This window comes from Heterocephalus glaber, unplaced genomic scaffold (assembly GCF_053883595.1).
Source record: "Heterocephalus glaber isolate CG9 unplaced genomic scaffold, H.glaber_assembly_v1.0 deba00001532, whole genome shotgun sequence".
Classification (NCBI taxonomy): Eukaryota; Metazoa; Chordata; class Mammalia; order Rodentia; family Bathyergidae; genus Heterocephalus; species Heterocephalus glaber.
This window is the reverse complement of record NW_028258330.1, coordinates 20,861,006-20,933,094: the sequence shown is the minus strand read 5'-3', so window position 1 is coordinate 20,933,094 and position 72,089 is coordinate 20,861,006. Positions and strand designations below refer to the sequence as shown.

The following is a 72,089-nucleotide window of genomic DNA, read 5'->3' as shown; positions in this document are numbered from 1 at the left end:
GCAAATAATTCCTTTCACTATAGCATCCAAAAAACTGAAATATCTAGGAATCAACCTAATGAAAGAAATCAAAGACCTCTTCTCTGAAAACTATGGCACTCTGAAAAGAGATTGAAGATGATATCAGAAAATGGACAGACATCCCCTGCTCCTGGGTAGGAAGGATTAGTATAGTGAAAATGGCCATACTTCCAAAACTGCTATATAGATTTAATGCAATTTCTATTGAGATCCCAGCAGCATATTTCATGGACCTTGAGAAAACAATCCAAAAATTCATTTGGAACAAGAAGAGACCCAGAATAGCAAAAGCAATTCTAGGTAACAGAGACATGGCAGGGGGGTATCACAATCCCCAACCTGCAACTATACTACTAAGCTACTGTGATCAAAACAGCATGGTACTGGCAAAGAAACAGATTTGAGGACCAGTGGAACAGATTAGAAGATGCAGAAACAATGCCAGACACACTCAGCCATCTCATCTTCAATAAAGGAACCAAACACTCTCACTGGAGGAAAGATAGCCTCTTTAATAAATGGTGCTGGAAAAATTGGGCTTCAACTTGCCAAAGATTAAAACTAGACCTATATCTTTCACCATGCACTAAACTAAAATCGAAATAGATTAAAGATCTAAATATTAAAATAGAAACTCTGAACCAGTTGGAACAGAGGTTAGGTAGAATCCTTGAAGACATTGGTGTAGGAAAAGATTTTATGAACAAAACCTCAGTTGCCCGTGAACTAGCACAAACAATCAACAAGTGGGATCTCTTCTTATTAAAAGGCTCCTGCACAGCAAGAGAAACCACCAGCAGTGTGAAGAGACAGCCCACAATGTGGGAAAAAATCTTCACCTGCTCTTCCTCAGACAAAGGTCTACTATCTCGAATCTATAAAAAATTTCAAAAGATGAGACCTCCCAAATTTAAAGACCCAATCCGAAAATGGGCATCTGAAATGAACAGACATTTCTCACACAAAGAAGTAGAAATAGCAAATAAATACATGAGAAAATGTTCAACATCACTGGTCATTCGAGAGATGCAAATGAAAACAATGTTGAGATTCCACCTCACCCCAGAAAGAATGGTTGCTATCATGAAATCAACCAATAACAAATGCTGCTGGGGCTGTGGGGGAAAAAGAACCCTTCTCCATTGTTGATGGGAGTGCAAGCTGGTGCAACCACTATGGAAATCAGTATGGAGATACCTCAAAGAACTAGGACTGGAAGTCCCATTTGACCCCGCTATTCCACTGCTGGGGATCTTCCCCAAAGAATTGAAAGAATCATACCACAGTGATATATGTGTGCCCATGTTCATAGCAGTGCAGTTTTTAATAGCTAAAACTTGGAAACAGCCCAAATGCCCATCAACTGGAGACTGGATAACAAAAATGTGGTTCTTTTATAAAATGGAGTACTACTCAGCCATAAAAAATGAGAAATTAGAGACATTTATAGCTAAGTGGATGCACATTGAGGCGATACTCTTAAGTGAAATAAATAGGACACACATGAATAAATTCTGAATAGTTTCTCCGGTGTGAGAAACTGAAAGTGTAAATAAGGACTAAATGTATAATAGGTAATGTGAAATAGGAAGAAAAGGGGCAAAGAGGAAGGAAGTGGGAGGGCTAGAGGAAAGGATAGAAGGGAATGGGATTAATATGAGAAAATGGAAAAATAGGAACAAAATCTTTGTAAATAGGGAGGAATGGAGGGGTTGAAGGGAGGGCTGGGCAAGGGTGAAAAATAAGAACCAAGAGAGACTATGTAAAGGTGCAAATTTCCAATGATGAATGTCATTATACTGTATACCTAAAATGTACCAATGATTAGAATGAATAATTGAAAATGTAAAATAGGAAGAAAAGGTCCAAAGGGGTAGGGGTAGTGGGAGGGGCAGGGGAAAGGAAAGAAGGGAAAGGAAAAATGATGAGAAATGGAAAAAATGGAAATAAAGTCTTTGTAAATATGGAAGGATGGAGGGCATGAAGGGAGGGCTAGGAATGGGGAAAAAATAAGAACCAAGATGCATTATGTAAAGGTACAATTCCCAATGAGAAATGCAATTGTGTTGTATACCTACAATGTACCAATAAAAGAATTTAATACAAAAAAAAAAAAAGAGTGGTGAGAGCAGCAGCCAGGGGCTGGCTAGGTGACCTCTTATATGGGCAAGAGGCATGGGGGGACACAGTGGAGATAGGTCTTTGGCTGAAGCCAGAGGTGAGGTTTAAATCCATTGGCAAGTTTGAATTTCTTGATGGGAAGGACTATAAGTGGGAGAGCTTAGAGGCTGGAAAGTTAAGTTATTGTTTCCCTGAGTGATTTATTATCTGCTGGGAAGAGGCATCTAGGAGGTAGGGCTACCAGAGCCTTTTTATCTAGCAGAGAACTCTATCATCTCAGACTCTTGTCATTATGGAATAGAGGAGGTCTCTTTTCTCTATCTGCCTCCTGCTGGCAAAGGGGCATTGTTGGGTGGGGGCTTTAGAAGGCCAAGGTGTGGTCTCATTAGGTGGAGCCAGCATCAGTAGTGAGGGACTTATAGCCAGCCATGATGAGTTTGCTGACTGTCTGGTTGGTAAAAGCCCACATGCCTTCCTGTAAGAAAGTTTGAAAACAGCGAAACAGACAGGGTCTGAAAAGCAGGATTATGCAGAGGATGGTGAGGAGTCCCAGGAAGGGAAGAAGCCATGGAAGCCATTGGCCAAAGTATCCTGGCAGAGATTGTAGTCAGTCTAGGTCTTGTCTATGTTTTTCTATGAGCTCCCTGAGCTCCTTTACTTTGTCTCCAACAATGCCAGACTGGTTTACAAAGTAACAATACTTTTCTCCTGATAGGAGGCATGTTCCCCCTCTTTCTGCTGTTGTTGTATCTAGAGCTTATCTATTTTGGAGTACCCAGCTACCAGTGAATTGATTTGGGACTGCAGGATGACCAGAGAGTCAGCTACCTTTTCCATATCTCCATTTAGCTCTTGGGATAGGGAGTAACAGAAATGTGTTGATGCTGAGATTCCTGCCACCCCAGTGCCAATTCCTCCCAGAACACTGGCTTCCATTAAAAAGGGCAGTTTGGGAATGGCACGCTTGTTGAGGTGACAGAGAGGTGGCTGTTGCAAGGGCAAGGCTTGCTGTAATAACGGAGTTTCTGTATAAATGATGGGAGGGGGGCTAGAGAAGTCTAGGTAGCAAAGAGAAGATGGGGTTGAGTTGAGACAGCAAAAGGCTTGGGAGTTCCAGATGTAAAACAAACCTTTAGGGAGACAACTTGTGCCTGATGTGTTAATATGGATAACTTTGGTACAAGGAGTAGAATTGTACTGATTTATGATGTATGAATTTATACAGGTCCATTCACCATATGTGGAGGGCTCTAATTGAGTTGCAAGGGGACCTAGTATTGCTGTGATATTTTCGGGAGCAGGGAAAGTGTAGTTAAGTAGAATTGATATGGGGACATATGGCTGGAATTGGGGTGACAGGCACATCCAGCACTCAGTTTGGTTTCCAGGCAAGTTAGCAGGGTGGTGTTAAAAAATGCAGAAGCCTTTATGTGTCTCAACTGCTTTTCTTAGGGAAGACAAATCAGTGATCTTATATGGGGGTGGTGTTTTAAGAGCTTCTGATATGAGTTGCTTTTCTATCTCTTTTTGCTATTGTTTTCATGTCTGATGTTGTACACCCCCCCATCTGACATTCCCAGTGGGTAGTCAGCATCTAGCAAGCCCATAAACTCATCCATCTATAACAGTGGTAAGTATCTGATTCTGTAATCTTTCCCATATGGTAGGTCTGACCTCTGAGAGTACAGTGTTGTGGTCTTGGAACATCATGAATTCATGTAAGTATATGAAACAAAAGTGCCTGTCCCATAATGTAGAGGTTTAATGCCTCCCAGCCTGTGATCTATCACCCAGGTTGTGCCAAAATGTTCACAGTTAGGCATACAGCTGAGCAGCAGCATCTCTCCCCTTAAAATGATGGGGAGAAGGGAAAGTATCCACTTGTAGGGCCCATAGATAGAGGGCTTTATGAAGGGGTGATGGAAGAGGAGCTCAGCTAGTGGCCAAAAAGAGAGGAGCATGATAGAGTGGCAATAAGTCCTGCTGGGAGAAGGAAAAGAAGAGCAAAAAGGAATCTTTGTGTATGAGACCAGTCTTGGGGTGAGACGGAAAAGAGTCTGATTGCCCAAACAAGGGACAAGCCATGTAAAAGGCTAGAAAGCCTGGATGGCAGGTTAACATAAGGGACTGTCATGAAAGTGGAATGAGGGTAGCACTAACCAACATAAGAGCGCTACCAACAACATAGTGCTAACCACCAAACCTCGTCTGGTGAAAAGTCTGAGAGAGAGCCTTGGAAACAGAGGTCCAAAGGAGGATTTCTTTGACCGTGTTACCTCGAAGGGCAAACCAATGAAGGTCCTGTTGCAATTCAAAGATGAAGTCAGAGAAGTGGGATGACAGCCAGGGAAAGAACATGAAATCATTTATTCTTCAGGGATGCAAGTGAGCTTGATCTTGGTGGGTACTGATAGGAGGGAGGAAAATTTAGGTTTGGCCAGAGGCAGGTCATACTTTGGGGAAAAGATAGGTGAAGCAAACCACTCTATCCTGGAGAGATGAAACCAGGGTGTGTTTTTTTTACAAGTTTGTTGTAGGGGTGGTGAGGGCCAACTCTAGAGGGCCCTCCCATCTAGGCTGTAAGGTCCCTGTGGCAAGGGTTTTAAGGTAGACCTGATCTCCAGAAGCAACCTGTAGATGGGAGTGGTTGGTGGGATATGGGCTAGGTAGAAACTGATCAGCATGGATCCTGAGAAAGTAACGGATAGAGTTAAGGGTAGGGAGATAATCAGCCAATGGGGGAAGGGATTCTGGAAGGTTTCCTATGAGGAAGGGTCTCCCATACATAAGCTCAAATGAGCTGAGATTGAGAGGCTTGTGTGGTGCTGCTCTTAATTGTGCAAGGGCAAGGGTAAGGAGCTCAGTCCATGGGGCCTGGAGCTCCAAGGTGAATTTGGACAGGTGTGTTTTAATTAGTCCATTTGCCTTTTCTACCTTTCCAGAAGGTTGAGGTTGATATGGGATGTATAGTTTCCAATTTATGTTGAGAGATTGGGCCATGAGTTGGGTGACACGTGAGACAAGGGCTGGTCTGTTGTCAGACTGTATGGAATGGGGAAGCCTGAAATGGGGAAAGATTTCAGTGAGGAGGATATGAGCAACTGGGGCAGCACTCCTCCAAAGTGGAGGGGAAAGCCCTGAGCCAACCTGAGACGGTATCTACCAGGGTGAGGAGATGATAATGTATCTTTCTGTGTGGAGGCATATGTATAAAATCAATCTGCCAGTCTTCCCCTGGGAGGTGACCATGCACTTGATGTGTAGGGAAGGCACAGGGATGAAGACCACCCTGTGGAGAAGTGACAGAACAGATGGGGCATCTGTGGGTTATCTGTTGGACAAGGGAGACTAGAAATGGATGATATACTGAGGGGTGAATGAGATGGAGGAGAGGTATGTATCCAATGTGTAGGGTATTGTGGATGTCAGTCAGGATAGTGGTAGCCTGGGAATCTGGGAGAACATGTCAACCTTTGAAGAAAAGCCAATCTCCCAATTGAGATGTGCCCTGCTGGAGCAATTTTTGTTTTTGTAGTGGGTCATATTGATGAGATATGGGTGAAATAGCCAGCAGTTGTGTGGCCTGGATTGTCTGTAGCATGAACCTTCATGCTTCAGTGTCTGCCTTATTGTTGCCCAGAGCAATAGGATCATCAGAGGGCTGATGTCCTTTTCAGTGGGTAACTCCCACTCATGCTGGAAGTTGGGCTGCCTTAAGGAGTTTTAGAATAAGTGGCCCATTGGTGATGGGGGAATCCCTTGATGGAAAGAAATTCTCTCTCCTGCCAAAAAGCTGAATGGGAGTGAAGGATATGGAAGGTATACTTTGAATATGTGACTTTTGGAGGCTGCCAGGGTCAGAACTCTAGTAAGGGTTGTGAGCTCTGCCTTTTGGGAGGTGGTGCCTGGAGGAAGGGGCTGGGCTTCGACTACCTCCTTTAGGGAGACAATACCATATCCAGCTCGAAATGGACCAGAGGTGGGAGAAAAAGAGCTGCTGTCTATGAACCAGGTGTAGTCAGGGTCCAGAATGGGAGTGGGAGAGATACTTGGGAGTGAGGGGAGTAAGTGATCTTGAGGGTTTTCTGGGCATGAGTGGGAAAGGTTGTGTTTAGGATCTGGTAGGACAGAGGCAGAATTTAATGGTGAACAAGCTTGTAAAGTGAAGTGGGGTTTTTTGAGGAAGGTTGCATGGAAGAGTTGGAGGTGAGAAGGGGACAGGTTTGATAGAGCCCTGTGAGTCAGGAGCTCTTGTAGGTGATGTGGGGACCTGAAGACAGTGGACTGGCTGAAAGTAAGTTTGGTACTCTGTGCTAGAAGGGCAGCCCCCACCAGTACCCAAAGTCAAGCAGGCCAGCCCCGAACTGGAGGGTTCATTTGTTTGGAAAGATAAGCTATTGCCATGAAGGAGGGATCGTTATCTTGTCCTAGCACCCCAAGGGCAATCCCCTGTCTCTCAGGGACATATGAAAGGAAAGAGCAGCTAAGGTTGGGGAGAGGGAGAGAGCAGGGGCTAAGAGGGTAGTTTTGATAGCTTTGAATGAGGCATGTATGTGTATTGGGTTTAGGGGTTCCAGAGGGTCACCCTTGGCACCCTCATAAAGGGACTTGGCCAAGAGGCCAAAATTTGGGATCCACAAGTGGAAGTAACAAGTCTGTCCAAGAAAGGAAAGGATTTCAGCTTTGGAGGTGGGTACTGGCAAGTCTTGTATAAGCTCTTTTCTGTCTAGTGTGATCTCCCATTTGTGTGGGGAAAGAAAAACTCCTAGATAGGTGACTGAAGGCTGGGAAAGCTTGTCCTTGTTGGGTGAGGCTTGATATCCTCTCATGGCCAGGAAGTTTAGGAGGAGAGCAATGTGGACCTGTGAGTCTTGCAAGGTGGGGATGCAGAGAAGCAGATCATCAATGTATTGAAGCAGGGTGGAAGGCAAGAGAGTTAATTGAGAGAGATCAGAGGCAAGGGCCTGACCAAAGAGGTAGGGACTGTCTCAGAAGCCCTGGGGGAGGACAGTCCAGGTGTATTATTGAGAGTGATGGGTACCTGGGTTTGTCCAAGTGAAGACAAAGAGGTCTTGGGAGTCAGGGTGTAGAGGAATAGTGAAGAAGGCATCCTTGAGATTGACAACTGTAAAATGGGTTGTGTTAGAGGGGATGTGGGAGAGGAACCTATAAGGGCCAGGGACAACTGGATGTAAGAATGGTGGCATTGATGGCACACAAGCCTTGAACAAGGCAATAAAAACCATTGAGTTTGATTACTGGAAGGATGGGGGTGTTATAGGGTGGATGTGTGGGATTGAAGAGACTCTTCTGGAAGAGGTCTTGGATGAGGGGCTTAAGTTCCTGCAAGTGTTTTAGTGTTATAGGATACTGGAAAACATTGGGGAAAAGGGAGTGGTCTTTGAGTCAGATTTGGATTGGAGTATGATGGGCAGTGAGTGAGGGTTGAGTAAGGTCCCAGACTTTGGGGTCAACCAAGGAAGGAGGTAAGGGAAGGAGAGGGGTAGGAGAAGAGGCTGGCATGGCTTGTAATAAGAGCAAGGAATTTGGTGTAGAAGAGTGATAGCAGCCTTGAATTTACTCAAAATGACCCATCCAAGAAGAGGCCTAAGGCATGTTAGGAGAACAAGGAAGGCATGAGTAAAGGAGGTTTTGTGAAGGGAACCACCCAGAGGACCCATCATAAGAGGCCTGGTAGGCACTCCATCAACACCCACTATGAGGGTGGGTGAAGGAAATATCTGACCTGAAAATTGAGGTAGTGCTGAATATGTGGCCCCCATATCCAGTAGGAACAACATAGGCTTACCTGAGATGTGGGTCATTACCCTGGGCTCATGGTAGGTGATCTGCATGGGGGCCGGTGTCCCTGGGCACCGTCAATACTCAGTGGCCAATTCTAGGAGCTCTGGAAGAGTAGGCTGTTGATGAGCCAGGAGGGTAGCCCCTTGTTGAGGAGGTGGGGGAAGAGGTGTCCCCCTCCCTCTATGGAGAAGGGGACAATCAATCTTCCAATGACTTTCCTGCTTGCAAGCTGGGCAAGGGCTAGGAGGTGGCCTAGGATTTGGGGCAATTTCTCACTCAGTGGCCAGTTTGATTGCCTTTAAAACAGGGACTGGGAATAACGCGACCAGCAGGTGCATGGTAAGGACCCTGCTGCAGCTTGGAGCCCCTGCTCTGTCCCTGAACTCCCCACAATGCTACCAGCTTAGTGCAGCCTGGCCTGCCCTCCCCACCCCTGCCCCCACCCTCACCTCTGGCCTCCTGGCTGTGCTGCTACCTGGTTCCACACTACAGAGTCACAGGGGATCATAAAGACTATTGTCATGAGCTCCAGAAGATAGAGCAGAAATGAGCAACAGAAAGAGGGCCTCTCTCAGGCTCCTCAATGAAAACTGAAGCCCAGTGGAAAAGTGAAGAGAATCTCTTCAATAAAGGCACACCAGACCTCCCATCAGAACCTGGACTATCTTCAGGGGAAAGGCAGCTGGAACCTGCAGTAGAACCTTGTAGAGTTCAACCCTGCAGGAGGACAGGGAGCTCAACTTGGGACCAGCAGCCAGAAATCTGCCTAAATCTCACAGGTCTGCTACTGGCTTGCTGAGACTCATTGATTTATATCTACACATGGCTGCCCACATTGTCTATTGTGACAGCAGAGACACAACCTGAAGGAGGCCCTTCATTTTTATTTTTTGATTATTTGCAAAAAAAAAATTTTGTCTTATTTTTAATTTTTTTCTACTCTTTTCAAATATCTATTTTTCTCTTCTTTTTTCTTTCATCTCTCTATTCTCCCCCCCCACCCCGCTCCTGCTGTCCCACATTGTTCTTCATCTCCTCTTTTGTTCCTGTTCTGGACCTAATTTGGATTTCTTCTTGATTTTTCTTTGCTTCTCTTTTTCCTTCTCTTGATTATCATTAGTTTTAAAGGAAAGTAAATACAGTATCTAGCCTCCCTATTGCTGTTAAGTTGTTCTGTTCACCTCTTTGTTCTTTCATTCTGCCTTTTCCTCTTGTCTTCAACAGTTTCTTAGAGTTTGCATGATCTACCTGTGTCTTCTGGCCTCACTGCTAACCTTTCCTGATCCTTCTACCTACCTATCCCTCCCTCCCCAACTCCTTCTAACTCCCCATCCAGAAAGATAAAGTTGCTATATTGAAGAGTTTATTCACTGTAAACATGTTGGGCTGGTCCTCAGTTTTGATATAATTCACACAGTTAAAGGTGATAGATTAATAACTACCACAAATTGTCATTTTCTAAGCTTTACTTGATGCTATGGTATTGCTGGTTGTATCATTTGGACTAAGATGCTTTTGTTTTGTTTTGTTTTGTTTGAGATAGAGTCTTGCTATGCAGTTCAGGCTGGCCTTGAACTTACTACATAGCCTAGGCTGGCCTCTGCAATCCTGCCTCAGCCTCCTCAGTGCTGGGATTACAGGTGTATGCCACCAAACCCAGCCTGGGCTAAGATGTTGTGATTGCCTTCCTGGTATAATGAAAATGATATAGCCTCAGACTCATTAGAGACTCAAAACCTAAGGACCAGCTATATCTGGAAAACACCTCTGAAAATCATTCCACAAGGGTTCTAAACACAAGCAACAAAGACACTTACAATAAGCAATTTCAAAGTATTGACCCAGAAATTAAACCAAGGTCAGTACCAAAAACAAAAATGAGAAGACATTTAAGCAAGGCACAAACTCAGGCTTCTACTCCACCACAGACAAATTCTGGGGGAAACAAGGTGGAAAAATATGATAATCAACCCCCTGGACACACTGAACTGATAGCACAGAAAGTTACAAAACAGATGAATGAGCCTCTAGAAAAATTCAAAACAGAAATAATTTCCCAGATAACTAGAAATAGTGAGCACAGTGAAAGACATGATTAGAGGCTCTAGAACAGAAACAGATAAAAAAAAAAAAAGATGATCTCAGAACCATATTGGAAGCCATGAATGCACAGCATAAGAAAGAAATGGAAACCATGATCGCCCAACATAAGAAAGAAATGGAATCCATGAAGCAGATTCAAACAGATATCAGGAGATTAAAAACTCCATTGAAAGCATTCACAGTAGATTAAGGGAATGTGAAGATAGAGAATCAGATATAGAAGACAGGATAGTGGTTAGTGACCATGAAAACAGACATTTCATAAAAATAGTAAGGGACCATGAGAAATCAATCCAGCAGCTGCTAGATAATGCAAAGAAAAATAACATAATACTGATAGGAGTCCACGAAAAAGCAGGAGAAAGTACAATTGACATTAAAAAACTGTCCACAGAAGTAATAGTAGAAAACTTCCCAGACAGAGGTACAGAATTGGACATACAGACAAGTGAGGCATATGGAACTCCAACTAGCCATGACCAAAAAAAATCTACACCTAGACATATAATAGTCAAGATCCCAGAAACCCAACAGAAGAAAAAATCCTACAAGCAGTTAGAGAAAAGAAACAAATCACCTATAAAGGAAAGCCCATCAGAATCACAGAAGACTTCTCAACACAAACCCTCAAGTCAAAGAGAGCCTGCAGTGAAGTATTTCAAGCCCTAAAAGAAAATAACTTCCAATCTAGACTGTTGTATCCTGCAAAATTATCTTTCAAAATCGATGGGGAAATTAGATACTTCCACAACAGAGAACACCTGAGAAATTTCATGAACATTAAACCAGCACTCCAGACAATTCTAAACAATATCCTAGAAAAAGACAATGAAGGCCACAACTCCATGAGGCCCAACAGAGGGAAACCACCAAGCAAGGCTAGAAACTAAAGGGAAAGGGGGGAAAATAAAAAATAAAACAGCCAACAGCAGTAAAATATCATGACAAGGATGAGTCGATATTTATCAATTATAACTATCAATGACAATGGCCTCAATTCACCAATCAAAAAGAAATAGACTGGCAGAATGGATTAAGAAGCAAAATCCAACAATATGCTGTATACAAGAAACACACCTAACTCAGAAAGAAATTCATAGACTGAAAGTAAAAGGATGGAAAGCAGTTTTCCACACAACAGGAACCTGGAAAAAAACAGGGGTAGCAATCTTACATGCAGACAAAGTAGATTTCAAACCAACACTGATTAAGAGAGATAAAGATGGTCACTGAATCCTTGTGAAGGGAACAATCCAAGATGAAGAGATTACAATCATAAATCTATTTGCACCAAATACAAATGCACCCAACTATACAAAACAAATATTAATGGGCATGAAAAACAAAATAAGCACTCACACAATTGTAGTGGGGGACCTCAGTACCCCACTATCACAAATAGACAGATCATCTAGACAAAAAGTCAACAACGAAATTCTATAACTGAACCAAGCTATTGAACAAATGGACTTAATATATGTTTACAGAGTGTTCCACCCCAAAAAATCAGAATACACATTCTTTTTGGCTGCACATGGATCATTTTCCAAAATAGACCACATGCTACCTCATAGGACATGTTTAAGTAAATGTAAAAGAATTGAAGTTACCCCCTGTATCTTATCAGACCATAGTGGAATAACATTAGAGATCAATAGCATAAGAAACTGCAGAGCCAGTCCCAGCATCCGGAAGGAAGCTCCCCCGATGCCATCCCAGGCTCCTAGGGCAAAGATGAGCCAGTCCCAGCCCCTGGAAGAAAGCTCCCCTGCCTCCATCCCAGGCTCCTAGGGCAGTGAAACTCAGCCAGTCCCAGCACCTGGAAGGAAGCTCCCCACCTCCATCCCAGGCTCCTAGAGCAGTGAAGCTCAGCCAGTCCCAGCACCCGGAAAGAAGCTCCCCCGCTGCCATCCCAGGCTCCTGGGGCCAAGAAGGTGAGCCGGTCCCAGCACCCGGAAGGAAGCTCCCCGCCTCCATCCCAGGCTCCTAGAGCCGCTCAGCCAGTCCCAGCAGCCAGAAGGAAGCTCCCCACCTCCATCCCAGGCTCCTAGGGCAGTGAAGCTCAGCTGGTCCCAGCACCCGGAAGGAAGCTCCCCACCTCCATCCCAGGCTCCTAGAGTAGTAAAGCTCAGCCGGTCCCAGCACCCAGAAGGAAACTCTCCACCTCCATCCCAGGCTCCTAGGGCACTGAAGCTCAGCCAGTCCCAGCACCCTGAAGGAAGCTCCCCACCTCCATCCCAGGCTTCTAGGGCAGTGAAGCTCACCCAGTCCCAGCACCTGGAAGGAAACTCCCCCGCTGCCATCCCAAGCTCCTAGGGCAGAGAAGGTGAGCCGCGTGGGCGTCACAAGCACCCCTCCCCCACCGTGGAAATGAGAAGACACATAAACAAGCCTCAAAAACAGACTTCCAGATCACCTACAGCAACCCCAAAGGGAAACGAGACGGAACACTCTGATACTCAACCACCTGGACTCTCTGAACTGGCAACAAAAGAGGATCTGGGAAAAATGAAATCAGAAATAATGACTCAGATAACAGCAAAGATTTTGCTCATGGTGCAAGACATGATTAATAAATCTAGAGAGGACACAGATTAAAAAAAAAAAAAGAGGATCTGAGGAACATGATGGAATCCCAACATAGGAAATAAATGGAATCCATAAAACAGATACAAACAGATTTCCAAGAGATTAAAAACTCCATGGAAAGTCCGTGCAGCAGAATGAACCAATGTGAGGATAGAATTTCACATATAGAGATAAGATTGCAGTTAATGAGGAGGAAAAGAAAATCGCTTTAAAATTGTCAGGGAACATGAGAAATCAATCCAGCAGCTGCTAGACGATGCAAAGAAGAATAACATAAGACTGATTGGAGTCAATGAAGAAAGAGGAGAGAGTGCAGACGACATAAAAAAAACTGTTCACAAAAGTGATGGCAGAAAACTTCCCAAGGAGGGGGAAAGAACTTCACATATAGATAAGTGAGGCATATAGGACTCCAGCTAGGCTTCATCAAAAAAATCTACACCTAGGCATATAATAGTTAGGATTCCAGAAATCCAACAGAAGAACAAAATTCTACAAGCAGTGAGAGAAAAGAAACAAATCACATACAAAGGAAAGCCCATCAGAATCACAGCAGACTTCTCAGTGCAAACCCTCAAGGCAAGAAGAGCTTGGAGTGATGTATTTCAAACCCCAAAGGAAAACAGCCTCCAACCCAGATTGATGTACCCTGCAAAACTATCTTTCAAACTTGATGGAGAAATAAGATACTTTCATGATAAAGAGCACCTCAGGAACTTCATGAATAATAAACCAGCACTCCAAAAAATTTGAGACAATACCCTAGGAAAAGACAATGAGGATCACAACCCCAGGAAACTCAGCACAATGAATCCATTGGGCGTGACAAATTAAATGCAAAGGGGGAGAATCCAAGAAAAAAAAAGGCATAACAAAGCTTTTAAAACTTTTGACTTCATCTCCCTAATGAGTGTATAATTCAATCTTATTATTGTACTGATTAGTATTTTTCTGATTCTAGAGTTGCACACCATTCCTTGTGCTATACTGGCTATTTATCATCTTCTTATGTCTAACTTTTTAACTGGGTTGTCTATTAATCAGCTCTAAGAATTCTTTATATATTCTGGTCATAGGTTATATGTATTGTAAATATGGTCTGTTTAAGGACTACTTTTCATTTTAATGATGTCATTTAAAGTTCTAAATTTTGATGGAATCTCATTTATCAACTTTTTTCTTTTATACATCATGTTTTTTGTATCCTAGGCAGTTCTTGCCTACCCTGAATTCATAAATATTTTCCCTTATAATTTCTTCTTAAAGTTTTATACTTTTAGGCTTTCTTATTTAGGTTCATAGATCCCTTCAAGTTATTTTCATGTATGGAAAAAAAGGGTTGAGGTTAATTTTTTATATAAGGATACCAGGTGTTCTAGTGCTGTTTGCTGAAGACACTCTCTCTTCCTCGGCTCTTGAATCGAGTTTCTATTCTATAAAATGCTAATGTTAAATAATCTTTCAAAACTCAGTGGACCATATATGTGTGGTTCTATTTCTAGATTCTCTGTTTTATTCAAATGATCTATATGTCTTTCCTTACACCAACACTGCCTTGATTACTGTAGCTTTAGAAGAAGTCTTAAAATTGGGTGCTAAATGTCTTCCAACACTGTTTTTAGTTTTTGTTTTTGGCTTTTCTGGGTCCTTTGTACTCCTACATAACTTTTAAATTTCAATATCTAGTTCTTCATTTATAGCAAGTATACACAGACCTGAATTTTTATATATACCTTGTGTTTTCTATTCCTGCTAAATTTAAGTACAAGTTCTAGGGGCTCCTAGAGATTTCTTAGTATTTTCTCTGTAGATGATCATTCCATCTACATATAAAGATTTTGTTTCTACCTTGCCAATCCTAAAAAAAAAAAAAGAACAAAACTGCAAAACCCCCACAAACATATGGAAATTAAATAACACTCTCCTAAACAACCAATGGGTCACAGAAGCAATTAAAGAAGAAATTAGACAGTTTCTACAAGTAAATGATAATGCCAGTATAACATACAGGAATTTATGGGACACAATGAAAGCAGTAATATGAGGGAAATTCATAGCAGTAAATTCCCATATTAGGAAAGCAGAGAGAGCTCAAATAAAAAAACCTAATGCTGAACCTCAAGCTCCTAGAAAGAAGAGCATGATAAACCCAAAGCTCATACAAGAGAGGAAATTATAAAGATCAGACAGAAATCAATGCAATGGAGACTAAGAGAATGATACAAAAGATCAATGAATCAAAGAGTTGGTTTTTAGAAAGAATAAAATCAATAAACCTTTAGCCAACCTTATCAATAAAGGAAAGAAAAGTCTCAAATCCATGCAATTAAAAAAGAAGAAGGAGCCCTTCTCCATTGCTGGTGGGAGTGCAGGCTGGTGCAACCACTGTGGAAATTAGTATGGAGATACCTCAAAGAACTAGGACTAGAGGTCCCATTTGACCCAGCTATTCTTCTGCTGGGTATCTTCCCAAAAGAATTAAAAGAGTCACACCACAGTGATATATGTGCAACCATGTTTATAGCGGCACAGTTTGTAATAGCTAAAGCTTGGAAGCAGCTCAAGTGCCCATCAACTGGAGACTGGATAAAGAAGATGTGGGTTTTTTTATAAAATGGAGTACTACTTGGCCATAAAAAATGAAAAACTAGAGTCATTTATAGTTAAACAGATGCATTTCAAGGTCATACTGTTAAGTGAAATAAATAAGACACACATGTGTAAATACCAAATAGTTTCTCTAGTGTGAGAAACTGATAGTGTAAATAAGGGTTAAAATGATTAAAATGAATAATTGATAATTTGAAATGGGAAAAAAGGTCCAAAGATGTAGGGGTGAATGGAGAGGAAGGGGAAAGGAAAGTAGGGAAAGGAAAAACTATAAGAAAAGAAAAAAAATGGAAATGACATCTGTGTAACTAGGGAGGGATGGAGGGAGTGAAGGGCACACAGGTAATGGGGAAAAAGTAAGAATCAAGATACATCATGTACAGGTACAAATACCCAATATTAAATATAAATGTATTCTATACTTAAAATGTACCAATAAAAGAACTTAAGGGGAAAAAAATGAAAAAGGTGAAGTTACAACAGATAAAGTAGAAATCCAGAGGATCATCAACACCTACTTTGGGACCTGTACTCTAATAAAATGGAAAACACAGAAGAAATGGAAAGATTCCTAGATACATATGAATTGCCAAAGTTAAATGAAGAAGATATAGAAATTCTAAGCACCCCAATTACAATGAGTGAAATTGAAAACATAATTAAAAATTTACCAACAAAGAAAAGCTAAGGTCCTGATGGCATCACTGCTGAATTCTACAAGACATTTAAAGAAGAACTATCACCATTACTCTTTAAAATCATCAATGAAATTGAAAGGGAAACAATACTTCCAAATTCATTCCTGGAACAAGTGTTTCTTTGATTCCAAAACCAGGAAAAGACCCAATCCAAAAAGAGAACTACAGAACAATCTCCCTAATTAACATAGATGCAAAAATCCCCAACAAGATACTGGCAAACAGAATACAGAATGTCATCAAGAAGATCATACACCCTGACCAAGACAGATTTATCCCAGGGATGCAAGGATGGTTCAACATTCGTAAATCAGTAAATGTAATACACCATATTAACAGAGCCAAGGGCAAAAACCATATGGTCATCTCAATAGATGCAGAAAAAGCATTCAACAAAATCCAACCCCATTCATGATAAAAACCCTACAGAAAATTGGAATAGAACATCTTTATCTCAACCTGATTAAGGCTAACTATGAAAAACCAATAGCCAACATCATACTAAGTGGTCAAAAACTGAAAACTTTCACACTAAAATCAGGAACAAAACAAGGATGCCCACTATCACCACTCCTGTTCAATATAGTTTTGGAAACATTAGCCACAGCAAGTAGATAAAAGAAAGAAATAAAAAGAATAAAGATTGGAAAGGAAGAAGGTAACTGTTATTATTTGCTGATGATATGATACTTTACATAGAAGACCCAAAAACCTCCACCAAAAGACTTCTAGACTTAATTTACAGATTCAGTAGAGTAGCTGGATACAAGGTCAACACTCAAAAAAACAATAGCCTTCTTGTTCAGAAATAACAGACTCACTGAGTGAAATTAGAGAAATGATTCCTTTTACAATAGCATCCAAAAAAATGAAATATCTAGGAATCAACCTAACAAAGGAAGGAAAAGACCTCTACACTGAAAACTACAGCACTCTGAGAAAAGAGATTGAAGAGGATATAAGAAAATGGAAAGACATCTCTTATTCCTGGGTAGGAAGAACCAATATAGTGAAAATAGCCATACTTCCAAAAGTGCTATATAGATTTAATGCAATGTTGATTGAAATTCTAATATATTTCACAGAACTAGAGAAAGCATCCAAAAATTCATTTGGAACCAGAAGAGACCTAGAGGAGCAAGAGCAATTCTAGGCAACAGAGAAGTGGCAGGGGGTATCATAATCCCCAACTTGAAACTATGCTACAAAGTTACTGTGATATAAAACAGCATGGTACTGGCAAAGAAACACACCTGAGGATTAGTGGAATAGATTAGAAGATCCAGAAACAACTCCAGACATACTCAGCCACCTCATCTTTGACAAAGGAGCCAACCAGCCTCACTGGAGGAAAGATAGCCTATTTAATAAATAGTGTTGGAAAAACTGGGTTTCAACCTGCCAAAGATTAAAACTAGACCCATTTCTATCACCATGCACTAAACTAAGATCAAAGTGGATTAAAGATCTAAATATTAAGTCAGAAACACTAAGCTTGCTGGAAGATAAGTTAGGTAGAACTCTTGAAGACATTGGCATAGAAAAAGACTTTATGAACAAAACCTCAGTAGCACAAGAACTAGCACAAAGAATCAACAACTAGTATTTCATCTCATTAAAAATCTTCTGTACTGCAAGATAAACCACCAACAGAGCTAAGAAACAACTTACAATGTGGGAAAAAAATTTTACCAGGTACCTCTGACAAAGGACTACTATCTAGAATATATAAAGAATTGAAAATAATCTGACCCCACAAATTTAAAGACTCAATTCAAAAATCAGCAGCTGAAATGAACAGGCATTTCTCAGACAAAGAAGTAAAAGCAACCAATAAACATATGAAAAAATGTTCAACATCACTGGTCATTCGAGAGATGCAGATGAAAAAACTCTGAGATTCCACCTCACCTCAGAAAGAAGGGCTACTATCAAAAAATCAACCAATAACAAATGCTGACAGTGGTGTGGGGAGAAAGGAACCATTCTGCATTGTTGGTGGGAGTGCAGACTGGTGCATCCATTGTGGAAAACAGTATGGAGATACCTCAAAGAACTAGGGCTAGAGGTCCCATTTGACCCAGCTATTCCCCTGCTCGGTATCTTCCCAAAAGAATTAAAAGAATCATACCACAGCAATATATGTGCAACCATGTTTATAGCACCACAGTTTGTAATAGCTAAAGCTTGGAAACAGCCCAAGTGCCCACCAACTGGGAACTGGATAAAGAAGATGTGGGCTTTTTATAAAATGGAGTACTATTCAGCCATAAAGAATGAGAAACTAGAGACATTTATAGCTAAATGGATTCATGCTGAGGACATACTCTTAAGTGAAATAAATAGGACACACATGTGTAAAAATACTGAATAAAACTATTCAGAAACCTCCAGTGTGAGAAAGGGAAAGTGTAAATAAGAATTAAAATGAATAATTGATATTTGGAAATAGAAAGAAAAAGTCCAAAGTGGTAGGGGAAGTGGGAATGGAAGGGGAAAGGAAAGAAGGAAAAGGAGAGAAGGGAAAGGAAAAATTATGAGAAAAGAAAAAAATGGAAACAAAGTCTTTGTAAATAGGGAAGGGTGGAGGGGGGGAAGGGCACACAGGTAATGGGGAAAAAATAAGAACCAAGATACATCATGTACAGGTACAAGCACCCAATGATAAATGTAAATGTATTACATACATAAAATATATCAATAAAAGAACTCAAGCAAAAATAATAATAAAATAAAACAGGGACTGGGAGACAGCAGGTGGTTTGTTTATAGCCCCTTTAGTCTTCGGGCCCTGCTGTGAGCCATTTGAGCCATGGAAAGTACTTGCAAACATCTAGTATTTAGCCTTATCTTGGAGAGCCTTTTCCTGTTTTTCCTGTTCTTCTTGGCTGTTATATACCTTAAAAAGCTATAGTGAGGAGATCTGGTTGGCTCGCCTGAGGACCCTCCTCAATCTTTTTTAGTTTTTTCCTAATGTCAAGGGCTGACTGAGATGAAGTGAGTATTAATGACAATCATACCAACCTGGGAGGTAGGATCAATTTTGGTGTATTTCTGAAGGGTCTCAGCAAGGCATGACAAAAATTGTGCCAGGTTTTCTTCATGGGTCTGAGTTATTTCCCTAATCTTATCAAAGTTAACAGATTTGTGGGCTGTCTTTTAGACCTCCAGTAAGGCAGATATTGTATGGTCTCTGTGGCCCTGATCTGCCTGACCTGGCTGATAGTCCCATTGGGGATCTTCCCGGGGTACAGCTTGAGCTGCCACTGGCCTGGTATTATCTGTAGCATGAAATTCATCAGCCACAGTCTGGGCCACTGTCCAGGCTCTTTCCTTGTCCTTGGGAGGGAGAGTAGAAATTAGTATAATATAGATATCATGCCAAGGGAGATCATAGGACAGAGTCAAGTAACAAAATTATTTGATGTAGGAGTCAGGATAAGAGGAAAAAGAGTCGAGACACTTTTCAATTTGAGAAAGATCCATGAGAGAAAAAGGGGCATGGACTTTGACAATGCCTTCCATTCCTGCCACTTCCTGGAGAGGCATGATTGTGGTGGGAGGGGCCGGAAGTGTGGGGTATTGGGCATGGGTGTGAGGAGGGGAGGGGAAGCTGGGTGGTTTTTGTTGTGGTGAGTGAAAGCGCCCTGGGGAGGGAGAGCAAGAGGGAGTGATTGAGGGCACTGAGGAGGGGAAGGAAGTGGCAGGATTGTAGGGAGGTGGTGGGGCAAAAGGGGCGTGGTCAGCTGGATCAAAAGTAGTCCTGTCCCAGCCTGGGTTGAGCTTGGGAGTGGGGGGTGAAGCCACGTGGGCAAGGAGAATTTGGGGAGTGGAACAAGACTGACAAAGAGAAGGGGCAGTGCAGAGGCAGATGAAAGCCTGAACATAGAGGGCTTCAGATCATTTGCCATTGCAATAACAAAAAGTAAGGAGATCCTGAAGAACATTCAGGTCAAATGTTCCATTTTCTGGCTACTGGGATCCATTATCTAGTCTATATAAAGACCACACTTGTTTGCAATAGGAAAGAAGCCATTTAGGCTTGACATCGTCAGCGAGTCCGAGAATTTTTAAGTTAGCCAATAGGCATCCCAGAGGGGTTGATCCTGGGGGTTTGTATTGAGTAGTTCCCATAATAAAGGGAGGCCAGATATATAAGGTCAGGATCAGAAAAACTCTCAAGGAGAAGCACAAAAGGGAGGAGTGTCCTCGTCCCCTTTGACAATCTCCAGAGAGAGAGTGAGAGGATCCAAGCCAATGGGGCATCCCCCAGGGGCAGCAGTCCTGGCCATGGCCCGAGACGTGTCCACCTGACTTAACAATAAGATTTTTTGAGTGAGAACACTGAGAGGCAGAGGACCTGAGAGAGAGAGGGAGGGAGGGAGGGAGAGAGACCAGTCTGAGTACTCAGCCAAGAATTGAGTGTAGGTGTGGATATGAGCAATGGCAAGGGTGAAGGCCCCTGGTTGGGTGTTGGCTAGGCAGGGCCCAAGAAGGACAGTTGGGGGCCGGGGATTTAGCTCAGTGGTTCTGCCACCTGCCTTGCAAGCGCAAGGACCCGAGTTCGATCCCTGGCACCAAAAAAAAAAGGGCAGTTGGGAGGCCAATCAACCCTGGCCAGTGGGAGGTTGTCACAAAATCCCAATCCTGTCCTTCCTGGACTTTCAACACCAGAAATGAGAGGATAAGAATGAGCCTAAAACATGAACACCCAAAGCTAGGCCTTTATTAGGGGATGGGATGCTGAGCTGTCTCAAACAATGGTGAGAGCAGCAGCCAGGGGCTGGCTAGGTGACCTCTTATATAGGCAAGGGGCATAAGGAGGGGGGAACACAATGGAGGTAGATGTTTGGCTGCAGCCAGAGGTGAGATTTAAATCCATTGGCAAGTTTGAATTTCTCAGTGGGAAGGACTACAAGCAAGAGAGCTTTGAGGCAGGAAAGTTATCTGCTGGGAAGAGGCATTTAGGAGGTGGGCACTGCCAGAGCCATTTTATCTAGCAGAGAACTCTATCAATAATAAAACATAGTTACTATACTAAATGCTGGCTAGGATGTGAATAAACTGGATCTTTCTTACATTACAGGTGGAAATATAAAATGGTACAGACAACACTGTAAAAGAGCTTGGCAGCTTCTTAAAAAGAACTAAACATGTATTTATTATATGATCCAACAATTGCATTGCCATGTATTTATCCCAGAAAAAAATAAAAACATTCACAAAAACCTATACATGAATTAATATTCATGGGTTCTAGTGTACCAGATTTCTTAGTAATAACCAAACAGTACAATTTAAAGTGTCTTATAAGTGAATGGCTAAGCAAGCTATATGCATACACACAATGAATACTACTCAGTGACAAAAAGGAATAAAGTATATATGAAATAACTTGTGAGGATTTCAAAGGCATTATACAGAGTGACAAAAGTCAAACTAAAAATGTCACCTACTGTAGATCCTATTTATATAACATCCTCAAGAGATAGAGAAGAGATTAGCATTTGCCAGATGTTTGACATAGTAGGGGTGGGTCTTACTGTGAAAAGGTAACATGAGGGAGTCATTTTGGTCACTTTTCTAGGCACTAATACACAATACTCAACACCTATAACTTACAGGGGAGGGAGATTTATCTTGGCTTGTGGTTTTTAGAGGACATTGTCCACAGTCCAAAGCTGCCCCTAAAGCAGGAAAGGAATGATGAAAGGGTGCAGTGGAGGACAGTTGCTCACATATGGCACCCAGGAAGCAGAGACCAAGGGTAGCCAGGGTGGGAAATATATCTTTCAGGTCACACCACCAGTGACTGCCTCTTCTGATCAGGCCTACCTCCAAACAACACATTCAGCTATGGATTCATCAATGGGATCATACCACATGATCCAATAGTAACCCTATGATCCAATCACCTTTTACCTTCCAAAAGTCAATCTCAGAATGCATGAGCCTTTTAAGGGACATTCCATATCCAAACCATAAGAGGAGGCTTTTATTGTCATGGAACTGTTCATCTTGGTTATGGCAGTGGCTACACAGGCATACATATCAGAGAATCAACATAGTGAAAGCTGGAAATGTTACCAGACTTGGCCATATTTAAGATTCATGTAGTTGTTACATTGTAGACACTGATTATTAAGCTGTCCCAAATTATAATGTGGTCATATTAAGGTGGTGAGAAATAGATATTCCCATATGATATAAGGTTGAGTTGGAGACATCATAATCCCATCATTAGTTGTAGGAAGTCAATAAGAAATCTAAGAATGAAAAATCAAGAAGTAGCAATATAAATACTATATGAAATATGGACACAAAATCTAAAATAATCAGGTAAAAGCATTGAAAATGATTGCTTCTGGGAGGTAGGAAATGGCGGGATGTTAAGGATCCCTTAGCTTTCATGCATAGAACTTCTAGAATTATTTGACTAAATCTATGCGCACATGTAACTTTTTAGTATATGTAATGCTGAAGCGAGCACTGCACATGTAACTTTGACAAAGGTAAAAACAAATTTTAGATAATTTTAGATCATTAGACTAATGTTATGAGTTACACATAAAAAGAATATCCATAGTAGCAGAACTAAAAGAGAATTTTATAGGCTTGCTGGATATAAAATTGATATTCAAAGTTCCATTGCAATCCTATCCAGGAGTCCAAAAGCATTGGAAAAAGTAATAATAATTTTTAAAGATTTGAAAATTACAAAGTATTAAAGATGGCTTTAATTAAAGATGCATAGGATCATTATATGGGAAAAGACTGTAAAATTCTGAATTGAAAGTTATAAAAAAACCTAAATAAATAGAGGTATACCATGCCCATGTATGGGAAGACTTTCTATCAGAAATACATCAAGTTCCTCAATATATACTTTATTCCAAATGAAATATATATTTTTTCAATATAATCAAATAATAATTCTAAAAGCATTTTTCATAAAACTTTAACAAAGTGATTCTAAAATGCTTCAAGGCCAGGAAAAATCATGAAATTTTGAACTAGATAAAATAGGATGGTTTGCTTAAAGGAAATAACAAAACTTATTATAAAGTGATTATAAAACAGTGTAATATTGATATAGAGAAAAAAGTAGATTAGTGGGAAAAAGTGCTCATCAAAATAACCCCAGATTTTTAGAACTTGATAGATGGCAATAGGTGTAGTAGATACCAGGGAGTGCTGGGTAATTTACCTTGTAAGATAAAAAAAATCCTTACAAAATAATCATACATCAAATGAAATACAGCTAGGACCTAACTTGATCAAAACTGGGCCAGGGATTTAGCTCAGTGGTTCCGCCACCTGCTTTGCAAGCGCAAGGTCCTGAGTTCGATCCCTGGTACAAAAAAAAACAAACAGGAAACATCTTTGTGTAACAAAATTTCTCAAATGTTCCTAACACTGCAGCTTTGTGGACCACCCTAGAGGAACAAGAAGAAATCTTCCATATATGCCCAAGGAAACAAACATAAGAATGTTTAAGGCAGAATTATATTCACAAAAATATTAAATAAAGCTTCAATATCCATGGGAACAATTAATGAATTGTGGCATATTCTTATAATAGAAAACCATACAACAATGAAAATTAATGAAACAGAGCTATATCAACAAGAATAAATTCACAAGCTATATTAAGTATAAAAGAGTTCCAAAATGCTGTATACAAAATAATAGCATTTATAGAAAATAGAAAATATACAAAATAATACTATATATTGCTTAAGAGTTTATCTAAATATAATAAAAATATAAAGTTACACTTCAGAAGAATAAACACGAAATTCAGGACAAAAAGTTTAAAAGGGAATGATTAACATAATGGCAAATTGTTAGTATTTTGCAAGATTAGGATGGTAGGTCCAATGGTATTTTTATATTGATTTTTATACATTTCAGAATAGAAAAAATGCTTATTCAACATACCAGTAATTTGTAATTTTCTACGTGTTAAAGCCTGGATGAAAATGAAATTCCTCTGAAAATTAAGGATTGTTTGTGATTGGAGCAGAGCAGATGTCTATTTTTCCAATCAATTTCATTCTCCTCTGGATGGAAGCAGAGCCAATTTGAAGTTCAGTACATCATGGTCCAGACATTCCCGAGTCCATCTCTGACTCAGCCCAAAAGCCCTGAGGGAAGGAATATGAGAAAAGAATGGGGAGGAAGCACATCTGTAGTGGGGGTGGCAGAGAAAAGTTGAGGGTCTTAGGTCACCTACAGGTCTTTGAGGCTTCTGTCCGCCACTTTAGCCCTTGGAAGAGGGTGGAAATCAATGTACCACAGGGCATGCAGGCACTGTAGGGAAAACATCATTGGATCATTTGTTTGTTCATTCATGTCTTAATTCCACATACACTATATTTATTGTGTACCTAATACTGTATGTGGCAGGTATTCCACTTGGTCTGAGTTCATGGTACAGGTCAGAAATAAACCCATTCACTACATCCCAACATGCTCTATGGGTTCTGAACTCCCCCTCATACCCACATTCATCTTTGCTACCAGTCGGAACCTCCAAATCTTTTGTGTATGCTTTCTTAGTTCATTTTAGCAATACTGTCTTTATTCATTACAAATATATATCATATAAAAATTGAAATATATAACTGTATGGGGAGAACCCTTTGGAGTTTTTATCTTCACTTTCTTTCCACTCCCACATTGTAGGCTCCCACCTCCAGGGTCCCAAGGACATAACTTGAAAATTTTCCAACTCCAAGGTTGTACAGAAGGCATAGAGTTGAAAGCCACTGAAAATTCCAAGAGATATTTGGAGAAAGAAAATAAGAGTGTTCATAACCTACTGAGTCTGGCTTCACACTCATAATCATCATCATGGGCCCCCTGTGACTTTGTGACCTTGCCCTGAACTCCTGTTACCAGTCTATGACTATGACCTTGACCTCTCTCCCCAAGGACTAAGACCCACCCCAAACTCACCTGTCACAGGTTCCACCACTTATAGATGTAGGTGACTGTGAAACTCCCACAAGCAGTACCTTATGGACCAGGAGGAAGATCACAAAGATTAAGGCAGATGTCTCTTGACCTAAATGTCACAGAGCAGAAAGAGCCTATAAGGTTTTAAATTTCACACAGTAAATGTTGATTTGAATATCTGACATCCACCAGTCAATGTAGATGGCACTCATTGTACAAATAACTTCAGAGGTACAGAGCTGAACGCAATCACTGCCATGTCTCCAAGGGCTTGTGATCATTTAATGTAATCTCTGCTACAATCTCAGGGAGCTAGTATTGTTAGCAACATTTTATAGATGGATAAATGGAGTCTCTGAAAGTTAGGGACTCAGCGTCATAAGTTTCCAAAGCTATAATTACTGGAAACTGAATTTTAATATAATTTTATCTGAATTCAAATAATAGTAACAATAGTTACTGATAGTAACTGATGCTTAGACATACATGTAGACTATATGTAATGTGTACATATTAATTCATTTAATCCTTATACAGACACTATGAACAAGAACTTTCCTTAGGCTCTAGCTACCAATGAGAAACTGGATACAGGAAAGTCATTTATCTGAAAGAATTAAGTGGGAGAGCACGCTCTGTTGTCACAGCAGACATCATGCAGCCTCGGGTATAGCTGTTTAAGCAATGTACAGGCAAGTTTGCTTCCACACAATTCAGACTATTTTGAACAAGAGAGTCTTGCTGATGACCATCTCACATTCACTAGTAAGTTACTACCATTAAGCTGTACTCTCTCTAGTGCATTTTCAAAGAAGTTTGAGCTAGTAATGCATTCTTTACAGATATGAAGGAATCTTAGTACATGGTGAGAGATATGGGCCTAGATTCAATCTTCTGCATGTAGATAGCCAATTTTCACACAGAACCATTTGTTAAAGAAGCTATCTCTCCTCCAGTATATTCTTTTGGCCCCTTTGTCAAAGATCAAATAGCTTAATGCATCTGGGGTTGTTTCTGCATCCTCTATTCTATTCCATTGATTCACGTGTCTGTTTTTGTGCCAGTAACATGTTTTCATTATCACTGAATTTTTATAATATGACTTCAAATCTGAAATTGTGATGCCTCTTGCTTTGCTCTTGTTACCTAGGATTGCTTTTACTATTCTTGATCTCTTATATGGGAAACCCAAAATGTAAATCAAGAGCAAAATAAAAGAATTAATAGGAAACAGGGAGATAGGTCTTTTTCAAATGGGAAAGGTATCAAGAGATGGAAGGAGAGGGGAGGAAAAGGGGATTAAAAAAATGAGATGTGTTATGTACATGTACAAGATCCCCACAAAAAATGTAATCATTTTGTAATGTAAACATGTACATACTAATAAAAAACCTGAAAACAAATCAAAAAGGAAAAAAAATCTTTCCAAATGACCACATCTAAAGGAAGTTACTGACTAGAAACTAATCTGCTTACTCAAGGATTCACAGATACTCAATTTGAACAAAACCTCAGTGATCATCAAGCTCCTTCTCCCAGTGCTTCCTGAAATCCACTCAGGAGACAGAGATGACCCAGCTAGCTACAAGAAAAGAAGTAAACTTACCTGAGCTCCGAGTGGATTTGTGTATGGTGTGGGGTGCTGTGGGCATTATGAGGCTGGCCTGGATGGAAGGCTGTTTCTCTTGCTGCACCCTACAGGTGAACACCCGCTCAGGTCCTTGCACTGATGTGTTCAACAACTGTGAGCTCTCCTTGGTATAGGCGCCATCAGTATTCTTCTTGAACACAAGTTCCTCAGTTCCCTTGAGTGTGTGGCAGTCCTCCAGCCAGGTGAGGTGTACATTTTCTGGATAGAATCTTTGCATATGGCAAGTAATGGCCACCAAGCCAGAGGAGACTGGAGAATGGGACACTGTTGCTGCAGGGGGCACTGAAAAAGCCCAGAGAAAGCAGACAGTTACAATCTCTGCAGAGATTGTAACCTACTCAGAGGTAGGTTCAGAGCCTGTCATCAAGGAAGATTTAGGTATTGGTTAACAGAAGGAAATGCATGGTGAAATGTGAATGCATAAGGGAATTTATTTTGGATAGATGGTGGGTGGATAGGTAGATGGATGGATGGCTAGATGAGTGGAGAGTGGAAAGGTGGGAGAATTGAAAACATCCCAATCTTTCTTTTCCACTTTGGTGTTAAAGATGAAGCATACATTCTATCAGGAAGCTACAGATCAGTTGATTCATTCTATTACAAGATAATTCTATGATTTGAAGATTCATAGACACTAAGTTTTAAAGTCCAAGATACTCCTAGTTACTAGTATTTTACATAGGAAGAAACTTTAGTTTGAAGAGGAACTTGCCTAAATCACCAATGGCTTATGTCAGATTCCTTCACAGACAGAATTCTTTTACCATTATGCTACTTTGATAGCCAAACTATAAAGCTGTAAGCAATTATGATTCTAGGCTTCTGAAGTTAGGGTCAAATACTTCTATAAAAGTAAACATATCTTTAGCTACACAATAGAGTATACTGACAATGAGGAACACTAGGTGAATTTTGAAATCTTATTAAACAGGATACTCAGCCGGGGATTTAGCTCAGAGGTTCCGCCGCCTGCCTTGCAAGCAGGAGGATCCAAGTTCGATCCCCAGTACCAAAAAAAAAAAAAAAAAAAAAAGGATACTTTTCAGTAAATTTCATATGAACACACTGAGTGGTGCAGCTGTAGCACTAAATTAAGGGCTAGGTGATCTGAATTCTGGGCCCTGCACTAATACCACAGCCATCAAAACTTTGTCCAAGTCATTGTCCTTCTGTTTCTAAGACTTTAGATCTAGTTTAGAGATTTCAGGTCTTTGTCAAGTGTACAGAGAGTAAATCCTTATATAGCACTGTTTGAAGGAGCTAAGGGTATCTAACCCCAAAATATCCTTTCCTCCTCCTCAACCCTCCTAGACCTATAAAATGTTATACACGCTGCTGCTAGTGGGTTAGATAGCCAAGATAAGAGACCATCCCCTGAAGCTGACCACTGTGCTCAGTCTCTCCCTTCAGCATCCAGGCCCAACACAGGATTCTTGCTAAGCAAAGGGCAAGACCTGAGAAAGGAGGACCAGGACAGCAGAGGCCTGGTAACATAATGGTGCCACAGGGAACTGGTTAGGGTGCAGTGTCACCAAGCAAGTAATCTAATCTGGTGGCATGGTGTCCAGGGCTACATCAGGAGAACAGAGGCCTGTATACAGCAGCTGATAATGCTCCCAGGCACTGTGTGGCAGTGTTGGAGGCAGTGTGCATGTGTTTCCTTAATTAATCCTCACAAAACCAAATGAGGTGAATATAGAAAGTTACTTGGTATCAGGAGGAAAAAGAAAAGCAACACTTAGAAGAAACCCATACAAGTCAAGCACGGTGGTATATGCCTATAATCCCAGCATTCTGAGAAAGTGAGGCAAGAAGATTGCAATTTCAAGCTCAGTTTGGGCAACTTAGTGAGAACTTGTCTCAAAACAAAAAACAAACAGAGGACCAGGGATTTAGCTCAGTGGTTCCACCACCTGCCTCGAAAATTCAAGGACCCAAGTTCGATCCCTGGTACCAAAAAAGCAAAACAAAACAAGAAGAAAACAAAGAGGACTGGGGATGTAGCTCAGTGCATAGGTCCTGGGTTTAACCCCCAGTATGGAAGGAAAAAAAGAAAAACAAACCTATGCAAGATCAGGCTGCAATTTCATAGACATTGTCAAGAAAAGAACTAGCTAAAACTTCATTCTGAAAACTATTTAAATTATAAAAATAGTTTCATTTAATGTATATTTAATTATATATAGAATATAACTGTAACTATACATCAACTCAGGAGAAATAAGTGGTAGGAGCACAAAAAAAGCTGGCATGATTGTTAGTCAAAATTTAAACTATAGCACCAACAAATTCTTTATTTTAAATTCCCCATTCGCAAGCACCTTTGTTAAAAGGTTATTTTGAAATATTATTTAAAAGTATTTGAGTGTTCTATCAGTCTTCACAGGGCCCTCCTTTAATCAAAGTGTTTCCTTTTGAAGTACCCACAGTATCATTATCATCAGAGACTTTCCCTCCTTCTTCTATTTCTAAAACTTCAAAGCTTTGCTTGTGATCCCAGCAGTATCCCAGGATTATTTGCATTGACTTTTTAAAACACAATTTTTGCAAAAGCTCAATTTCACTGTGTCATCGATGTGAGTTCTATGTGCCCAGTTTGATCTGATGTTGCCAGGCTTCCTTCAAGGCCAGGCCAACCTCCCTCAGCAGGGGTTTCTGGGCTCCAACACATCCAGCAGCCAGCACCCTCAGGGCAGCAGTGCTAGGTGGTGCCACACCACAGAGTCCCACATCCAACTCCCAAAATGCCTCCCCACTTCTCTCCCTTGGAATTCTCTATGACCATGAAATGCCATCAACCAATGCAGGCATGTCCCAGCCTGTCCTCCTTCTTGGGACAACTCTGAGGCACAGTCTACACTGCTCTTCAAAGTATTCCCAGTTGCCCACCCAGCAACCCACATCAATAATTCATCCTTAATTGGCTGTTTTCCTAACTCTTCTGTGGCTCCCCACATCCTGATCCTCAGCATTACCTCCCAAACCCCAACTCTGAGTCCAGCTTCAGGCTCTGCTTCCATGAAAACCCAAACAAAGACACCCACAAGGACATTCCATGGCAGGAGACCCAACCTAAGCTATGTGCTGTGGTGAACAGGGAGCAGCTTGGAGTAGCAGCTCATTTGTGATTAATCATATTCTCTATGACTATTGCTTCTCTACACAACTGTCCTAGCACTGGGGAATCTTATCATAAATAGATGGATAAGGAGGATCCCTGCACTATCAGCTTCCTATTTGACAGCCCAATATAGTGCACCTGGGGAACTCACAGGAAACCCCACAGGAGCTACCAAAAGCAGAGTTGAGAGGCTGGATTCATGTCAAAATGTCTCTCACTCACCAGCTTTACAAACTTGGTTTGTACTCCAATTTCCTTTTGTAATCCACAAACAAGACAAGCAATATATGGCAGCTGTACACATTAAGCCAATTCCTTATGACTGTGCTTTACTGACTGTGTGCTGTGCCTGAGGCATTAATACCATCATTTTTCTTTATCCAAAACAATGTGTTTACTTCTGTGATAGTAACACACTGGTCCTTCTATTTTTGTGGATGGGAAAATGAAGAGGAAAATATTTTGCAAATGTTAAAATCCAATATGCTTTAAATATTTCATTTTACTCCTATGCAACCTTGGACCACCTACTTGACTTCTCAGGGTTTTAGAATTGTCAGAAACACTGAGATAATCACTAAGATTCTTTCTAGGCATGATACTTTATGACTTTACTCCTTTACAAATCTTCCAAACATTGGTCTTGTCCAGGAAAACCAAGAAAGCAAAACAAACAAGCAAACAAAAAAAATTAGATCCATATCCTGTAGAAGTAATAATCTAAAACCATCATAATCTCTAAAATTTAGAAGTTCACAAAGCCCTTCCTATAAATATTAAAATTTCCAGAAGATATTCTGTCTCCATTTTGCAAATGAAGGAGGTGATTTCTGAGAGTTAATGTGAATAATAAAAAACAACAACAAACACTTATGTGTGATCAGTATGGCATAGACACTGGGCTGAGTTCTTTACAGGTGTTAATTATTGAATCCTTGCACAGCCAAGTGAAACCATTTCTCAGTGAGAAAACTGACAGAGAAGTCCCCAGCCCAACTCTTCACTGATTCAGCCAAACAAAGAGAAAGCTCTTACCGAGGAGATACTGGCTCGGCTGATGTTTTTCTGGAAAAATCAGTAAGGACTTCTGCTTGACCTCACAGTGGACAAAGGAAAACACACTATCTTTGTTCAGTGGGACAGACACAGTGCTGGTGAAATTATAGATATCCCCACTATGAAGGACCTTGGTCTGGGGTTTGGGGAGTTTGTGGTTGTTTATGAGCCAGGTCACCGTAACACGACATATGTGTAATCTGGACAATGTGTATGTCAGTTGGATGCTTGTGCCTGGCTCAAAATGCTGCTGCAGGCCTTCCAAGTTGTCAGAGATCCCTTCTGATGAGGACATCGTTCCTGCAAGGAGAGACCCTGATGAGCCCATGCCACAGTTGCTTGAATCCCTATGTGAATGAGTCTTCAGCATTTCTGCTGCTCCCCTTTCACAAGGCTCAAATGTTCCCTGATGACAGGCACCAACTGAAGCTGCTGTCAGAGGCTGAATAGGGAGCCACAGGGGACCACGCAGTATGTAGGGAGTCCAGTATCACACAGGAAACACCCATATCACATCCTGCAGCAAACCTGGGGAACAGATCCCATTCCATAGATGAGGAAACTGATGCCCAGGTAGCCTGAGTATCTGTCCAGATCCAAAGCAGAGTCCGCGGCAGAGCCACAGGTTCTAAACCAGGCAGCCTGGTCCCAGGGTCCCTGCCCTGACCACCCCTAAGCCCTGTCCTTGGTCCTTAAAAGGGGAGACTCCACACTTTTCACAGGCAGGTCATGGGAAGAGGTTAGAGTACGGACTTTGGGGGCCCACTCAGCCCAACTTTGCATTCCCAAACCTCCCCTGGGTGAGTCTGAGCAACTTAACTAAACTTACAAACTCAATTCATTCCCTAAGGCTGGTTGTAACTCAAGTTGGTCAGTTGAAGGCTCAGACTGCTTTACACAGCCTTCAAAGTCTCTCTTCTATACAGGCAGATGTTAATGTCCTTAGAGAGACATTGGCCCAGGATTTCTCATTTAACCCCATGAAGAAAAGGATGTAATGTTCCTTCCAGAACTCTTTCAGGGTTAAATCTTTATCTGAGAACATCTGAAAGCATAAGCAGCTGGTATTTGGGTCATAACTCAAGACTCTGGTTTTAAGTTAAAACTAAAATTCCAGTCATAACCCAAGTTGTTCATATATTGGGCTGGTTGTAACTCGAGGCCCCACTGTATCTGTAAAATGGGGATGATCCTTAATTCTCAGAATTAATAAATGAAGTAAAGGAGCTGATGTAAAATATGTGATGCATGCTAATGACTCCACAAATGGCAACCATCAACACCATATACTCACATTGACCATGTGTGGAATTGTTCTTCATTCCATTTTTAATGTAAACAGAGAAAGAAAAGGCTCAGAGAGGGTTAAGGACTTGGCCAAGGGCTTCATGGAGAACAGAACTGATGATGGAACACAGGAATTCTGACCTCAAGCCAAGGATTTTTCTGCTACATCGTGGCTGCCACTGTTGGCTTTATACTGATAATGATCTTTAACTTTCTGGGTACTATGGAGATTGTAGTCAATCATTGCAGAGCCCTGACTATGTGCCCCACTGTCCAGACACCATGTAGGAGTCAGGGAAAGCAAACCTCAATGGGTCCCAGCAAGGTGTGAATAGTAATCATCACTGCACAAAGGAAGAGATGACTCAGAAAGAGAACTGTTTTGCCTGAGGTCACACAGATGGGCAGGGGCAGCCCTATAGTGTGACATTGATTGGTCCCTACAACTCCAAAATGTGACCATCTCCAAGTATAAGGGGCTGCCCCTGTTCCAAGGATGTGGGAGCTGTTTGTGGTGTAATAAAACCTCATACTAGGAGCTTTCAGGAAGCCCCATAGTCTAAGCACCAATTGTGGAAACTGAATAGTGGAAACAGATGTGACAGTTCAGGAGAAATGAATATCGGAAATAGAGTATTTAAGATGCAGATTTGAGAAGAGACTTGAGAGAACACTAAGGTTTGTATTCTCTGGCAGAATAGAAGACAAAATTATGGGAAAACACGCTGAATTTCTGAACAGACAGCTGCATCCTAAGCTATCCTAAAATGCTATCTAAGACCTCTGAGATCTTAGTCCCTATGTTACCTTCTAGTTGTCATAGGATCCAATCACATGGGTGCGGATGCCTGGTATAGAGTAAGTGCTCTATGACTGTTAGCCAACAGGAACAGGGCACAGGGTATGAGTATACAAGGGTTGGGGTGCTGATGAAAAGTCTTTTGGGTGGTTTGAAGAGGTTCCTCCTCAAAGATGTGCTAATGCCAATAGAAAGAGGCCTGAGTATTTGAAGAGGAGAAGGCTTCCCTCCCCCTGCTGCCCTGGGGCTCATAAAGCCACGTAGGTAGCAATAACATCAAAGTGATGCTTTCAGGGGCTCATTCTGCATCCTCAGGCCAGAAATACTGTATCCAGGTGAAGGAGAATAATAAGACAGAGATGGGAAAACTCATGAGTCAATACATTACTAATGCAACTTGCTTCCCATCAGAAAGGAACAGTTTGAAGTTTTTCATCCAGATCTGTACATCTCGCTGGGTGAAAGTTTTTCTGGTGGGCAGCAAAAAAAAAAAAAAAAAAGAGGGGAGAAGACAGAGAAATTTAAAGGTGAATGAGATCATTGCCCTGAGAATTCGTACAGGAAGCAGATAAAGACCAATTCTGTCCGGAGAAAGAGAGGGCAAGGTGGAAGCCTCCTGCTGTGAAGACCACATCTCTCCACCCAAGCTGTTCATTACACTACACAGACGCACAAGGTGGGTAGGAAACTCCCCTTTCCCAATTCGTGCATCTCTGGACAGCTGTTGGCAGGCCTGCTGGCTTTCCCCGGGCTCGCACAAGCCTGCCCAGTCATCATATCGCCCTTCACTGTGCACATGCACCCCTCAGCCCCTCCCGGCCAGTAGTAATTCATCCTTGCAAGCGAATCAGAGCTAGACCAGAAGAAAGCGACTCTAACCCATCTCAGTCTGAAAAGCCGGTGAGCAGCGCCCCCTGGTGAACGAAATTGTCTTAAGCTACAAAAGATGGGAAGAGGAAATTGAGGTTAGAAGGTGGAGGGGAAGGGGATGAAGAGTGGAAGCAGGAGGACAAGAAGGAAGAGAAAATAGAAGGGGACCTACACCCACCCTATATGAGGGGCTGCAGCCACCCTCTTTCTCAGCTAAGGCAGTTAAGGCTTCTGGCCTCTCTTTAAAGCTGACTTCCAGAAACTTCAACTGAACCAGCCTTAACAGCCTTCTTAAAAAGGATTGGTGCCCAGCTGTCCTTAAACTGTCTCCTAGTCAAGTGTTAAGAACTTTTCATATGAAGAGTGCATGGAATGGGGGGGAGGAGAGACAACCCCTTCCTGGTGGGGTGTGGTGGAGGCAGAGGGAGCACAGTTTGGGAGTGGGTGAGAGTTTTCTCATCATCTAGGGCATCCTGCCCTCCTCCACCTTCAGCCAGCACTACTTTCAGCCCCTGGCCCTTCCAGAGGGGCTAGGCCAGAGGTGCACCCACCTCTTCTCTTGTTAGAGGCCTGCACAGTGATGACTGCCTTGACTGGGACCTGGTCATCCTGGACCACCCAGCAGGCAAACTCACACCCGTCCACTGTGGCCTCCTCCAGCAGCAGGTGGTCAAGGGAGTACATCCCATCTGAATTGCTTGTGTTCTTGGGGAATTCCTCCAGGATCTTGTGCCCATTTTTCATCCAGATGAGCTTCAGGTAGGAAGGGTAGAAGTGCCTCACATGAAAGTGAGGTTCACTCTCTGTCGCTCGTGCTCATGGCTCTTGGAGGATTTGGTGATATTCAAGGAGGGGACGACTAGACAGAGGAACAGAAACTAAGCTGATGAAATTAGCCCCTGCCTGCCTGGCTTACCCTGAGTTTCCCCATCCCAAGGACCAGCCTCAAGATCTCTCACTCTTTCTATTCTCATTGTAAGGCAAACAGTGACTAGTATTAATATCTATTAAATATGGGTGGAGGTACATGAGTGTGTAGTATATTCTTTTCTGTATGTTTTAAATATTTTGTATGATGAAATATAATTGTAAGAATTATTAAAATATAATGTCCATGAGGACAGGTACTTAATTTTGCTCATTACTGTATCCATAGCAACTAGAACAGTACCTGCCACACAGTGGATATTCATTACTTATTGAATGAACAATCAATATTTAGAATTTAAAAGTAATAGTAGTGATATGCAGTGTGATTGAGAAATATGGTGAATGCTTAAATTTTTATTTTTTAAATAACTTTATTATCAAACACACACACATACAAAAATTAAAACCATTCAAAGAAGAACAATGCAAGGGAAAAAAAACCTACAATAATATTCAAATACAGTAGAACTCAACCAAAACAAGACTGAAAAGCACTTAAACATTTTTCCATATAACTTAAAAAAGCATCTCATGCACCAACAAGACACCAGAGGATGTGATTTGTTTCAGAAAGATCCCCAAAGCCAACACTGAACAAATAGTGGTCTGGAAAAAAACTCCAGTTAGCTAGCAGACTCCACATAAGCCAAACATCTCCCTAATTTAAATTTCGATACAGTCATATGACGCGCGATGGAAACACAATCTGAGAAATATGTTATTAGGCCATTTCATCCGTGTGTATCCTTAATTACTCTTTCAGTTTCTCACACTAGAGAAACTATTCAGTATTTACACATATGTGTCCTATTTATTTATACATTTTTAAATGTATTACAGTAAAAGATATATTTCCATTAGTGCCTCTCAAAATACTCCCCTCACTTCAAAAATACTTAGCCCATCATTCTTGCCACTTTCTAATGCAGTTCCTGAAGTCCTTTCATTTTGACTTTGAAGAAAGCCAGGAGTTGCATGGTGCCAGAACCAACGAATAAGGTGGATGAGGATACACCATAATGTTTTCACAAGCCTGCTTTTCCATTGAATGACACTGGGCAGTAGCATTCACTGTATTTTTTAAAATTACATCTCATAAAGACACAAAAGAAGACTTCCAGAACTGCTTCAGAAAGTAGCAAAAACAATGCAGTAAGTATGTTTGAAGCAAGGGGGAGTGTCTTGAGAGGGACTAACGGCAATGTGTCTTTTACTATAATAAATTTTCAATTTAAATATTCACTGTATTTTTATCACACCTTGTAGTAATTGAACAAAGAAAGTTAAAAGGGGAGACTGGGGCCAGATAATAGTAAGATCAGATACTCATGAGCAATTTGCTGTGAGGTAGGCATGGTTCTATGTGTTATATAAGGAATAATCCATTTGGTCTTCAGACAAAATCTACAAAGTAGGTCTTAGTTTTATTTCTATTTTACAAGGAAACAAAGGCACAAAATAGTTAAGAAATGTGCCCAAGATCAGACAACTTGTGAAGTGGCCCAGCTAGGACTAAAACCCAGACACACAGCTAGCCTCTGGAAGCTATGCTTTTTATCTTTTTATATGGGGTGAGAGGTAATTATATGGAATTTCAGGTCCCCACTTGTTAAATAAGGCTTTGGGCAAAAATCCCAAAAGCCAATGCTGCCAGGGTACCCACGCACAAGCACACTGCACAGCCCACTCACTGTAGAGCACTTGGGAGAGGTTCATGGTCATCCACAAGGGCTCATCAAGGTCCCTGTGAGTGACTTCACAGGTGATCTGAGACAAGATGTCTTCTCCAGTCAGTGTCACCCATGCCTTGCTGGTGATGGAGTAAGTGCCTTTGCTGTCAGCCACAAGGTACTGGGCTGAGGCTGGATGTTCAACACTGCTCTTAAACAAGGTGACTTTGAAGTCTTCAGAGCTGAAGGGGCCAGCAGTGCAGTTGAAAGGTTCTGATATTTCTGAGATTACCCTCTGAGATGGGCCCATCAGAGAAATAAAGGGTTGCCCAGCTGCAAAAGACCGTGACTGTAACCACACACTGAGAGTGGGGTGCGTCCAGGACTCAAACTGTAAGAGATACACATGGTATAAGGGCCCTGTGGACCTACTACCTGTCATGTGCTTGGTTCCAGCCTCAGGGAGTTCACAGAGAGACAACAACAAGTAAACAGCAGATATAGATTCGATCATACCTCGGGCTCAGTGTCCTTAGAAAACCCAAAGAACACAGAGATGCCAGAAAATCTCATTCTGGAAATGTGATCAGAGGAAGATATTTTAAGTTAAAAGTGGGAAAAGAATAGGAACTAGCTGTGGGAAAGGGCCCAGGAAGAACATTCTGGATGGCAGAAACGGCAGGTGAGAAGGGGCTCAGGTGGGAAGAGCTTAGAAGACCCAAGAAATCAAGAGGACTACAGGACTTGGGCATGGTGGGCACAAGAGACTTTAAATACAGGTGCATGGCAGTCTCATTTGCATTTTTAGAAGACTGTGGAGGCCAGCAAGGAGGGTGGTAGGAAGGGAGCAGGGAGCCTGTCAAAGAAGGTGAAGTGACAGTGACCTGGCCTGAGGTGGTAAGAAACAGAAAGACTTGAGATACATTTGGAAGATCTGGCCCATGAGATGGCAGTGGGCTGGATGGGGCATGAGGGGTAGAAGGAATTCTAGTCAATGATCCCCAGGTTTTTCTCCTGAGCATCTGGGTGTATGGTGGCTCTATTACTGAGATGAAGAGACATGAACAACAACCAAGTAGGGAAGGGAAGGGAATGGCCAAGAGTCACAATGTCCATTTTGGACATAAGTTTATAATGGCTTCAGTGTGAAGTGAACAAGGGTGGTTGGCTCTCCCAGTCAGGTTTTTCCTACCAACATCTCACAAGGCATCCCCTCTCCATTAACTCACTCCGTGATGTGGAGTTCTTGCCACCCCAGAAATCTTCATTCATCCTCATACGGCTAGGACTATGACAAAGTAATTCCTGCTCCTAAACTTGTCTGTGTCTCCTGGAGTCACCCCAGGAAAACTGCAGGGCAAGAGTTGTCCCTTCTCCTGAGGACAGCCCTTCAGACATGTACAGCGTGGTCCCTTCAAGCTTTTGCTGCACCTTGAATCTCTGCTTTGCACCAGGCTGTGAGCTGCGTGCTGGGAACACAGAGACAGGACCCTGGCTCTCAAGGAGCCTCTGTTCAGGCAGCAGGGGTAGAAGACAGACACAGCTACCAGCAATGACAACACAGGGCCACAAGTGGCAGAGGGCAGCTCAGAAGGCCATGGTCCTGTGTTCTCTTAGCCCACAGTTCTGGTGCCCAGGAATCGTGCTCCCTCCTTAACCCCTTACCTAGTCACAGCCTGCTGTGGTTTATAAAGCACTTTCAGGTATAGGTGCTCATTTTACCCACAGCCCACCTGTCTGGGGTCGGTACTGTTGTCCTCACTTACCTGAAGGGGAGACACACTCAGAAAGGCTTAGTGACTTGCTTAAGACTACGCAGCTGTCAGTGACAAAGGATGAGTGGGTTGGTCTGAACTTGGGGTCCAGGATGTATCACTTGGGGCATTGCTCTCTGCCTCTGTCCTTCCTGCCTGCACACACTCCCTGACTCAGGCCAGAATTGCCATCAGGGAAACCAGGGTCCTCTTTCACTGACCTCCCCCAGTGCCCTCCCCTGTGTCACATCTCCTCCTCTGACCCCTAAGCTCCCACCATCTCCCTTTACCCACAGGGTCCACAAGGAGGAAGAGAGGCAAAACACAACCTGGCGAGCAGGAAAGGTCTCAGCCATGGCCTCTAGGCCTTTTGCCCACCTGGAACACAGGGAGCTGCCCTCAGGGCTCTCCCACAGGCAATCCCTCAGGGCTCTCTGCCTGCTCTGAGGGTCTGGTGGGCAGGACACAGGACTCACCTGTGAGTCCCAGCAGGAGGGTGGCCAGGAGGGGGAGCAGGGCCTGCCCAGGTGTGGAAGACATGCTGAGAAGCCCACCGTGTCCCTGCTCTGAGCCCACAAACACCTGGGTAAAGCTCTGATGAACCTGGAAGCCACCATCTAGTCTTCTGCCAGCCTGGGGCTGCCTTATAGCTCCTGCTGCCCAGCCCCCAGCCAGGCCTGGATCAGAGCTGTGAACCAGAGTGAGAGAAGTGGTCACGGTGGAAAGAGGCTCCACCCAAACTCCTAACCCACAGTTAGGGAGGCAGCTGCTGCCTCTGGTGAGGCTGATGCTCATGAGCCAGATAAAGGAGGGGCTGAGCTCCACCTCAAGCTTCTAGCCACAGAGCTGGCCCTGAGGCAATGACCTTTGGGGTCCTTTCCCCCTGAGGTTCCTCCATGTTGAGAGAGTCTGCCCAGGGGGCAGCTTCTGGGAATAGAAAATGGATCAGTGGTAGTCCCAGTAAGGCTGGTGAACTGAACCTGGACAAATATGACCAAAGACAGAAGGTGGACCTTCTTTTCTCCCCATACCCTACAGTACCCTCAGTTCCAGGGACTGAACCCAGGGTCTTCATACTGAGCTTCATCCCCAGACCTTTTTTTAGTTTCTTTTATTTTGAGAGAAGGGGACACTAAATTGGTAAATTGCTCAAGATGGGCTCAAACTTGCAATCCTCCTGCCTCAGCCTCCAAGAGTACTGGGATTACAGGTGTGCACCACCACACCTGGCTACAGCGTGGGCCCTGAAACTCAATCCCAGGTCCTCCACTTAACAAGGATCACACAACGTGTGAGGGGCATAGGAGCATTTCCTGCTACTGAGGATTTTCTAATGGCTTCAAGCTAGGAAAAAATGAATTGAAATGCAGCTGCCTGTTTCTCTGACCTGCTGATGAAAATAACCTCTCCCCAGCCTCTCTCCACCCCTTATTCCATCTGGCTTTCTGATGGTTCATTTTGACATACAGACATTTAGACTGGTCTGCTTTGTTTCTTCCATGAAAAAACAATTAGCCACAAATTTGCTACTTTTTCCTTTGTTGTCCCCAGAGGTCAGCACAGTGCTGGGCACAGTAGAAACTGCATAATGATGAGGGACCCTTGGGTACATCCCCAGGACTGAAGATGAAACAGCCACACTAAGCCTCCCCACCCAACCCCCCAGAACCTGTGGTGTGCACATTCAGCTAATCTGGAGAAGTTTGAAAGGTTACCAGCCAGGGTAGGGTGGGAGGAGGATGTTATGGAGCTGCCCCTTTCTCCCAACCTGTGCTAAGGCCCAGCCAGGCAAGGATCTGCAAGAAGGTAACTCCTGGAGACGGGTGCCTGCTGGAGGAGTTCAGCTGCTCTTTCTCCATGTGGTAGACATAGACTTGTTGGTTTAGCTTCATGTTCCCCTGAGCAAGATAAAGGGGAACTGAAAAGAGAAGTGGCAGGAGAGCAGCCTGCACTTCCTCTATGCAAGTTAGCAAGGGGGAGAGGTCATTGGAGAGTCCCGCCAAGAGTATTTGAGTATTTTCCTTTTGAAATACTCACTACTCCTCCAGACAGCTATCTGTTTCTCTCTCTCTCTCCTCTCTCCCTCTCCCTCTCTCTCTCTTCCTCTCTCTCTCCCCCTCCGTCTCCCCCTCCTCTTGTCCTCCACCTTCAAATAAGTGGTCTTCTTTTACTTTAAAGAGAGAGGCGGGAGGGAGAAGGAGAGGGAGAGACAGAGAAAGAGAGACTACCATGGAGGACAGAGACCAAGCCTAGAACTTCTGGTCTGTGGCTACTCTGGAAGCAAAAAATGTGCATAGATTCCAAGACCAGAGCTGTAGAGCTACACCAGTTCCTGGGGGAGAGAGACTATACTGTGCGCATTCCACCACACAAGCACACATACATGTGCACATGCAAGGCCCCTGCGCCCTCTCACCTTCTCACCTGTGCCCCTGAGGCTGCAGCTTCTCCATTCCAGCCCCAGTGAACAAAGCGCTGCTGAGAAGAAGAGGTTCACACTTCTCCATCTCCCCTTCCAAAACTCACCACACCAGAGGACAGTGGGGATCTCCACAGGGAAGGAAGGAGGAACAAAAATCACCTCACCTAAACCCTCATCAGATTTCTCAGAAGGCATCCAGGGCAGAACTGGGCAAGTTGAGGGGAGAAAGTAGGTGCTAAACTGAAGATGATGTTGGTGTTTTACAGTGAACTGGGTAGGCCTGGGCCTTAAACAGGCCCTGACACAGAAAAGCTATTTCCTAAAGTTTGGTGAAATGATCCATTCATTGTCATCCATTTATTCAGCATTATGGAACACATCTCTGCAGGTGTTCAGAAATGGCCAGCAATATCTGAGGAACCAGAGAGGAGCAGGAAAGAGAAATCTGACAGAGTTGAATTGAAAGCAGTGTACAGAGAGATAAATAAAGCTACAGAAGGATAAATAAAGCCAGTGCAGGTAGGCACCTCTGCCAAGTTCAACTATTCAACCAAAAGGTTACTTGGCACAGAGCCAATTTACTTTACCTCCCCGAATCTCAGTTTCTGCATCTGTAGCGGGAGGCTGATGATGTCTACCTAGTCCTATTTGAATCTTATGCACATAGAATATGAACTCTTGTTCATAAACTAGGAGCTACTGTGTGAGTTTTCATCCTAATAAGTGTGCCCTTCTCCAAACCCCCCACATCTCCTCTCCCTGGTTAATTTGTCCTGTGTCCTGCACTTGGTTCAGCTCTGTCCTAGAAATATAGTGTGAGCCACATACAGAGTTTTAGATTTTCCAGAATCTACATTTAAAAGTTTAAAAAAAGATAGGTAAAATTAATATTCACTAATATTTAATCCAAAATTCAGTTGTATCATTTCAACATGCAAACAATAAAAATATTGTGATATTTTACATGCTTTTTTCTTTTTGATTTTTTGAGACAGGGTCTTGCTAGGCAGTTCAGGCTATCCTTGTACTCACTGTGTAGCCCAGGCCAGCCTCAAACTCACGGCAATCCTCCTGCCTCAGCCTCTTGAGTGCCATGATTACAGTCATGTGCCATTACAGGCAAGTGTCACCATATACATGCTTTTTTTTTTAAGTCTTCGAATTTCCTACCAAGTAAAAATGTTCTGCCAAAACAATAAAGTTTTGTTGCGCAAACAGCAACACAACTTTATACTGCTTTAGTTTTTAAATTTAAATTCATTAAAATCAAATAAAATACAAAATTCAGTTGCTCAGTGGCACTAACCACATTTCAAACACTCCGTAGCCACACATGGCTGCTAGCTAGCAGTTGAACATCCAGGTCTGGGGTAAAACTTCCTTCCTTAGGAAAGCCCATCCGGATGCTCCCATATATGGATTCTGGTACTTCTCTAACATAGCATTTATCATAGTTGTGTTAAAGTTTTAATTTGAAATTAGTTACATAAGGACTATTTCCCTTATTGGACTTTAGTCCTTGGAGGGCAAGGACCACATCCTTGTTCACTACTATGAATAAGTGTCAAGAGCAATAGCAGTGTTCAGTGAAAGTGTGTTGGGTGGACAATGAATCCATTGATAGATGGTTGTATACTCAAATGTTTGGCTGCATGGATGGATGGATGGATGGATGGACCTACAGATCCATGGATAGATGGATAGATAGATCCATGAATATATAAAATAAAAGGAGGATATGTGTTGGGGAATAAGGGAAAGAATGAAACCAGAGGTTTCCTGGAGAAAGTACGTTGCCTTCTGGGCTTATGCACCTGTTCTTCAGCTTCAATCATACCATCTGCAGAGAAGGAGGAGACACCATGGTTTGGCTGTAGGAGTTGAGAAGCTGTGGGTAGCCTGTCTTGTGAGACTAGGAGGCTCTAGGAGAAGTGGGGACATTGAAGTCCTCCCGTGGGTGGGCTGAGGGGAGCCAAAGTATCCACAGGGCTCCCCCAGGCTGAGCCATGGGTACAGTTTGATTTCCCCTTGGTGGAGTCAGGCAGTCTTCTTTCTGATTCCAGCACCAGTAGGAACTGTGTGGAGTTTCTTGCATTACCCAATGAGTTAACATCTGCTGGAGTTGCCTCAGGGGCACAGAAAACTGCTAACCCTGAGGGGTTGGAACAACTTGAAGACAAGACAAGCCTTGCTGGTGAAATAAGGAGAAACATACTGAGAGCAATTTGATAAAGTTAACAATTCAGCATAGTTGTCATCATGCCTTTCTAATCTAAAATATGCACCTGCATTCAGCAGAACACAATTGACTACAGAACACATTGACTTTGTTTCTCAATAAAACTGGGAGGTTAAGTCAGCTCAAGGCTTCATTTCAGTGAAGACCCCTGACTTCCTCACAAAGATATTCTCTGTCTCTCATGTCTTCATTCAGCTCTCCAGTCAGGGTTTGCTGGCCCAAACCTGGAAGAGCTGGATCTCACCCATCCTGTAAGTACAACTCCCAAAATCCTTCAGCATGTGTATGGGCCTCGGTCCTAGCCTCTGGGGCCCGGGGACCAGAGAATGACAGAAAGCCCCCTGATGGTCCCTAAAATCCAGCTCTTTGCTGCAAGCTCTTTGACCGTCAATCTATCTTCTTAGACAGGACTCAGGTCCAGCCTACACGAGCCACCCTTGGCACTCAGAGGCTCCTGCAAACAAAGCCATCTCTCCTCAAGATGGTGACCCAACCCCTTGATAGCAGGGACCCTTCCTTATCCACTTGCTCCATGACTGAGTCCTCAGTGCCTGGCACGGCACCATCATTAAATTATCAATTTACTCATTCCTGCAACGTTTTACAGAGAACCAGAGGTGCTGAGAAAGAGCAGTTTCCACCCTCTAGGGAGTTCCATTCTGGAGGAAAGGGTGGACAACAAGAAGTAAACAAGCAGTCTAAGTCCAGGTGGGTGAATTGGCATGAAGGAAAATAAAGAAGGCAGGGATAGCGAGCAACAAGGTATACTTTGAATAGGGTGGACAGGAAGTCCTCTCTGAGCAGAGAGACATGTGATCTGGGACCTCAATGAAGGGAGCAATGGGGAGTTCTTCAAGGAGAGTATTCCAGAGAGGGAAATGCAGTATGGAGGTCAGGTGGAAGGGGAATCTCTAAGCCATAGCACATTACTGTGGTGGAAGCAGACTAAGGGACAAGTGGTCACAGGGGAAACTTCAGGGCCCAATCCAGCAGGCTGTAGTGGGGAAGGAGGAGAAATGCCTTGGGTAGAGAGCAGGTCTAGACGGGATCCCATTCACAGACTAAAGGCTGGGACATGGTGGCCTGAAGGGGATTGTAAGAGGGGAAGGGAGAAAGCAAGAGGAAGAGGCCACTGCAGCTGTGGATGGCTTAACACAGGAGTCTGGGCTAGGGCAGACAGATAACGGGGAAGGAGAGACATTTGCAAGTTGGCAGTATATTGGCAATTTCAGGAGACACTGCATAGGGTAGGGCTGCCTCAGAAAGAAGAGACAAGGGGAAGGAAGGGACGGAGGGAAGGAAGAGAGTCCTGGTCTGGGTTCAGATCTGGCTCTGCCACCAGTGTGCTGAGTGGGCCATGTTTCTGGGCCCCAGCATCCAACACACTGGAGGGGGAGGGCGTAACCCCTAAGGACTTTCATTTCATATTCACAGACTTGGTTGCATTTCCTGAACTCTGGGTCCCAGCCCAGGCCCAGGCCTCCCCCACAACAATGTCTACTGAGCCTATTGGTGCCTGATCCCTGCAGCTGCTCAGGGACTTACACTCAGAGAGACTGGAGTCTGCCTTAGGCTCTGCCCTCCTCCTTGTAACACATGAGGATTCTGGAGCAAGAGCCCTGCTAATTATGTGCCAGGTACCTTTGGCTTTCTGCTGGAAGGTAAGACAGATCCACCCCAGAGGCAGGAGGCACCTTGGGGTGCTGAGGATCCTCACTGGACCCCTCTGATATATCTCCATCCCTGATGTCACCAGCACCACTGTCCTGCTTCTCCAGCTTGGTAATCCCAGAAAGGCAACCTCAACCTTCCTGCCTCCTGTTTCCTCTTGCTTTCAGAAGCTCAAAGAATCATGGATGTTGGATGCCATGATGGAGGGATGCTAATGTTGCCCAGGGTTTCCCAAGGTGTGACTCAAGGGTTGAAGTGCAGATCTCAGCCACTCCCAGACACAGAATCCCAGCCTAAAGTCTTCAGTTTAACAAAACAAAATAGAACAGCTTTCTAATTAAGACTTGAGAATGGCTGGTTTAAGGCAGTGAACCACTGGACTTAGCATAGTGACTTTGATCAGAGAAGCCAAGGAGAATGAAGAATGGTCACTCATCCCCAGGCTCCTTGTCCTTGTCCTTGAGGTCTCAACTCATGTCTCCCCAGGAAGTCTTCTCTGACCCCACCACATGAGGAGGCCCTTGAGCTCCCTCAGTTTCCTGACCTTGGCAGAACAACTATCACACCTTGTTATAATTGGCTGATGGCCCTTATTACTGCTTGACTGAATACTGCTCTTAATGGTAGATTCAGCATCTAGCACAAGGCCTGGTACAGAGGTGCTCAACAAATATTTGCTCATGAGTGAACAAAGAGTTTGGACTTAAAAGGTCAAGGATATTGTATAGTCCTACAAACTTATCTCAAGGTGAAGGCCAGTTACTGCTACATGCCCCACTTCTGAGAAGACCCTGTGGTAGGCTGCCATCAGAATTCCTATCCTCAGACTAATCCTCCCATGATATAAGGAAAGACTGGCTGGGGAAAATTCCAACTAAAACGTGAAAGACTGATATATGGTTTCAATGTGCCTACTTGTGATTTCTGAGGTAATATTTGTTAACCAACTGAGTACCTCACTAGGAAAATTCAAGTGGTTGAGGAAATAAGCAAAGGAGATTGGCTGTGGGAAAGAACCTCCTTTTGCTATTTCCCAAATACCAATAAACGTCTCTGCTCCAAGAGCTGAAAACTTCAGCCAGTAGCCATGCATTGGCCACAGTAGACCTGTCCCATGAGAGAAAACAAAAATAATCATTGGAGATGGTGGTGAAGATCAACACCTTCGCCCTGAGGAGTGGCATTGACAGTGGACTTTTAGGCTCTTTGTGCTTAGGGGCAGCATAGCATTAGAACAGGGGAAGAAGGAGGAGTTGCTCACCCAGCAGAGAGAGCAGGTGGCTAAATGGGGAAGTACAGGATGCTCACTTCGGCTTGATGGAAGGAAGGACTTTCTAGCAACCAGTACTGTCGAGCAATGAAACCTCTCACCATCTGAAGGGAACTTCCCTCCTCTAGGGGTATGCAGGTTCAGGAGTCAATTTAGGGATGCTGGGAATAGAGCCTTGCTGAAAAGTGGGGCCAGAGAGGCATTTTTCAAACCATAGGTCACAGTGCCTTTATGGGTCATGAAATCAACTCAGTGGACTTAGTACAGCATTTTTAAAAATGGAAAAGATAGAAGAGGACAGATCAGAAGGGAAGGGAAAGGAAGAGAAGAGAGAAGGGGAGGTGAGTGAAGGGGAGGAAAGAGAAGGGGAAAAGTATTGGAGTGTGCGTGCATGCATGCATGTGTGTATACAATCTGTCGCTAACTGTGGATGATAGTCAAGAAGACTGAAAGCCCAGGGAAGTTGGTCTCTAAGATCCTTCCAGCTTCACAGTTTTGTGACACAAGGTTCTTACATGTTATGTGTGACAGTATGACTATAGGATTCTAAGATTCATTTCTTTTTCATTCATTTATTCCGTATTGATTTAATACCTGTTCTAAACTATACTGAGTGCTAATGGCAAAGCGATACATCAGAATCAGTTCCTGCCCTCCAGTCAAGTGACACAGGCAAACATTTATACAGATCATTCTAACACACTATGGTGAACACTTTGGTCAGCAATGAGTCAAAATTCGGGCATATTTCACCCAACCCTATGAGGGAGATGGTTTTCTTAGTGCAAGTTCATAGATGAAAAAAATCAAGTCTCAAATGGTCACAAAAAGCATTAGTCAGGGCCACCCAGTGGAGCTATGGTTTGAATCCAAGGCCACCTGAGTACAGAGCCTGTATGTTTAACCACTGGGATCCCTGGCTGTGTGGAGGGCAGGGAAAGGGAGTGTAGGAAAACTGACTTGGGAAAGTGGGATGTATGGGCAGAAATAGGGAGGGCACTGCAACCAAGGGATCCTGGAGCTGTGTCTCCAAAGAAAAAGAGGTTGATGGCTTGACAAGGGACAAAAGTATTCACTTCCCCAAGAGATAGCCCAGAAGCCATGCCAAGTACAGCAAAGAGAGTGGGATTTATGGCAGTCAGGCCTGGTTTGAACTTTAGTCCCAGCTTCTACTACCTGAGTATCCCTGGAGAAGCAGCCTACCTCTCTGGGCCTCCATTTCTTCATGTATTAAGGAGATTGTCATGTAATTAGAGATTATGCCTGTGACACATCTGACATCAGTGCAATGCCTGGCAGATAATGAGTTTCATACTAATTTATGAGAGTTTCCTGAGTTTGAATTCCAGCTCTACCGCTGCCTAGCTGAGCAAATTGCTAACTTCTCTATGTTTTAGTTTCCCCAGTTTAAAAATGAGAATAATAATAGCATCTACCACAGAAGGTCATGAAAATAAAATAAATTAATCCATATGAAATGCTTAGAAGAGGATCAGGCACAAATCAGGTGGCTGATAGAGGTGGCTAGAGTTTAATATTTCCATGTGCTACATATTGTGCTGAGAATTTTAAGATTTTATTCATGAATTAGATTAACAAATGATTCCTGAGGGTTTTCAATGTTCTGGATAATATAAAAGTGCATCATGGAATCTCGAATAGTTTAGGACATAGCTGGAACCCTGGGTATGAGACAGAATTTGTGTTTGACAGAAAGTGTAGGAGAAGGAATAGGATTGAGGTGGGACATGAGATCAGTGGTGAGAAATGAGGCCAGAGATACAGAACAAGTCATATCAAGAAAATCATTTTACGTCTTGTCATCTTATAAGCAGAGGCAAGCCCAGAGAGAGCTTCAATTTGAGAATTTTTATTCATTGAATTTATGATTCCCAGTTGTAAAATTCTATGTTTCTATGTGCCAAAGTCTTTATGATTCTAAGATTATAGTCTTAGGATTTTGTGACTCTTAATATTTCTTACTTATTATAGCAGAGTGATATTAAAAGTGGTCATAATAGGGACTTCTGGTCTGAACTCTGATATGTAAAGGGTTTGGAAGTCATTACTCTAAAAAAAAACCAAGAAAACACTAGACAAGCTAAAAATTGATGACTTTTCTTAAACCCATCAGGAACTGAAGTTGCAGAACAAACTGCCCCCAAAACTCTGTGGCATAATGTGTACCCAGAGAGATGTGACTCCCAGGGTGTGCCCACTTAGAGCCTTGCTGTAAGTTGGCCAGAACTTATGGCCAGCAGTTCTGTTGAGTTCCTGAAGGGTAAGTTGGACTGAGAGTGACACCTCCTGGTGGATGCTACAGTCATGGGGAGGGGAGGAAAAGCCTCACACTTTTACAGGTTTTTCCTCCGAAAAACACCTAATACTCTAATGGCTGAGTCTGAGACATCATCTCCTGCTGCCCTGACAGGAAGAGGTCAAGGGAAGCAATGCTGAAGCCCTCTAGACCTTCCCCTCATCTTCAGAGGGCAGGATTTTTCCATGCCAATTCTGAAACTTTATCCCAGCTAAATGAGGGAAGACACCCCCTCCAGTTCTCTCCATACTTTCCAGTTCACCTAAAGGAAAAGAAATGGGGGAAGGAGGCAGTCTATGCCTGAAGAAGGAAAATAAACACTTTGGAAAGCCAATTTCAGAGGTAAAGGGCCCCCAAAAGACTGGGACTTGGGAGATTAGAGAGAGCTCTCCCTCCATCCCTCTTTGTACTGCATTCTTAACAGTTTTGCATCATCTCAGCATCCACTTAGAATACAGGTTCAACTTCCTCAGGCAAGAACCAGTGCTCAGCCACCCTGGACGCTTCCAGTTCTGCACTTCCTCCCAGTTCCTCAATGTGGTCGATCCAGATCTCTCTGCCTTATACAACCTCCTCCTGGTGTCCCTTCCACATTAGGACAGCCAGGTTCACCCTGCTTTACTGGCCCCACTGACCCTCACGCTCTGTGTGGACTGTGAGTTATGCCACAGTGATCACCTCTCACTCACATGTGACCTTCTGGAACTCATGCCTGCCTACTTTAAAGCCATCAATTGAAATTCCCCTTAGGAAGCCCATTTGGATAATGCCCTGGAAAGGCACTAGCCCATGTGTCCCCCTCTTTATCTTTATGTGCTCCCTGACCTCTATGTGTGTCGTGTACCCCCTGGGACCTGTGAGAAATATAATTTTATCTCTATTTTGTGTCTCTACTAGTCATTGATGAAGACACACACACACACACTTTACCACCACACCAGTAAAGATCCACAATTCACTGTATTAAAGGTGAAAGACACAAACCTTCCAAGAGGCAGCACCAAAGCAAAGCTCCATGTCCACCAGAAAAGGAGAAAACAAGGATACTAAAGAATAGGATATAGACAGATAGATAGAGATAGAGATATATCCAATATATATTGATACTATATATAGTATACTATATATATATATAGTATCAATGTGTATTAGAAGAGAAGAAAGTTCCAAAATCAATGGCCTAAACGTCTACCCAAGAAAACTAGAGAAAGAACAAGAAATTAAATCTAAGAGAACAGCAAAACGAAAACATAAAAATTGAACCATAAGGCATAAGTCAGTGAAATTGAAAACAAGAAAACAATAGAGAAAAATCAATGAAAATCAATGAAACCAAATGCTGGTTCTTTATAAAGATTAATAAAATTGATAAGCCTCTAGTCAGGCTAAATGAGAGAGACAGAGAGAGAAAGAGAGAGAAAGAGAGAATACAAGTTCCCCAACATCAAGAACAAAAGATGGGTTATTCTACTGATCCCATAGAGACTAAAAGGATAATAGAAATATTGGCGAGATTATAGAAAAAAGAAATCATTGCACACTTTTGGCAGGAATATTGATTATGGAAAACAGTATGGGGATTCCTTTAAAATTAAAAAACAAAACTACCACGTGTCCCAGCAATCCCACTACTGGGTATATATCCACAAAAGAGGAAGTCAGTATGTTCAAGAGACATTGACACCCCATATTTATGTTTATTTGTAGCACTGTTCACAATAGTCAAAATGCAGAATAACCTAACAGTCCATCAACAAATGGATAAATATATATATATATATATATATACATACATATGAATAAAAAGAAGGAAATCCTATCATTTACAACAACATGAATGAAAAAAAAAGCTTGGAGGATATTATATTAAGCCAAGCACAGAAACACAAATATTGCAGATTTAACTTTGTGTGGATTGTAAAAAAGTTGAACTCTTAAAAGCAGATAGTAAGTAGAATGTTGGTTAAAAGGGACTTGTGGGTGGCAGAGAGTTGGGGAATAAAAAGAAAAATAGAAATGGGAGAGTTTTTTGGTTTTTTGTTGTTTTTTTTTATACTGGGGATCAAACTCAGGACCTTGTGAGACAGGCGGTGGAACCACTGAGCTAAATTCCCAGCAAGAGAGATATTTTGTACTCATGGAATGGAAATTTTCACATTGTTTTCTTTATTCTGTTCATGATACATGATTACATTCACCCTGGGGAACTGGTACATATACATATCCAATCCTGGTCATTTTTATTCCCTCTTCCCCCACCTTCCCTGCTCTCCCTTCTCCAGATACCCTTCAGTTGTTCCCAATTTGATCTATAGACTCAATGGAATCCCAATAAAAATACCAATAAACTTTTGATACACATTGATAAATCATTTCTAAAATTTATATGCACAGGTAAAGCTGCTAGAATAACTTGACAAAATTCTGAAAAAGAATGAAGTTGGAGAACTCACACTGTCAATTTCATAATTCACTATAATAAAGCTACAGTAATCAAAACAATGTGGTCAAAAAAATAGACACACACATCAAAGGAACAGAACAGAGAGCTTAGAAATACATACATACTAACACAGTCAATTGAGTTTGGAACTCAACATTACTTGTCATTAAAAAATGCAGATTAAAATAAAATCAAGCTAAAACAATTACAACATACCTATGACATTTACTAAATTATTAAAAAGTGGCCATACCAAGTACTGATGCATAGGAACACCAATTGATTACTGGTAGAAAGGAAAAATAGTACAATCCTTTTGGAAGACAGTTTGGAAGTTTCTTATCAAGTAAAATATAGATTTAACACATGACTCAGCAATTGCACTTACTGGAAATCTTATGTCTACATGAAAATCTTAACATAAATGTTCAGAGCAGCTGTATTTGAAAGAAAGCTGGAAGCAACTAAGATTTTTTTTTTAATAATGGATGAGCAAAGGTACACCCGTACTATGGACTATTACTCAGCTTTCAAAAGGAACAAACTCCTAATCCACATAAAAATATGGATGAAATTTAAATGAAAGAAGCCATTCTTAAAGGTTACATATTGTATGATTCTACTTGCGTGACTTTTTTAAAAAGGCAAAACACTAGAGATAGAAAATGAATCAGTGGTTGCCAGAGGTTTGGGAATGGGAGATGGTTGACTAGGTGAAACACAGTAGATATTTTGGACCCAAAAAACTATCCTGCATGGTACTGTAGTGGCTGAGATATCTGATAAGGATTTAATATCTAGAATATACAAAGAGCTCCTATACTATCCATTTGTCACTAATCATTTGTCAAAAACCATAGAGCTTTACAACACAATGAGTAAACATTAAGGTATGCAAATTTTTCAAAATCTACTAGGAGAATTGGAGAATCACAGAATAGAATGTTGACATTAACAAAAGAATCAAATTGTATTACACACTTATAAGATAATCTCACTGAAGAGCTGGAGGAACAGATGTGCTAACCTAAATAACTTTGGAAATGACTGTAAACTGTAAGATTAATGACCAAAAGAACTCTTCATAAACACTGTACTCTAGTTGGCAGAGGTGTTTCTCATGGAGGTTGACATAGATTAACAGCTCTGAAACCCAACTACATGTGTACCAGAATTGAACAATAAAGTAAATGGATGGCAGGTGGTAACAGCCAGATTTCTCACTGTTGAAGTGGGAGGTTATAGATAAGAAGAGAAAGATAGAATGAGCCATGTGAATGGGTTAGAATTAGAGACATTAGGATGAGCTCATGCTCTGCTTAATATAGATATTTATGATAGATACAGAAACAGTTTGAGTATACATGAGCTAGTGTACATACATACACTTCCTAGCTCAGCCCACTGAGAGTGGGTCCCCAGTAGCACTGAAAACAGTGGGCATCTCATTCTCCAATAAAAGCAATCAAGCTTCTTGGAGAAAGAGCTGCTTTTAGGGATGGGACAAAAAGTAGACAAGATAAGCCTGGGCCATCTTGTAGTGCCTGAAAGTAAGGAAATGCTCAAAAGCAAAACAACAGAGATGTGTCAAAGGGACACGGGAGCCAAGAGAAAGGGCTCTCAATAGCCCAAACTGGAACAATTCGAACAGCAAAATAAATAACATAGTTTTGGTTTATGACACAAAGTATATAATAAATACCCATTAGCACACCTTGGTATAATAAATGATTGAATAAATACATAACAAAAGAACTCCAGATAATTTATGTGGCCACTTCTCCCTCAAGGAGGTTGAACGTAACTCCATCCCTGAAATGGGGGCCATACATAGTGACTTCCTCTTGTTGGAGTACCCCACAGAACAGCTACCACTAAGTAACCAGGGAGGACACTGAGGTAGGTTGTCCCAGCCTTTTATGGGGGGGGGGAATCAAAGGGGAGGGTGAGAGTTATTGGCCAAACCACGCCCCCCTCTGGCACACAGGAAAAAGGAGTCAGGTGCTTCTTGTCTATCTCACTGGTATAGAGTATGCAATGGGAAGGGAGAAAAGAAGTACGACTGTGGTGGGGAAACCTGGGAAATACTGCCTTAGCCAGGTAATCAAGATCAACATTATTAATGATAAGTGATGTTGATAGCGTGTTTCCTTAATAATGTCGAGGAGGACATTATCTGTGGCCTTCCTCCCCCAAACCATAACCCCAGTCTAATCATGAGAAAAACATCTGACAATCCCAAATTGAGGGACATCCTACAGAAAACCTGACCAGTACTTCTTAAAATTGTAAAGATAATCAAAACACAAGGAAAATCTGAGAAACCGCCACAGCCAATAGGAGCCTAAGGAGATACGATGATTAAAGTAATGTGGTGTTCTGGATCTCAGTAAAGAAAGAAAACATTAAGAAAAGGAAAAAGTATTAAAAGCTGAATAAAGTATGGGATTTTAATAACACTCTAATGAATCAATATAGGCTCTTGTAACAAATGCATGACAGTAATATGTTAAGAAAAGGGGAAACTTCTCATAGATCTAAAATTATTCTAAAATAAAAATTGCATTTAAATATATTCTTAATGGCCATGGTAGTTCACATCCCCTGTGTCATACTCTGGGAGTATGACTTTGCTGCTCTACCCTAGGAAAACTAGCTTCTATTTCCCCACCTCTTAAATCTGAGCTGGCCTTATGACTTTCTTGGGAGAAGAGAAGTAAACTGGTATGAGTCATGGAGTCTCCAGGGTCCTAGTACGTTGCTGAATTTTGAAACACACATAATGCAGGCACCCCTCGTGCCCCTGCCAATAGCTACTCACGTGCCAGCCATGTGATTGAGCCCATCTTAGATCAGACAGCTTCCCACTGCATCTGCCGGCTTATGCAAGTCAAAATTAGTCAAGCATGGCCCAGAGCATCAGGGCCACCCAGGTGACCCACATGAGGAATAACAAAAGCTTTTTGTTCAAAGCTACTGAGTTCTGGAATGATTTGTCATGTAGCTGCAACTAAGTGATTCTCTTGTACCTAGGCATAACAGTGAATGCACAAGGTTATTTGCTATACCACTGTTTGTGATTACAAAAGATTAGAAGCAACCTCGAGGCTCATCTATAGAAGACTGATGAAATAATTTTAGGAGATCCATATAAGGGAATATTATATAGCTATTCAAAAGAATGAAGCAGCTCTAAGTGAATCAATATAGAACATAGTCAATGATTCATTTTTAAATGAAGGAGCAAGATGTATGGAGTAGCCTACTAGCACTGTAAAACATTTGTTTGCAAGGATTCACTCCCTAACCCTGGGAAGACACTCAGTGTGACCATGGCCCCCTAGGAAGGGGAGCGGTGTCTGATAGACAGGAGTAGCAGCAGACTTCCCTTCCACTCCATCTTCTCTATATTTTGTCATGTAGATGTGTTATCTATTCAAAAACAAATAAAATCAGAATGTAGAACCTCCTTTGCCTTTCAAACTCAGAGTTCATTATACTGTTTCCTAGATTTCCAAGCTCCACCAGGAGGACAAATAGAAGTCTGGGAACGAGGAACCGGTCCCAAGTTTCTCTCTCCCAGACAGTCTGCCTTTTGCCTCTTGCCTCCTGCAAGTAAAAGCTAGTTTCAATCCCCTAGTTGGTGAGCTTCTACGGACCATACTACCTCGCCTGCCACTGGAGGGCAGCACGAGGCTTTCTTCCCGGGAGGAGCTGGGCCTGAACAGCAGGCTCAGAAAAGGTTAAAACAGAGAGGGTGTAAGGACGGGAATAAGCGCATAAATAATGGTCAAAATACATTACACACATTAAAACAGTTTCCCCCACAATCATGTGAAAGTAGGGGTAAGGTGACTAGAGATCGGTGATGGGGAGGGGGTGATGAAAGAAGTATGTATGTATGTACATACAAATCTGCCAAAATGAAACCCATTAATCCGGATAACCAATATGCACTAATAAAAAAGAAAAAGAGAAACAGGTCTCGATTCAGGGGTTAAACCCATCCCAGAACCTCACTGAAGGCAACGCTTGCCCTACAACGCTCTCCAGTGATGGGCAGTGGAACGGATCCCTGGGGACTGAAGGAGGGGGCAGATAACTTCAGTTCATTGTCCCTCACCTCTACTTGGCTCCATAAAACCATTTGGAGAACTTGTCCTTCCTGTTGCTGAAAACTAGCAATCTCTGTTATTAGGACACCAGGAGGGTTTGCCATTTACTGTGTGACCTTGGCTCTTTCCTACTGAAAGAATGAATTAAGCACTTGATTTGTGCCATTATGGTAAGCATCTTACAGACTTTTGCGCCCCATTTTACAAAACCTGAGGCCTCTGAGAGGGAGAGTAACTTGCTCATTTGCACAGCTGCATTTGAATCCAGATTTCCCTGTTTGAGCACTGAACTTCTGCCTCCAAACGCTGCCTGAAGGATTTTCAAGGAGAAAGGGCTAAGCAAACCCTTCGGAACAGAGCCATGGAGTCAATAATACGGCTTCCCTCCGTATTACTGAGAGGAGAGGAAAGCGAAGTGTCACAGGTCTATCCCAGAGGTTAAGGCAGCGCTCTTCCTTAAGCAGTAAATTCGCCACTGGCGGGCTCCCCGCCGCTGTGCTCCCCTCCGCGGTCCTGCGCCCGGCCTTGCGCCTCCGTAAATAGTCCAGATGAATCTGCAAAAGCGCACTAACCGTCCCACAGGGCAGTTTCCGGCAGTCTGGGGAGGAGGGGATTCAGAGCCACTCGGATCGCAGCTTTCCCTGGCCAAGCCCGCTTCGGGACGGTTTTCTGCCTCCATTTGCCCCACTCGGGGAGGAGCGTCCAGCTGAGGAGCGCTGGAGCGCAGGACGCACCCTCCACCAAGTCCTTTCTGCAAACCGAGTTCGTGTTTTCATGCAAATGCCTTTGTTCGAGCACCGGGGACCGGAGGACCTAGGCGCAGCTGAGACGGGCTGTGCTTCGCTTTTCTGCCTTGCCTTCCAACGGGCCTGAAAGAAATGCGCAAGGAACAACAACAAAAAAAGCCAGGAGCGAGGCGAGAGCTGGAGCGGCATCCAGTGCGGCTCTGCTCGCCTTTCGGGAGGAGGCACGGAGACAGCACGCTCCGAGAGATGGCCACTGCAGACCGGCATTCGCGGCACCGAGGGCAAGGGCGAGGGCAAGAGCCCACCCACCCCTACCTCAGTTTCCCTATCTGCACTGGAAAGGTGTTTTATAAGCGCTCAGCCTAGTGCCAGTCCCTCCCTGTAAAGCCTTTATCCGGGCACTGTGGGAGGCCCGCCCCGGGGAAGGGGGTGGAGCAAGGTCTCCTTTCTGAGAGAGAAGGGGAAATAAACAAGTGAAGACATAACAGGCAAGATCATTTCACACAGCAACAAGTGTTCATCACGACGACTGAGCAAATGCAATGCTTGTACCGTCCTCTGTTCTCCCTGTTACGTACACCTTAGCTCCTGTAATTGCCTCCAAACAAAGGAATGAGATAGGAAGTTGAACAATACACTCATGGGAAAATCAGTCCAATGCATACAGATGTTAGTAGGAGGTGGATTTGGACCCAGACAGTCCAGCCCAGAGTGGAGGCCTTAGCTCACTTCACTATCTCCCTTCTGGCTATGTAGGAGGGAAGGTAACCAGTCACCGTGCCTACAAGATAGCCAGGGCTAGATGGGTGTCAGCCATGAACCATCCAGCTGAGGCTGATCCCTCAGGAATGACAGGATCCCACCCAAGCTCTGGGCAGAGGGTACAGCTAGGACAAAGGCTTTGAGGTCAAGGAATGGACTCAGGATTTTTTAAACACAAGGAAGGCCAGTGGGACTTGCCTGCCTTTGGGGCAAAGTAGAGAGAGCTTCAGGAAAGACTGGAGATGGTCAGAAGCTGGGAGGGACAGGCTTTTCAGGTCCCTGAAGGGAGCTGGAATTTTATTCTAGGTACAAAGACAGGACCATGAATGAATGGAATCAGGTAGTGGGCCCCATCCTGCCCTGCCAGCCGGCTTGAAGGAGGGGGTTGATCACACAGGCCCTAATCCTCCCCTCCTATCCGGCCTCCTGGCTTCTAGGAGATTCATGTTGACATTCACTAAGTTCCCAGCCCTTGACTCCAATACAAACATGGAAATGTCAGATCAGCTGAGCAGTCATCCTACAGGTGGGGCTGGGATGGAGGCCCGGGCTACAAGGATAAACCCTACCTTCTTAAGGATCGTACCTGTCTCATGTACTCAGATGGGAGTGGGGGTTTGCCTGATCCTCACCCTTTAAAAGACCCCTCTAGCTACCTTACAGCTGCATACTTCTCCCAGTGCAAAAGGACGTACCCAACCAAGCCGATGCCCCCTGCTAGAACACAGCAGGTTCCTAGGATCCCTGAGTTTCCTGCCCACAGGTCCCACTCCTGCTGCCAGGCCTCTGAAGCAGAACACTGGGCTGAGTGGAGCCAAGAGCCTTGTGGCGCATGGGGCATGAGTGACATGCAGCCTAGGTACCTACATATATGCCTGAGGGTGTGTACAGCACCAATGGCACTGGAGGGAGGCAAGAGGAAAGGAAGCCGGTCACCAGCTGGGAGATGGGGGACAGGTGTCTCCACCACCACAGTTAAGTGCAGCCCTCTGACAAATCTGAGGCATCTAAACTGAACCTGGCCTTTCAGATCACTATGAAATTACACTTCTCCAGCAGAAGGACAGAACATTTTTTAAACAAGGTATTAGGTTGATTTATAACTTTTAAACACTTTAGTTTAGAGGTGAGTGGGCACCACCCCCAATAGCAGAGGTGGGTCTGCCCTAGCACATAGAAGATATTCAATACTTATCAAATAGATGGATTAATCTCATTTAATTTAATCTTCACACAGGCTCTACAGGGAAAATCATAATGCCTGTGTTTTATTGATGAGGAAACTAAGACCTGGAGAGGGTTAGTGAGTGGCCCAATTCATCAAGTTAGAAAGTAGCTGAGCCACCAGCCCTGATGTGTCTAATTCCCAAATCCACTGCAGTTGGTCTGTGACAGGCTCACACCCATTATGAGCACACTAAATATATAATGAATGTTCAAGCGTGTTGTTAACTGGTCTTGTGGGACAGAAGCACTGTTTATATTAATGAAAAAGCCTTTTTCTTCTTGATTCTTACTCCGCCTTCTCAGGGATAATAACCCTTGAGAGATAATAAGGAGGAGCCAAATGTTCACTTATCAATGGCAGGAAAACTGAGGCCCCTAGCAGTAGCCCAAGGTGCCATCCAGGCTTAAGCAAACTAGGTTTATTTTTCACATTTAACAAGAACATAGAGATAGCCAGGCCAGAGCTGGATCAGTGGCTGCAACATTCTTAGCACAAAGATTCTGCCTCTTGGACTGAGCTGGTTGTGTTTGGTTTGTTTGTTTGCTTTGTTGTTTTAGTACCAGGGATGGAACTCGGATCCTTCTGCTTGTGAGACAGGCGCGAGAACCACTGAGCTAAATCCCAGGCCCTTTTTTTGTTTTGGTTGGACTGAGCTGGTTGTGTATGGTTACATCGCAAACTTTCCCCAATGACCATTTCTTTTTCTACAGATTTGTAGGTCAAATATTCAGGAAGGACTCAGTGATCCATGGAGTCAGAGTGACTGGAATTATTCCGTGGTATGTGTCTGATGCTTGAACCAATCTGGGGCATCAGGATGGTTTTACTTGGATACCTGGCACCGTAGTGAAGATGATGGGGATGCTGAAGTCAGCAGGGTCCCTCTTCCTCTCCATGTAAATTCAAGGCTTCTTCAGGTGGTCACTCTAGCAGGTAGTTAACCTTTCTCATGGCAGTGCAGAGCTCTAAGAGGCCATGGCGGGAGCTGCCTGTCCCATTAAGAGCTAGACCTAGAAGTAAGATAGCATCATTTCTACCATACTCTATTGGTCAAAGAAGTCACAGGCCAGCCCAGATTTGTGTACAGGAAAAACAGACTCCTCTTCTCAAAAAGGAGGAAGGTGAAAGAATTCGTAGTCATCTTTCATTTGCCACATGGCCCAATATGGCTACTTGAAATGTAGCCAACACATCTCATTCCAGCTATGGTAGAAAGGAGAACAGGAGGAATAAGATGCTTACCCTCCCTTTTAGGACATTTTCTAGAAGACATACATTTCCCCATCAGAATGTACATGGTCATACCTAGGGTTGGAAGGGAAGCTGAAAACTAATGTTTATTCCAGGATGCCATGTGTTTCGCCTAAAATTAGGGATTCTGTGACTAAGGAAGAAGTGGATATTGAGGAAAAACTAGAAATCTGTTCTGCCAGTGGGGTTTTTGCTACCAACAGCCAAACACATCCCTAGCAGGCATGTTTCATTACCTAACTTGTCCCTCCTACTACATTCTCCACAGTGTCATCAAAATAATCTTTCCATCATTAATGTTTCATGTTCCTGAAAGATAAATCCTCTAATCATTTCCATGCCAACAGCAAGGATCTGAAGTCTTTCTTGAGAGGGCCATGAGATTTTAATGCCTGAAATAACAATAATAGCATTTCCCACTTCCCAGGCAGTGCACTATGCACTATAAGGACATAGCTCACTCTATCTTCACAGTAATCAGTGAAGGAAGATCAAGGTGAGAAAAAAGAAGGCCAGAGAGATTAGGTGACTTGCTCCAAGCCACACAGTGAGGAGGTACAAGGCTGAGATTCAAATTCTCAAAGATCATATCCTAGAGATGGGCTGAGATGACCACACAAATAAAGCCCAGGATTTGTTGATTGATAACACTTCTGGAGAAAAGGCAAGTGTCATTGGTGTAAGACACTGGAGGACACATGCCTGAGCAAAGAGCCTGCAGCTTCCCCCTGTACCCTGAAGTCCATGGGTCAGGAAAGGTGCATCCAGCCAGTTCAGTGAGGCTCTTGCCACCTCTAGCTTTGAGGTTGTTCTGAGTTCAGGTTCTGCTTGCCTTTTCCTCACCCTGTTCAAGGACCAAGAGGGGTGCCCAGATTCCTCAAATTCAATTCTGCCCATCTCCAAATGTCTTCATGAGGAAGAAGAAAAGAGACAGACAGAGCTAGGTTCAAATCCTAGTTCTGTCTGCTGGAGAATCTCAGTTTCTGTGTCTGTCAAATGGGAGAGGGAACCCTGCTTTGTCAACTCCTCAACGTTTTGAGGACCAGTAGGACCAGGACAGGGACAGCCTTTACCAACTGAAGCCAGCAAGTGATGCAGTCTCCACCTCAGCAGTGGGTGTCTGAGGAATTAGGCATTATCTCCTTAGAGGGCAGAAAGATTGGGGAGCAGGAAGCTCAGAAACCACAAGGCCTGGGTAAGTGCACATCGGTGGCCTGTATGGGGAACACTGGCTAAGGCAACTGTTTCTGGAATCAGACAGACCTGTGTTTGAATCCTGACTCTATTCCTCACTAGCTGAAGAATCTTTGGATAAGCCATGTAATTTCTCTATACTTCCACTTTCACATCCATAAGGTAAGGCTGAAGAGAGGCCTTCTCTCAGGATTTTATTACAAATCAAATGAAAATGTGCCTTTAAATCACCTAATTTTTCCTATAATCCCAGCACTCAGGAGGCTGAGGCAGGAGGATCACTGTGAGTTTGAGGCCAGCCTGGGTTACATAGTGAGTTAAAGGCCAGCCTGAACTACATAGCAAGACTTTGTCTCAAAAACAAGACAAACAAGCAAACAAAAAGTACCTAATTTTTTTTTCTTTTTGGCAGAACTGGGGACTGAACCAAGGGCCTTTACAGTGAGACAGTCCCCAGTCTTCTTCTTCCTTTTTTTTTTTTCCCTTGAGACAGTGTCTCAAGAATTGCCCAAGCTGAGCTTAGATTTACAATCCTTCTGCTTCAGCCTCTCAGAGTGCTAGGATTACAGGCATACACCATTATGACCTGCTTAAAGCACCTAATTTAATGCAGACACAATGTTCAACCAGTAATCATAATAACAGTGACTGGCATTTTTGGAGTTCTAATTAAATTCTGTGCTACAAAACTCTTCATTGATTAGCTTATATACTCCGTGCCATAGCTTAAAAATGTAGACTGCATTATTATAGCACTATTATTTCCCACCTATCAATATAGACAGCGGGTACAGTTAGTCTAACACCCATGGTCACACAGCTAGGAAAGCTCGACTTGAATCTGAATCCAGGCTGTCTGATCTACAGTCCACTTCATCAATATGTCATGCTGATATCATGACTATTGTTACTGCTGTTGACCTTGAGATATGTCCCCAGTGTCCATATCCTTGCGATATGTCCACAGCTGCCATAGTATCTGATGCAAAGAGGAGTCACCTGACCCAGAAGTTGCCAGTGGTGTGGCCTGGTGCAAAAGGTCCACCCAGCAGGCCAGTTTAGGACAATTTACTACACCAGTCAGCAGCAATGGAAGCTGTCAGCTTAAATGTGGATACAGGGAATTGGAACAATGCATAAAGCTGATCAAATAACTCAATGACAAGGGAAAGGAATAGGGGCAACAAGTAAGCCAAAGCTCCCGGAGAGAGAAGAGACACAAGGAGAAGGTGGAGGCAAGAACTGCACTGCTCCTGAGAGGACCATGTTTTAACTCAGCCCCAGCTCCAGGGCCTCAGTGACCTTGCAGGGGCTCAACTGTGAGTGTTACGCATGGTCACAATCTCCACCCTACAGCCCCGCAGGTAGCTTTACAACAACCTCCAGGGCTCCAGGTCACCCAAGAGGGGCTCTGTCGTTGGGAATCAAAGTGAGGCTGGCTCAGCCTTCCCTCTGCCCTTAGGGTAAATGAAGAATTGGAAGTGATCATTGGAGAGGGCTATAGTACCAGGACACCCCTCCTGGCAGCCCACAGCAAGGAGGCCCAGGAGAGCCCAGTCCTATGACACCAGAATCGCCTCTCAGTCCTTGGTGCACTTTTCTCCATCTGCAATGACATCCTTGTGATCTCCCCATCATCAAGGTGACTCCAGCCCTGGCCTCTCCCCTGCACTCACAGCCAGCTGACATTAACAGCTCCATTTGTGTGTCACAGGCACATCACATCTGACCCATCCAGGACCCACTCCTGACCACACCTCCAAGCCTGGCCCTCCTGCAGAATTTCCTCTTCAGGAAATGTCAACTCCAGGATTCCACTACTTAGATCAAGTCACTGGACATCCTTGTCCTGACTGTTCTCCCTCTCTCCTATTCTAATGCTCCTTCACCAGCAGCTCTACCAGATCCACCTGCCCAGTGTATCTATACACTGACCACCATGGCCACCCTGCTTTGGGCCATTATCTGTCACCTGGGATGCCACACCAGTACCTCCTGCCGCCAGACAAGGCCTATGAAAACTAAGTCACATCTCTCCATCTTTGTGCTCAAAACCCACCAATTGTTTCTACATGACAAAATGGAACTTTAAAAGTTAGGTGGTTTTTTCTTTCAGAGATAAGTGGCTTCTTCTTTTAGAGATAAGAGGCTTCAACAAACTTCCTCCTGCCAAGCACATAACCAACAATCTTCCTGTCCTCAGCCTACCTAAACCCTCATCCCCCCCCTGCAAAAAAAAAAAGAGAGAGAGAGAAAGAATAAAAAAAACAGAACTGATCCAGGAGATCAGGGTCCAGAAGAGATGAAATTGGCCTGGAGTTCTCTATCACCTCATTGCATTCCCTGTCCCTTCTGTTCCTTGCTTTAAAAGACCTTTATATACCCATACACAAAGAGACGGTGATTCAAGGCAAATGAGGTTCCTCTATCTCCTTGGATCCAGCCTTAAATAAGTTGTTTATCATTTCTAGCAAAAAGTAATGGCCTCCTTTGGTTTGGTCAGCAGTGAGCAAGTGAACCTGAGTGTATAGACCTGGGTGGCTGGTAACATTCTCATGCTGAAGCAAAGCAAAAGTCTTTACAAAGCCTTCAAAGTCTCACACTCTTAGTCTTCCTCAGTTTCTCCGATAAAGACACCTCCATCTCACCTCCCAGCACCTCCCTCCACCTTCCTACTGACTGTGCTCCACCCTTTTGAGGATGCTCACTGTTCTTGGGAAGAGAGCTCCTGCCTCTGGGCTCCTAATTTTGCTTTATTTGGGTCTGCTCAATTGTCCCTGTCACCTCTGCAAAGAGGCCTCTCTGGGCACCTTATTTGCAACTGCCACCCATTCCAACACTGCCTCCTCCATCTCCTTTTAGTTTTAATTTTCCCTGTAGCACTTAACACTACCAGGCATGCTATGTATTTTACTTAGTATTTATTGTCCATCTCCTATGCTGGAATGGTGGAAAGTCATCTTTGTCCATTGTATTTACTGCTGTGTCCCTATTACCTAGAACACAATGCTCAGCACATAGTAGGGACCAAGTGCACCCTTGTCAAATGGGCAAAGAAGCACATGAAAAGACTTCCTGGAGAAATACTGGCTTGATTCCCACTCCCCCAGTGGCCACCATCGGGATGTTCCCAGACTCTACACTAGTCCCCTTGGCTCCCTGATCATTGCCAGGGTGAGGAACCCCAAAGCCCTGTCTTGAAGCATGAGGCCCACTGAGAAACAAGTCATGGAGGAGAGACTCTAAATACGTGTAGATTTCTTTTTAATGCTATTTGTCTCCTTAATTCAAAGGCACTTGTGGCATCCAGGCTCTTGGCTGTCTTGTCAAACCCTGTCTTACCCTGAGTGCTTAGTGCTCTGTGTTCCTACCAAGGACCCCCATCCCAGAATGGTGGATGGCAGTGTGGGCTTTGCAGAAGGTTCAGAGAGCAGCTAGGTGCAGCACACTCCAGAAACCTACAACTGATAAAGCTGCTCACAGGTATATAGGACCATTGTATTACTCCACTTTACTGTAGTTTGAACTTTTCCTTTAAGGGGGCGGGGAGAGAGACTATTTTCCCCTGAATTCTTCTCTCCACCCCAGCCCCACACCTCCACAGAGGACTTCCTGATGCCCCCCCCACACACACACATACACATTATCCACACCACAACTTCTCTTTTTCCCTCTACTCTGGTTGGAGGAAAGAGCAGTTCCCTTCTGCTTACTGTTGCTTGTTTGCATCTGGGGACATTGAAAATTTCTGATACCCAGTTGTCCCCACCCTCACGCTTGCTAAGACTTTGGTCCAAACGGTCTAGGGAGGGGTGCCAGGTAATGATGGCTGCCAAGTACTCCCAGGTGATCTTGGTCCTTTGTTAGAGTTAAGCACTCAAGGTCATCCCTGGCCGGCCCAACCCTGATTCTTTGCCAGCACCCAGCAGCCTCCTGTTACCAAGGTCCAGCCTCTTCAAAGGCTGTTTAGTAGCACCTTTCATTCACTCTGACAGCCCCCGGCTTCCATCGCCCCTGCTCAAGTACCTGGGAGAGATGTTTCTTCCTTCACCCTGAGGAATCTTAGTGGATGACATTCTCCTTTACTTTATGTAGTATGGCTTCACCAAGGCCATTTGGAAAGTGTGACGAAGCCCTAGGAGGCAGCCACAGGCCCACTTCGGGCCCAGGAATCCGTGAACAGAAAAGAGCCATTGTCACCCAGTCACTTTAAGGGAATAGCTGAAAAACACATTCAAAGGACCCTGATGATAATGAATATGCTAATATGATTTCAATCAAGCATCTGTGCTACCTCCAAAAACACTTTCTGACCTTCCTCATGGATTCAAAGCTTCCATTGAAGTCAACGGGGGATTTGGGTTTATATAACATGAAAGTTTTCACTTAAATGGACAAAACTGGGGAGTTGTGAATTAAAGGTGAGTTTCACATTGGCCCTAACAGTGCTAACCTTGAGGCAGTAGTGCAGGTCCTAGTAGGCTGCAGTGGTCCTACTGGCCAAGCAGCTGAAGCTGCTGACTTCAGGTGGGCTATGTAGGCCAAGAAAGCCAGCAAGCCTTAAATAAGGGCTCCCATCTGTGGAGGAAGCCAGGTCCACCAACCACTGGCTAGGTGACTTTGGGCAAGGCAAATCACTTCTCTGATTAAGCTCAACTTGCCCATCTGTAAAATGGCCCTGATGAGACCTACCTTGCAGGGTTGCTTCCAAGATTAAATAAGAAGTCTGTATGTGGGAGGGATGAGCCAAAGCATCCTGGACAAAGCATCACAGAGAAAATATCTTGGAACTCCTCCCATCCAACTAGCTGTGGAGACCACCACCTCCCATCTTCCAGCTCTTCCTTCCTTCATCTAACACTTTTTTATTCAGTACTGGAGATTGAATCTAAAGCCTGCACACTAAGTTTCATTCCCAGTCCTTTTTTAATTTAAAAACAAAGTCTCACTGAATTACCCTGGCTGGGTCAAACTTGCCTCCCTCCTGCCTCAGTCTAAGAGAATGCTGGGATTACAGGCATGCACTACCATGCCCAGCTCATCCAACACATAATTATAAGGCACTTCCTGGGTGCCAGACACTGGGTGTCACCGATTCAGCTGTGACCAAAACAGGTGAACCTGTTCTCAGTGGAGGCACCGTTCTGGCAAGGAAGACAGGTACTAAACACACAGATAAATAATGTGAGCATGGCAACAAGTACCATGGAGAAGAAATGAAAGAGCCAGAGCTTTAGAACCAACAGACCTGAATTCAAATCCCAGTGCACCCTTGTAACTCTTCAGAAGTTGATTTTATCTCCCCATGTGTTCAATGAGATCCACTGATCATTCATCTACCCACTGAGCAAATATTTATAAAATTCTATCCTGTGTCAAGCACTGTTCTGAGTGCTATGGAGGCCACAATGAGTGAAACAGACAAAAATCTTTGCCTTCAGGAGCTTAAATCTGGAAATAAAAACAGCTACTAAATAAATGTACAGTCCTCCCTCAGTATCCACAGGGAATGGTTCCAGGACCCTGCTCAAACCCAATCCATGGATGCTCAGGTCCCTAATATAAAGCAATGTAGTATTTATGTATAACCTACACACATCTTCCATATACCTTAAATCATCTCTAGATTAAATATAATCCCTAATATAGTTAATGGCTATATGTACTTTCTATTCTGTATTGTCTAGAACTTAATGACCAGAAAAAGGTTTGATTTTTTAAAATAATTTTGACCCATGGGTGGTAGAATCTGTGGATATGAAAACCATAAATACGAAGGGCTGACCATACACTTACAAAAAATTAAATAAATAAAGCAAGGGAAGGAGGTAGAGTATGGTGGGAAAGGGTGTTATTCTATGTAAGGTAGTCAGGGAAGGCCTTGCTGAAGAGGTGACATTTAAGGACATGAAGAAGTTGGCCATGTGAGTATCTGGAGGAGGAACATCCCCGTCAGAGGATCCAAACAGGTCCCCCTTTGGTGGGAGCATGCAGCTACTGGGAGGACTCGAGTCCCAGGCAGTGGAGGAACAGCAGCTGTTACTGTGCCTGGTTCTGAGTAGGTGCTCAACTGAGAGTCATTATTATTTACGCGCCTTTCGTGGAAGACAGGGGAGAAGTCATTTCCCACCATCATAAAAGTTCTTGCAAGTTCTATGGATCAGCAACTTTTTTGCTCCCTTTCCCTCTCTGGTTTGTCTGAGTGACAACCAACTAGTCCAGCTCCCCTCTCCCAGCCCTCCCACCAGCCACCTCTCTCCCTCCAGTCCCAGGCTGAGGGAGCCCACAGGAATGCCGGACATGTGGTGGCAGTGCTGGGAGGGGAGGGGTGCACAGTGAATGATGGTTATTAAAGAGTAATGGCAGCATCTTGAATTTCTTTCCCCTCTGCAGCCTCACAAATTAGACACCCTGGAAATGCTGTACCCATCGCCAAGATGCACTTCCATCTGGGGTAGGAGGCAACATCTGCTAAACAGCTGCATCTTGTTTAAGAGCTGGTGCTTAATTAAATTACTCCACTCCAGTATGGGCAAGCAGAGCCCAGTGGGAAGGGGCAGGCACAGAGCCCGCCCCAGACCCAGCATATATTCTACCTCTTCCCAAGTTGACCTGAGGGCCTCTCCCTCACCCACAGTGACCCTCCATGCACCTGCTGGGCCAGCCAACCGGGACTCTACATGGTCCCAGACAGGCTGCGGTCATCTGTGCTACCCCTTTGCTTTTATTCAACTTCTCTCTGCCCTTCAAAAGGCCCAGCTCAAACATCAACACCTCTTCCAGGAGGCTTTTCCAACCCTCTAGGGACGGGGAATCACCTCAATCACCTCACATCAGCTCTCCTGGTCTTCTGTGCTTTCCTTGATTGGAGTGTTCGTTGGTGCCTCTGCATTGTGATTGTGGGTCCCCTGCTGTTTTGTAAGCTCCTTGTGGTTGGGAACCATGTTTAATTCATCCTTGTGATCTCAGCATTATGCCTGACTCCCTATCAATGCTTAATAAATGTTCAGTTAGAAAATGGAAGGAAGGAAAGAGGAAGGAACGAGAGTGAGAAGGAGGGAGGGAAGGAAGAGGGAGAAAGAGAAGGATACAAGGATGGTGGAATAGAAGGTTGGAAGAAAAAGGAGGAAGAAAGAAGGGATAGATGAATACATGACTCCCCTGCCATCATTTAAACCCAAGCCACCGTCATTCCTCTCTGGGACAAATACCATGGCTTCTCAGTGGTCCTCTAGCTTCCATTCTTGCCCCAAGTAATTCTTTCTACTCAGAGAACCTAGAAATATTTTAAATATGTAATTGCACCTTGTCATTCCCTTGTTTAAACCTTCCAGGAGCTTCTACATTCCTCACCCTGACCTCCAAACCCCTATAGGACAGAGCTGCCAACCCCACTCCATTGCCTTGCTGTCCTGTATTCTAACTATGAGAAACCTGCCTAGCTCTCTTTCACCTCAAGACATTTGAATGGGCTCTTTCCTTGCCCTTAGCCTCACTTTCCCAGCTGTCAATCTGGTATCCTCCCCAGTCTTCAGAGTTAGCTCTAATGTCCCTCTTCAAAACAACATTTCTTTACCCTCCTGTTTAACATGCCCACCATCTTGGTCCCCAAAGCCAAAGGGGCCTGTGCAAGCCCAGGATTCGGCTGCTGAAATCCAACCTGCCCCCCAGAGCATCAGCTCAGGTATGGTGCAGCCCAGCCCCAAAGCCAGTGACAAACCACCCCTCCTCCTGGGTGCTCACTCCTCCTCTCCATCAACTGAAGATCCTTCATGAATGGGCTTGTCTGGAACTGCAGCAATTAAACCATCAGAGCAACATTGGACCATTTGTTTACTATGGCACTTAGAGCTGGAATGGTGTGTTGTTTCGACTGTTTCTATTTTTGGCTCTGTTTCCTAGGGGTAGTGGGGAGAGGGTAGGCAATGAATCCTAGTCTATTCAAGCAAGATGATGCTTCAGTGAATCCTAGAATTTCAGTCACAGAATAGTAGAATCATTGTCATGGAATATGAGAGCAGTGAAAATCTATTATTTGGCTTCTAGGTTCCTAGATTCATGGGATCCTAGAATCTTACTCAACAGAAATTAAAATCTTACAGTCAGACCAATTTAGACTAAGAGTCTAGAGGGATGGGATCCCAGGAGACCCTCACTTTGTTGAGTTCTCCACTGCCATATCCCCTCCTCAGACGACCTTATCCCAGCATCTTTTCCACATTATGCCCCTACACACACAAAAGCTGTCACTTCCTGCTGCTTTTCTCTTGTTCATTTCTCTTCATGGCACTGATCACCACCTGACATGCAATACATTTCTCTGCTTATTTGCTTACAGCCTGTTTCCCCACATGTTAGATTGAGGTCAGGAACTTTATTTTGTTCACTTTAAGAGCAGTACTTAGAACAGTGTCTGGCACATAGTAAAGCTGAAAAAAAAATGTCCATGCATCAAACAAGTATTTATTGCATATCACTTCACGCTAGTGCCTTGGAGATGATCTCATCCCAGGATGGGAGGTAAGTTTCATTTTGCAGGCCAAATGCAATTGGTAGCAGATACCCAGAGCACTGTGTTCAAATGGATTCTCTGGGCTCATTTAAAGTTTGAAGGAAAAGGCGATGGATTAACAATGTCTAGCATGGGTCCAGGGCTTCTAACTTACAATGAAGAAAACTGAGGTCCAGAAGAAGATCCAGATGCGAGAGGTTCAGCCGACTTGGAGTGCTGCAGCCAGGAATGGAGCCCCTGTTGTTCTGCCTTTGCTCTTCCTTCTCACTTCATGCTCTTAATCCCTGAACCTGCATCTCTGCCCCTGGCCCCTATGCACACCTTCCCCTCTTCCTTCAGCCTTCAGGCTCTCCCTTTCCCCAGGCTTTAAGGGGTTAAGGGGCCTCGGGAGTCCCTAGCCCTAAACCCCAGCCTGGGAACCCAGTTCTGGAACACTGCCTGAACACACAAGCCAGTTATTTTTAAAAATCCAAAAAGAAAAGGAAGAAAGAGAAAACTCACTGCATTGGCCCCTGTACTAGCCCTGGTTGAGAGAATAGAGAGTTGAAAGGAACAAAGGGTTTCCTCAAACACGGCAGATCAAGGGCTTGGCTTATGTGGTAACCGGTAACCAACCACCGCGCTTTGTGACAGATCCTTCAGAGGCTGAAGCCTCTGTTCCCGCTGCAGTCTTGGCAGGAGGGCGGGGGAGCCCCGGACACCCTCCTCCCCCACTCAGAGGTTGGGCTGCTTACAATCATACACTTTGAGAAGCAGAACATCAGGGACTCAAAGGCCCTCACGGAGCATGGAGTCCAACCTGCACTTGGTCAACTGAGCAGGCAGAAGTCCCGGAGGGGCTCAAGGTCACACCTCAGGGAGGGGAGACCAATGACATACTCCCACACACACACACTGCACCTACTTTACCCACTGTGGCTGCTTAGGAAAGCCTTCTTAGGAACTCTCCCACCCTCAAAGATATCCTCTTCCCTTCCTCCTGCAGATTTTCACTTTTGGGTGCTTATCAGGTTATGGTTTTTACCTCAGGCCTCCAGGGTGGGAGTCAGTCAATTCCAATATCAATTGTAGGTCAGCCCAGTTTCCAGGCTGTAGGTCACTGGACTCTGGGTAGGCACTGCTGTTCCCAAGAGGCCCCTCCATAGGTGCCTCAGAGCCCCAGTGACCTAAGTATTGTCATCCTCATTTCTCAGATGAGAAAGCCTAGGTGCTGAGAGCCTGGCTGAGCCCAAGGTGACACAGCAGTGATCATCAGGGCTGACACCTCCACTCGGGGCTGCTTGTCTGCTGAGCCACATTCCCTCTGTCCCCTCTCTGCTCTGTCCTCTCCTGTGTATCAAAGATTGGCAACACCTGGCCTGAGTCATGAACCAGGAAGCCAGGCTGGGAATGAGGTGTCCTCTCCCTCAGAGGCCCAACTCAGAGCCCATGAGTCACTGTCTTTCTGTCTCTCTCCTCTGCCTCCATCTCTGACTAACAGTATCTCTGGCTCTTTTCTACTCCACCTCTCAACTGTGTCATCTTTATCATTTCTCTCTCTCTCTCTCTCTCTCTCTCTCTCTCTCTCTCTCTCTCTCTATTTTATGCATCTGGTTTTCTCTTCTCCTAATCCTCTCAGTTTTTCTAACTTTATGTCTTCCCTTTCTGTCTCTGCATCTGTATGCTACCTTTTCTCTCTCTTCAGTGCTTTTGCTCTCTCCATATTTCAACTCTCCTTTAATCCTTGGTCACCAGCTCTGTCTCTGTCTGTCTGTCCTTACATCTTTCTCCCTTTCTCCTGAGCACTGTGCTATTTCTCTCTCATTGTCATTGGTCTCTCCTCCTCTCTCTCCCTCCCTCCCTCCCTCCCTCCAGCCTTCCTCACCTTCTTACTACCCTTCTTGGACCTTGCTCCCCTCCCACACTCTACACAGACACACAATATTCCAACAAGTCTCGGGTCCCAGCTTAGCCTGAGGGACACTGGTCAGGCACATTTTGGGGTGGGGCAGGGTATCATGTTAAAGGGAACTGAGCCAGCCTGCTCCTTTTCTTCATCAGAAATCATGGTTTCCTGGGAGGCAAAAGAGAATGTCCCTGAATAGGGATTTAAAGAACTAAGCTCTGATTCCTTCTTTTTAATATTTATAAAGAGAGAAAAGGGATAATTTCAGGAAGATCATTTCAAGGCGAAAACCCACATATTTTCAATAGAATTATTTCAAAAAACCCCTTTCTTGCTCATTGGAGTGTATAATTCTGTAAGTTAAAGACATGAGGCCTAGTTTCCAAGTTCCCTAAAATGACGCAGCTTAGAAGGACCAGAAAGGAAGTGGAGGATGGTAAAGAGGTGAGAGCAAGCCTGTCCCAGGCCAGGCCAGCACCACACATGGGCCACAGGACAGCAGCAACTGCAGCCCATCCCTACTCCCACCTCTATCTGTCTCCTCAACAAAACAGCCAAACTCCAGGCTAAAACCATTGTCACACACCCTGCCCCGATCCAAGCATGGCTCCTAAGTCTGGATCTATAGTGCCAACTCCCCATGCAGATGCTAGCGGACTCCTCAATGGGGGGCATCCAGAGTGGCCCCATTGGACACCGTCTTCCTCCCTAGACCACCTCCATCCTCGGTCTTTATCACAACCATCCAGTTGTCCAGGATGGTGATCTGGGTGTCAGGCTTGGATTTTCCCTCTCTTCTGCCTTTTTAGTTAGTTGCCAAATCTTGGTTCTACTGCCTTCTACCCCTGGGATTTTCCCACCTCCACACTTCCCCTGCCACAGCAGCCTACGTAACCCTGGCCTGGACCACTGGGATGGCTCTGAACAGCTCTCCTGTTCAGGCCAGCACAATGATTTCCTTAGAGCCCGGCTCTAAAGATGGCCTTCCCTTCCTCAGAAATCGTCCTGGCTTCCCACCACTCTACTTCCAAGGTGAAGATCACATTCCTCACCCTGGCATCCATGATCAGCCACAACCTCACAACCTCATTTCTTTCATAAGTTCTTCACTGTGGGCAAAATGAGTCACTCTTTTTTGCCTACCTAAAATCAGTAAGACATATTTTCTCACCTCCCAACCTTGGCCAAATACCCTCCTTCCCCCCAGAATGCCATCCTGTCACCTTGGCCTGGTTACTCCAATCCAGGCTTAGGGCCCAGCTTAAATGCCACCTGACAATAAAATGTGGACATCACACCTCATGGTCCACCTTGTTATAGGTTATCTGTCCTTCTCTGTCACCCTGACATTTCACTTTGGACTTGAGACAGACTGGAAGGCCTAAGAACAGGTGGGCTCCGTGGCTAAGACAGAAAAACAGGAAGAAGGGACCCCTGGGACATTCTCTGAAAGAAGAACAAGCTAGACTCTGTGGTTCTGCTAGGTGCTGAAAATCATGCCTGGGATCCTCTGATAATAATTGCAATTATCACAGTGATTAGCAATCTTATTGCAAAGGTCAATGACTGAGCACTTGTGACAAGTCAGGCTCTGTACTAAGTGCCTTGCATACGTCAACATATTTCATGATAACCTGTATCCTTAGGACTATTATCACCTCATTGGGAAAGATGAGGAAACAGGTTCAGAGGGGTCAGCAGCCTCCAGAGCATGACACTGTGTGTCAGAGGGGTCAAGACTCTGGCCAGAGCAGCCCAACTCTGTAATCCTTGTGCTTAACTTCAGCTATACCAAGAATGCCGACACCTGAGTATCAGTGGGAATTGGCTGACTCAGTCTCTAACTCATCCCACTAAAGGGGGAAAACATTTGCAAAGCCACAGCCACATCCCTCCCTTGGGCCCCACTTTCCCATCCTGACTGTCCAATTCCCATTTGACAAACATTTCAGAAACTGGCTGGCTCAGCATGTCTTCCTTTCCCTGCA

The 72,089-nt window shown here is 43.6% G+C and overlaps 1 pseudogene across 1 annotated transcript; it reads right to left on the bottom strand.

The window, feature by feature from the left end:
• Positions 1-24,911: 24,911 nt before the first annotated feature.
• LOC101721198 (uncharacterized) lies at positions 24,912-70,033 on the bottom strand (annotated as a pseudogene). Its single transcript, XR_015441995.1, has 6 exons — positions 38,523-70,033; positions 36,314-36,625; positions 34,244-34,551; positions 30,716-31,036; positions 26,515-26,841; positions 24,912-25,017 (listed from the first exon to the last, which is right to left on the bottom strand). The product of XR_015441995.1 is annotated as an uncharacterized LOC101721198 (transcript).
• Positions 70,034-72,089: the final 2,056 nt, after the last annotated feature.